Source organism: Abramis brama (assembly GCF_963993115.1).
Source record: "Abramis brama genome assembly, chromosome: 15".
NCBI lineage: Eukaryota > Metazoa > Chordata > Actinopteri > Cypriniformes > Leuciscidae > Abramis > Abramis brama.
In genome coordinates this window covers 6,707,209-6,779,297 of record NC_139977.1, presented here as the reverse complement: position 1 = coordinate 6,779,297, position 72,089 = coordinate 6,707,209, and the positions used below count along the sequence as shown (strand labels likewise).

At 39.1% G+C, this 72,089-nt stretch overlaps 2 protein-coding genes across 3 annotated transcripts; both read left to right on the top strand.

Annotated features, from left to right (window-relative positions):
* Window positions 1-36,432: 36,432 nt before the first annotated feature.
* Window positions 36,433-45,225, top strand: LOC311097976 (uncharacterized protein; the record flags this gene model as incomplete). Its single annotated transcript, XM_084137983.1, has 10 exons — window positions 36,433-36,865; window positions 37,838-37,969; window positions 39,670-39,754; window positions 40,580-40,771; window positions 40,882-40,950; window positions 41,130-41,231; window positions 42,693-42,818; window positions 42,974-43,218; window positions 44,874-44,892; window positions 45,034-45,225. The coding sequence occupies exons 4-10, from the start codon at window positions 40,652-40,654 to the stop codon at window positions 45,223-45,225; spliced, it is 873 nt and encodes a 290-aa protein (XP_083994109.1). The 5' UTR covers window positions 36,433-36,865; window positions 37,838-37,969; window positions 39,670-39,754; window positions 40,580-40,651.
* LOC311097740 (uncharacterized protein) lies at window positions 45,117-47,599 on the top strand. 2 transcript variants are annotated; one of them, XM_084137595.1, is made up of 4 exons: window positions 45,117-46,118; window positions 46,361-46,504; window positions 46,697-46,905; window positions 47,181-47,599. In XM_084137595.1, exons 1-4 carry the CDS (start codon window positions 45,941-45,943, stop codon window positions 47,205-47,207), a joined length of 558 nt encoding a protein of 185 aa, XP_083993721.1. In that variant the 5' UTR covers window positions 45,117-45,940; the 3' UTR covers window positions 47,208-47,599. The 2 variants fall into 2 exon arrangements, with proteins under 2 accessions (XP_083993721.1, XP_083993720.1); XM_084137594.1 differs by having other exon boundaries at window positions 46,697-47,599.
* The last annotated feature ends 24,490 nt before the right edge of the window (window positions 47,600-72,089 follow it).

Sequence of the window (72,089 nt, the reverse complement as noted above, 5' to 3'; positions counted from 1 at the left end):
TCAGTTTCTGTAACAGGCTCATTCCATCAATGGCGGTTGTTGATGGCTCTGGGATTTCCTCAGCTGGGGACACTCTCTTCTCCAACTCTCTGACCAAAGCTGCCTTGTTGGTCTTGCGTAGAGACCCATCCTTGTTAGCTAGGGCCCAAGGCAGAGGTCCCAGAGGATGAGCCAAGATGTCACTCATGTGTAGTTGTCGGCTCTGTGCCACCAAGATCATGTGACCAAAGAGGTTTCTTTCGGCCTACAATACTACCTGCTTGGCTTGCTCCTGACTGTGTTGCTTCTTCTTGATCTCTGAGAATTTTTTAAAAGTTTTTTCTTGGTCATCGTGTCGTAGAAAAGTATCTCTCGTTTCCAGATATTCTGTCTTGAAATTTTGGCGGCTGTAGTTCTGGATGATTCAGCTGAGAATCACCCCAACCGACCATCTCTCTTAGCTTTCTTAGGTATGCGCTGCGGTACTCTGCTGTCAGGTAGTACTTCGGGAAGCCCTTTGTTCCTCCTGCTGTCTGTGTGTCCTTGTTGATGGTCTCCTCAATGGTCTGGTTGACTGCATCCACTGGAAGAAACAACTTAACGTAGCATTACAAAATATGCAAGTGTAGGTGAAGGCCTGTCGGTGTGCAAGTTTGTGCACAAAGCTAAAATATCACAATGGATCCAATGTCCGCGACTGTTTGCCGAATGACCGCGAGCTGTCCGGTAGTTAATCTTTTAGATTGACATCAGAGCTGTTTATTTTGTGGTTAGAAAACGGCATAATATAATAGCAATGAAGGTTGTGACCAAGATAAACACAGATTTTGGAATAAAATGGGGTTTCTGGGCATATGTGTTAATATCTACCTGAAATTCAACGTTTCTTATTTTCTTGTGTTACAAAGCTGTTACCTAATACATTCCACATGAACCTGAAAACAAAACGTATTGAAATATATTATACAAATCGTATGTACATTTTATGACTTTCCAATGGTAGACAGTAGAGTCAACAATACATGTGTTATTTTTCTTTTCTTTTATATTTTTTACAACTCAAAACAACAAAATATCAGTGTGAATTCAAAGATATTGACTTTATTATGCCTGTTAATATTTACAAATATTTTAGTTTGCTTGGTATTAATATTAGATCACTGTTATTATGGTATTGGACATTTGTGTATTTTTCAAAAATAATTCTAATACATAAAAGTAGGAAAATTACCAATTCTAAAAAAAAGTATAAAAAGCTGGGACTGTGGAAAGGTTATCATATTAAAATGAACTTATATTAACCCCATAAACAATTTAGTACAGGTAAGGTTTTGCCCACCCAGATGGTACCAATATCTGGTCTGGCCCATGGACTATAATGGGAGCAGCTCCGGTGAAGAACAGTGACTGAATCTAAAACCTTCAGATGACACACAGATCATATCTCCAACGCTGTAAGTTACCGAAACCACACATGAAATCCCGCACCACAGTAGATGCGCGTTTGTGTATCGCAGAGCGGCTATCGCTGACATGACAGAAAACAAGTTGTACAATCCAGTTCCATTCACACTGCGCGGGTTTTCCGAGAATGCTGTTGTGAGTCCTGAAAATTTATGGGTGTGAGTTAAGTTGTGGTTGTCACTCCTGAAGAACTAAACTGTGTGTGAACGTAACCGCATTAAGGACTCAAATACAGGACTGACAACAATATTCTGTGTGTGAACGTGACCTTTGTTATTATCTGCCAGTGGGGTAAGAAAAATAATTGAATTCAAATGGAAACCAGATTATTTTTCTTACCCCATTTGCAAATAACTAAAGTTAAATCATTCTGACTTGTGGTTTCTACACTGAATAAGGTGGGGCCGTGTCATTCATTTAAAGGGGTCATGACATAAGAAATCCGATTTGCCTTGATCTTTTGACATTATAAGAGATCTTTGTACCATATTAAAACATTCTTTAGGTTTCATAGCTTAAAATGTCCTCCTCGTTATAAACAAGCATTTACTTATGTATTTTATTTTATTTTTTACCTTTAAATGACTAGATTTGATCAATAAATAAATGTATTCCTCACATTCTTTCAACTTAAATTCAAAATAACTCACAATTTCAGGCATAACCCAGCTCAAAATATCTTACAAAAATATATAACATGATATTCCTTGACTCTAGCCACTAGATGGCCTTATAGCTCTATTTGGAGCAAATGAGTTGTTCTGCTGGGTCCTAAAGTCAGGTTCGCTTCAGTGTGCATTCAGATACACATGTAGACATTATAAAATATTTTTTTTGGTAAAGTTTTAGCATTTTTAGTTTGAATTTTGAGCATTTTTTAGGATTTACTATGTGTACTGAAGCATTCCTCGTGTAACCCGGGGAAAAATTGGGTAATATAATAAATCAGACCTGAGTCAGTGGTTTGTTAAATTTCTTTATTTTCATATTGTAAATTTTTCCAGTTCTGTAAAAAGAAATTTACATTGTTATTGTTACTTGACATGTTTACTTTTTTTTAAACATATTTTATAAAAGCCCCTTTTTACACAGAGATTCTGGAAAATACACGGATAATGTGTCCCGGGATTTGTCCAGGGATCATTTGATTTTGGTTCATTCACACTGCTAGTGATTTTACGGAATCTGTGAGATTCACACACATCCCGTAAAGATCCCGTAAAGACACGTGGCGTCAGGATGTCATTGCGATGGCACGTGAGTTAGGGCTGTCAAAATGGCTGAAAAGCTAAATTCGAATTTCTTTCTTAAATATTAGCAAAATTCGAATTATATTCGTATTCTAAAGGCAATACTTAACGTTAGAGGAAAAAAGTATTGAATTGTTCAAAATCCTGCCGCGCCACAGAGCGCCATTTACATAGTTTTATATTAAATTTACATTTATGTGTCTCAAATCGTAGTTAATGTATATACGGACTTCACCCTGTGCGGCAATATACATTTCACGAGTTCACACTTACATATAATTTGAGGGGGTAAAGTTTATTGCGTATTTGGCGTGCTGTCCGGAGGGAGGGCTCCGAGCTCGGAGTTCGGCCCAAACCCAGAGTACTCCCCCCGTATGTAAGTGCTTAGGACTAGAAGCGTGGAGAAGGGGTGGTGGAGGGATGCTGCAAAACTGTCAATGGAATGAGGTGAGACTGCTGAGTATATATACACCTCTTACCATTGATTGCTGAGTGCTCTCCACTTGTGTTAATTATCTGAACATGCTCCTCCCAAACCTTGTTAATAAAACATAATTTCACGAGTTCACACTTACTCACACCCCCCCCCCAAGAGGAAACAGATGTGTGCAACGTCCGCTGGAACAGAGAAAGAGGCTGGACAGAAAGAGGAATCGTGTAGGGGTTTTAACAGGCGAGTTACGAAAATATACATTATGAATAGAGAAGTACTACAGAAGAGACATCACTGCTGCGGCAGTAGAGAAAATTAGCCAGAGAAACAGAGCTCCTGCTGGAGCATAGGAGACATCACTGCTGTGACAGTGGAGAAATTAGCCGGAGTAAAAGAGCTCCTGAGGGAGCAGAGGAGACATCACTGCTGTGATAGTGGAGAAGATTAGCCAGAGAAAACAGAGCTCCTGCTGGAGCATAGGAGACATCACTGCTGTGACAGTGGACTGCTGTGGCAGTGGAGAAATTAGCCAGAGTAAAAGAGCTCCTGTAGGAGCAGAGGAGACATCGCTGCTGCGGCAGTGGAGAAATTAGCCAGAGTAAAAGAGCTCCAGTGGGCAGAGGTGGACAGTAACAAAGTACATTTGCTTGAGTACTGTACTTAAGTACACTTTTTGAGTATCTGTACTTTACTTGAGTATATTTTTTTCTGGAAAATTTTACTTTAACTTCACTACATTTGAAAGACAAATATCATACTTTTTACTCCACTACAATTCTGTCAAGGTCCTTGAGTAGAAAGTAACATCAGTCAGTGGATGATTTTGGTTGCAGGGGTTGCATTTTAGTTGGAAATGAAAGTTGGGTTGACGTCAGAACCCTGCATCTGATTGACATCAGAACCCGACGTCAGATTGACGTTGGATATTGATTGAAAATAAAAGTCGGGTTGACGTCAGAACCCGACTGATGTTGGTTTCTGACGTCAACCCGATTTTCATTTTCAACCACAATACAACGTCTGTCCAACGTTGGAGATCAACGTCAATCTGACATTGGATTCTGACATAAACCTGATTTTCATTTTCAATGTTGGGTTTGGTCTTATAAATGCGACTTTTGTCACTTTTTTGGAGCACACTAGCTTACAGATAACAGTAAGGCTGACATATTCATACTAAAAGCCAAAAAACTTTAAATAGGGCAATATTTGAGGGAACAGCCATTTGGGTGTCCGAAACCATTGTGGACGTTATTGAGTGCACTTATTCAATCTCACATTCAATCCCACTACTGGAACTGTGCTCTAGAAATAAATGTGATATTGATATGAGGGTAGGCAGGCGTAGATTCAGAGGCATACGGCACTTTAAGTATTACATACAACAATAATAAAACAATGCACTGACATTTACTTTTTACTTTTGATACTTAAGTATTTTTAAAAACGAGTACTTCTGTACTTTTACTTAAGTAAGAATCAGTCTTTACAACTTTTACTTGTAACGGAGTAATATTTGACCAGTAGTATCTATACTTTCACTCAAGTAAGGAAGTTGTGTACTTCGTCCACCTCTGCCAGTGGGAGCAGAGGAGACATCACTGCTGCGGCAGTGGAGAAGATTAGCCAGAGAAAACAGAGCTCCTGCTGGAGCATAGGAGACATCACTGCTGTGACAGTGGACTGCTGTGGCAGTGGAGAAATTAGCCAGAGTAAAAGAGCTCCTGTAGGAGCAGAGGAGACATCACTGCTGTGGCAGTGGAGAAATTAGCCAGAGTAAAAGAGCTCCAGTGGGAGCAGAGGAGACATCACTGCTGCGGCAGTGGAGAAGATTAGCCAGAGAAACAGAGCTCTAGTAGGAGCGGAGGAGACATTACTGTTGCAATATTAGAGAAAAAATAAAATAAAATAATAATTAGCCAGAGAAATTGAGCTCCTCCAGGACCAGAGGAGACATCACTGCTGCGGCAGTGGATAAACTTACCTGGAGAAACTGAGCTCCTGCGGTGTGTGGCTGAACAAAGGGAGGAGAGTGGGGTTTAGCGGGTCTTGTGCTTTAATCAAAGACGCGAGGAAAAGGAGGTGAAATCCTTGCAGGATTATGCACATTGAAGTGACCGAGCAAAGATAACAGTTCACATTTAGAACAATTTTGACTGTCTGAAGTTCATTTATGGTAAAAGACGAAGCTTTGCATAAATGTAGGCATCTTGCATTTACTTAATTGTGTTTCACTTAAGGATTACTAAACTCTTGGCGTGAAACACACTGCTTGTATATATAGTTTTTTTTTTGTTTGTTTTTTTTAAAATAAATTTAAGATTCTACGATTCTATTTTGAAGATAAATTGCAGGACAAAGTTAACGATAGGTTCTTAATGATTCTGTGAGCAATCCGCATGTAACGTGCGACCTACTGTTTATGTATGATGGTAAATCATTTGTAGGCTACAGAACAATTTAAAAACGTGCATTCCCCTGATCAAAAAAATTGTATACAGATGGCATAACTGGCTCGTGACTCAAACAACAATGTCAAGCTCAACCAAGGACAGACATGAGAAGGGCCAAGCTGAGCACTCACTGAGTTGACCCGGCAGACGTTGAGTATGGACTGGCTGGGACTGAATCTGCGGCGCGGCGCGGCTTACTTTGTCAGGCGGCCTGACGAAGAAGGAAGACCCTTCCCCTCGCGTGAAGAGGGCGGCATTGCCTTACTGACCATTTCTCTATAGCGGGAATTATTGTATGGACCGGTGTAGATAAATACGCGGAAGGAGATTGCGGATGTTTCGCCCGCGGTTATGATCCCGTTTGTTAAGCCTGACGCCCACGAGATTACACCAGAGGATTGCGGCAGAGGATTGCGGCAGAGGTTCCTCAAAGATGATAGATTATTCATCGGACGGGAATTGCTCGATTCGGACCTGTTAGGACGGTACTGCCGGGCTAAATGCTGCAAAACTGTCAATGGAATGAGGTGAGACTGCTGAGTATATATACACCTCTTACCATTGATTGCTGAGTGCTCTCCACTTGTGTTAATTATCTGAACATGCTCCTCCCGAACCTTGTTAATAAAACATCATTTAGTTTTATATTTATTTACAGAAATCAGAAAATTGTTGATGTTATCGGATTTTCAGGTGAGAGTTGTCCTAGACGTGGCGCTGAGCGCACGTCCGGTGTGCGACCCGCTTTAGACACACACCGGCATTGGTCTAGGGGAGGGGTTAGGATTAGGGGTGGGGTTAGGATTAGGCAATCAGGTACTGACTTCAACGAGGGGGGTAATAATTTGGCAATGGGTCGACATGTTTGCGTTCACACAGAAGGCACTCTAGCAATTTTACAGACATAATATGTGAATGACATATTCCTCTGGTAGCATCTGGTAGATTAGGGTGACTAATCCTAACGAACTATCGGGTGATATCTCAATGCTGAACAGTGCTTTGATGAAGAGCTAAATTCAGTTTGTTTAGGACAGTTTGAAGTTTGACGCGAGCTGCTGACGGCTAGTGCGTGCGCGGCGTGGGACGAGAGACGAGTTTGTTGACTAAATGGACTGGAGCTACAATCTGAGACATTCGATTGCATCGAGAGAGCTGCATCGGGACCGAGATAACGCGCGCGATCGGCAGGGACGGTGCTGTTGCGCAACACACATGTGGTGAGCACATTATTATTATTATTATGTTTGTTTTTTTGCTCTACGGAGTGAAGCAGCCACGAGTTTCAGGCTACAACGAACCCGAGCGTTGATTCAGGCCTGCAACGAGAACTGTGGTATTTTTGGTATTGGATTGTTTGATTTTTGCCGGTTATTAGTTTTAGGAATTACACTGTCAATCATCTTTTGGTTGTTTGCCAATTCATATTCTTGTGTGATATTTTATTTTATATTCAGTGAAAGTCTTGGCCATTTGTTTCAATTGTTGTTGCTATTGTTATTTCATTTCCAGTTTCATTTTGTAGATTTATTTGAGAACAACATAACCTGATTAATCATTTGCCCTTATTAAAATAATAGTAGAATTTGAGTGGATATTAGATCTAAAAGAACTCAGGTTAGCTTTCCCCCATAAACAACTGTTGGGGGCGCTACACTCGCATTCCATTAATTCGTAAGGGGGTCAAATTGACCCGCGAGGGAAGGATGTGTTACATTTTTAAATTTCAACCACAAAAAAAATAAATAAATTTTTTTTTGTGTGTATTCATGGTTCAAGTGTGACAGAAATCCTAGGGTCTTGGACCTCTCTGATGAACACTCAATTAACAATTAAAAAAAAAAAAAGTTTCGGGTCAAAATGACCCAAAGGAAGGATGAGGTTAATTCCCAAAGCTGCTTGTTTGGATATTGGGGGACTTGTGACATCACATGGGCAAATACATTTACATATGACTGCCTCGAGAGCAAGACATTGACAAAGAGTTTTACATCATCGCACCATAGCCCACTTTGTACAGCTGATACTTGCCGACACTGGATGTGAGCGTCGTGTCGCATCAAAAGCAAATAGAACCCATTATAAGTACTGATGCTGGATACAGTATACAGATGCACGTTTAGTTTCTGACATACTGCACGCACTTGAGTCTGTCGACATCAGAACAAATGGAAGCGTAAGGAACATTAACACATCCTGTTTAAACAGCTCATTTGCTCATTTCTGTAGAGACTTCAGGAGGATACCAGCATCAGGAACAAGTGGATGGTTTATTTTTAATGGTGAAATAGATTGCGTCGGATGTTTATATGTTTGCTTAGAAAATAGAGTGGTGCAGGGATGACGTCAAAATCTGGATAACTAATTCGCCACTGGTTCCCTCGAGATTTTAAAAGTTGCACCGAAGTATATATTTCTTCAGTGTACAGAAGGACATATAATCACTTAACAACCTTAGACCCTGTGGTAGGTCTACAGCAAGAACATGGATCACTGGACTACTGGGCATAGTTTGAAATTGGAAATGATTGCCTCTTCTCAGATGGTAAGGTCAGAATTTGGTGTACAAAGCCAAAATCCATTGATCCATTCTCCCTTCTGTCAACACCACAGGCTGGTACTGGTGTGTAATGGCGTGGAGAATGTTTTCTTGGCACATATTAGCCCTCTTAATACCATTCAAGCATCATTTGAATGCTGTGCACCATGTGCATCCCTTTATGGCCACATTTATCCCATCCTCAAATGGATACTTGCAACAGGATCCAGTCACATTATGTACCAACTAGACACATCATTTGAAGCTGATTTCATAAATGATTTTTGTTACAATGTAACTACAATATTACATTAGGGCTTTTCACATATATTGAGTTTGCTTACATGTACATTCTTAAACCGATTATGCTTAAGGCCCACTGAAGTGTCTTGAAACGTGCAGCATTATTCAGTGTGTTGATGTAATTTCCACTGAAACAGGAAGACAGGGCAGGACATATCGAACAGCTCCTCCCCTTTTTTTAAATAGCCAAAAGCGTTTAGTTTATATCACAGGGACAGCTCGGCCAGAACCATTGAACTTGGTAAAGCCGCAGATTCCTCCTAATCTCTAACCGCTTCTCCTCCTAATCTCCGTATTGTTATAAAATATAGCATTCTGTGTAGAACAGGGTGGGAATTATGTAATTTTAGGGGCAAGGCCATTTGGCCTCCACCTTTTTTTTTTTTTTAGGGGCACCAAGGCCATATGACAGGGCACAAAGGCCATCATACAATTCGATGGTTTTCCCATTCAGATTGATAGCATAACATCCTAATTTGGAATAAGACATGGATTATGACTTTTTTAATAAAAAAAACATTTTTTAATGAGAGAGAGAGAGAGCGCCATCACATCCAGAAGTGTATACACCCTCACACAACAATAGAAACAATATAAATGCCAATAAAAGCATTCAGAAACACCACAAATGCCAATAAAAGCATTCAGAAACAACACAAATGCCAATAAAAGCATTCAGAAACAACACAAATGCCAATAAATTAATAATTTCCTGCATTGTCGAACGCTCTTCTTCATGTGTTTCAAATATGGACTATAATGTTCAGTAGAGCGCCCTCAGGCTGCTGGTATGAATTGAAAACACAGCACATCAGTATACAGCGCTCATAATGATTACATCGACGCATTTGGCTATAAATTCAATAAAATATTATTCCTGTCAATAGAAATCTTATGTAAATTGAGAATATATCAATATTTATCCAAATCTGCACACTTTTGAGCTAAAAGCCGTGAGGGACGTTGTTTTGTGAATCGCTTTCATGACGACAGCACAGGAGTTTTTTAAGTTTTTAAAAAAAAAAAACGCTTCAGTGCGCCGACGCCGTTACATCTGGAACCTTGCATAGGGCCCTTTTCTGAAAAGGGCACTTATCTACTAGCAAATAGATTTTGATATTTTTAGGTCAAACCGTTCTTGTCTGTCAGTCATATAATGCAGGTCTATGGTCACGGTCTCAAAGAGCATCCACAGAGTCCAAATTAAAACAATTCCCCATCGTCCAAATTAAACAATTCCCCATCGTAAGTACACATTGATGGCCTAAGACACGAAACGAGCGGTTTGTGTGAGAAAACGAACAGTATTTATATCGTTTTTACCTCTTGTAACACAGCGACGTCCAAGTGATCTGAGGGCGCCCGCGCTTCCTGCTGTGTGACGTGTGCGCAGACTGGTGCATAGATAGACATATAGATTTCGCCTTGGCTACGGCAGTTCATGAACGAATGCCGTAGCCAAGGCAAAATCTAGTGTATATATCTATGCACCAGTGTCGACAACAGAGTGTCGTTCTTCTGTTGGTGCTGACGTTACATGCTTCTTGCACTGCTGTTTTGATGCGTGAGATCATCTATGTGATTATGACACTGCACCTGCGCAAATCCACAAACTAATTGAAGTTCAGAGACTACTTGGGTGGAACTTGGACAGGGCCAGGGCACACAGGCCACTGTGGCCGTACGATGATTTTTTTTTCACGGGGCATGAAGGCCAAAGTGTAGGGCAACGGCGGCCATGGCCGCGTGGCCGCGGTATAATTCCCACCCTGGTGTAGAATTCAAATGGGTCCAATATGTTTTCTGGTTTGCACCGACTCGATCATTTGATACCGCTTTGTGCTATCGTGTCTCTGGACCAGAGCTGCGGTGGTTCGTGTGACACTAACGTGAAACCAGACTTTATTCGCCCCAATGGAAAGCATATTTACACCATCTGAATTGTTCCCTGTCCCCTATATAGTGCACTATGACCCATTCATCATGTAGGAAATAGTAAATGTGTGAACAAGTGACAAATTTTAGCCACAGCTTCAGCATCTATTTATGTAAGTGTGAGAGACTGTAAGTTTTGAGTGCTTAAATCTTCTAAATGCAAATTTTGTCATTTTTGAGCACACTAGCTTATGGATAACCGTGCTAACATATTCAAACTAAAAGCCAGAAAATGTCCATTTTGATTTCATGGGGACTTTAATAAGCCAACAATGTGTGTGGTCATGGAAATGTTTTAGACCGTTTACCTTTATTGGCGTAAGGTCATAAATGGCTTAAGAATAAACTGATCAGTACAGCTATATTTTTTCCAATTATATTATACCCCAATTTTACTTGACATTTAAACACTTTAAAGGTTTTTTTTTAAATGTTAAAATACATTCTCCTCACCCAGTATATTGTTCATTGACTGCTATTAGTATGCCATTTATGGGTTTATCTTCCCCAAAAGTGTAAACATTGAGCCCCTCGGCCACCATCCAAACATTAAGAGCAGTCTGCTCAGATCTGTCAATCTCTTTCTAGCTCAACCTATAGCAGAGGTTTGGGGCGTGGCTACTGTGTGGGACCATGACTGACACGTTACATGGGAGAAGTAAAAATTTGCTGCATTTAGACCTTCAAAGATTATGGTCATGAACAGGTCATGAACATAAAGCAAATGGGGCATACCAATGCTGTGTGCTAAAATTGATGCTTTAATACCATACACTATACATACAAAGTATGTTTTACTTTTACCTGTTGAGACATGCCATCACACGCTTCTGAAATAGCTGTGCTTGTGATGTTGGGGGAGTCACAATGCGCGAGGTAATTAGAAAATGTTTTATTTTTGTAATTCCGCTAGGTGCCACTAGCATCGCAGAAACTACAATCTTCACATTTAAAGCCCAGATTGTTACAGAATCAGACTCACGAGAAGGAGATTGAAGTAAACAGGAAGTTTATTAAGATACCAACAACTGAGTGGATGAACTGAAAGCAGGTAAGTGGTAAGTGCAATGATAGATTGGAGAGCGGAATGCTGGCAGTGAATAGTATGTTTCTTCTTACAGGTGAGATGACTGGTAGATGATGCAGTGTTTATCTAGAACTCTGAACAACAGTACAATTGGAGACACGGAGGAAGGACGAGACACTGGAGGAAGGACGAGACACTGGAGGAACCAAACAGAGGAGAATGGAGACGAGACACTGGAGTGGAGACTGAAGAAGGATCGCTGGAGATATCAGGTAGATCGTCACCAAGGTAAGTAGTCCTCTTCATATGAACGAGACCGTACAATGAACTGCGATGAAGTGAGTCTAAATAGTGGCAGTAATGAGGGTGATGATGAGGTGCAGGTGTGTGTGATTAGAACTCAGGTGAGGGAGTGCGCTGTGATTGGCTGGTGTGAGAGCCTGGCAGATCTGTAACAGTACTCTATGGCACATCTCTATTGCCGTGGCACAGTCATGTGCATCCTTTGACGAACCTTCTCACATCCCTAGCCATGTTAGGCCACCAGAAGCGATCCTTTAGCAGCGAGAGGGTGTTATTGGCCCCTGGGTGGCCAGTGCCCAAAGATGTGCGCAGAGTGGATAAGAGGTGTGCGTCGCGCTCTGGTGACATACTGACGTCCAGGGGGACAGCTCGGCGGAGCGGCGTTAGAGGAAGTGATTGAGTCTGAAGACCACTGGATGGGACTCACGAATTAACTCTGGTGGCAGGATGGGCTCAGGTTCTTCACTGACCTCTTCTGGAGTGTACAGATGGGAAAGAGCGTCAGCCTTCACATTCTTTGAACCTGGATGATAGGAAATGGAGAAATTAAATCGAGTAAAGAATGAGGCCCAACGTGCCTGGCGAGGGTTAAGTCTCTTGGCTTCCTTTAAGTACTGAAGGTTTTTATGGTCGGTTATGACTGTGAAGAGGTGTTGTGCACCCTCCAACCAATGCCTCCACTCCTCTAGGGCTAGCTTGATGGCTAGAAGTTCTCGGTTGCCGACATCGTAGTTACTCTACGCCAGGCTGAGTTTTTTGGAATAGAATGCACATGGATGGAGTTTGGCTGGGGTCCCCTGCTGCTGGGACAACACTGCTCCTTCCCCGGTAGTGGAGGCAACCACCTCCACGATAAACGGTCTTGTGTCTCAAGAGACTAATGAGGGGGTTGGTGATGGAGCTGTAGCCATAGATGAACCATCTGTAAAAGTTGGCGAAGCCAAGGAAACGCTGGAGTTATTGATAGTTTATGGTGTGGGCCAGTTCTGGATGGTTTTCACCTTCCCTTCGTCCATCTGAATACCTGTGTCGCTGATGTTATAACCAAGGACCTTTAGTGAGGGTTGGTGGAAGGAGCACTTCTCAGCCTTGAGGAACAGATGGAATTCCCTCAGGCATTTCAGGACGTCCGCAACGTGGCGGCGATGGTCGGCCATGCTCTGGGAGTAAATGAGGATGTCATCTATGTAGACGAGGACTGATCGGTGGAGATACAGTCTCCACCGATCAGTCCCGGTTCATGCTGGTGGAAAAGGGGTATATGAGTATCTGGTCATACCATATGGTCAAGTCAATGCCCCCTCCGTATTCCGGGTGCTAGTTCAGAGCCAGAGCTATTGCCAGTTCGGATCTGGTTCGACTGACGAGCCTTCTAAGAACCGGTTTGCCTTTCCACAGGCTAGAGAGCCACCACAGAGCCAGATCTTCCGTCACTGTATACATCTCATGTTGCCCAGCAACGCTAACGCGGCAGCGCCAGACAAACACACCAGACTTGTTCGAGGTGCATAGGCTTCTCGCAGACCGATCAGCGCATGACATCAAAGCACTGCGAGAGCAATCTAAAAGCACAAGGAGTTGTATGCTCTCCAAACACTCCCACAGCTCCGATCGGTTCGCGCAGCTCCGATGCATCTCGAACAAGCCTTCCATCAACAATGGCAGTCGTTGCGTTACTATTGATGCTTATGGCTTTACGAACCTACATCAGCATCCAAACACGGCGAATCCAACGCGTTCGTGCAGCTCACCATGATTTGCATAGACAGAAATTACAATCGAGTTGCTATTAGCTCGATTAGCTACCATTTAAAAAATTGCGGTCACAAGTTTCTGTTCATCTTGTTGGTCACGGTAACCCCGCCCCCAGCCCCTGACGCAAGCGGTTCTTACTTCTAGACCAGCAATGTTTTGGTGCTACTTACAAACCACTTTTACTGATTCAGAGCTGGTGCTTTGGTTGTCGAAAGACAAAGAACTGATTTGAAACTAGGCTCTGGCTCTGAACCAGCACTCAAAGTGCCTTGATGGAAAAGGAGTATGCGTGTCCAGTGGGGGTCACAAAGGCAGTCTTCCACTCATCCTCCTCACGTATACGGATGAGATTGTATGCGCTGCGGAGGTCCAACTGCGGAGGTGTTCTAATACCGCTGGGACGAGGGGAAGAGGATATCAGAATTTGATGGTGATTTTATTGAGGGCATGGTAATCAATACAAGGCCGCAAGTTGTGTATCCTTCTTGGTCACGAAGAAGAAACTCGAAGCAGCAGGGGACGTAGAAGGGCAGATGTAGCCTTGTTGGAGGGCCTCTTCTACATACTCCTTCATGGCCTTCTGTCCGGGAAGAGACAAGCAATAGATCTTCCCGTGGGGCACTGGCTCACCCGGAATCAGGTCGATGGCGCAGTCCTATGGCCGGTGTGGAGGCAGCAGAGAGGCTCTTTTTGGGCAGAAAACGTCACTGAAGGGGGCATAGCAGGTTGAGATGTCGAACCGACTGCTTCTCGACTGGACTTTCGACGGAGGTGGAGTTCACCGGGAGAACCTCGACTGGAGCAAGGCGAGGAATCAGAGAGAAGCAGTCGGGGAAACGCTTCCTGCCCCACTTCAGGACTTCACCGGTCTTCCAGGAGATGATGGGATCATGCTGCACAAGCCACAGGTGCCCTAGGATCACCTCAGGGTGAGGAATCAGAGGGAAGCAGTCGGGGAAACACTTCCTGGCCCACTTCAGGACTTTTCCAGTCTTCCAGGAGATGATGAGATCATGCTGCACAAGCCACATGCGCCCTAGGATCACCTCAGTGGTGATTCTCCAGAACCAGGAGATGGAGGGATTCTACATGAAGTTGACCAACCTGTAGCTTGATGGGACCAGCGCTATATCAAACATATTTACAGCATAGTGGTCGACCTGGTAGATGGTCTGAGTTGCGGTCGTCGGAGGTTGAGTTGGCGGCAGAGGCTTCCGGAGATGAAATTCCTGGCTGACCCAGAATCGAGGAGGGAATGAACTGGGAGAGATACATTTGAAGCAGTAAGGTTTACAGTGGTAGTGAGTGGCTTCAAATTCGTGATTGGATTCTTCAATACACTCACCATTGGACGTGGAGGATGGATGGGGCATGTGGAGATGATATGCCACAATACACCACAATACAGGCAAAGCCCCTGGGTCAACCGCCTCTGCCGCTTCGTAAACGGTAGCCGTGTAGAGTCAACTTGCATAGGTTCATGGCCTGGTTCTGGGGTGCTGAGATGCTCTGGCTGTCGGAGGAAGATAGATAGTGTTTCACCCTGGTGCTCTTCGAGACACGACTGCATAAGGGTGGTGAAGCGGATGGCCAGTTGGATGAAACGTTCAAGGCTGATGGCATCATCGTATGCAGCGAGATGCAGCCACACTCGGGGATCCAATCCCTGCCGACAGGTGGTGAGGAGCGAACGCTCATTCCAGCCGCTGGCGGCTGCGAGGGTTCTAAACTTGAAAGCATAATCATTTATTGACATATTCCCTTGAGGGAGATAATAAAGATGTGCACGGGTTTGCCGAAAACTTCACAAAATTGTGTGACGAAATCATTCAGGGACTGGGTTACAGCACTGGATTGAGTCCAGATTGTTTCTGCTCATTAGAGCGCTCACCCCTTCAGCAGGGATGATGAACGCGATCTTAGCCCGGTCATTGGTAAAGAGATGCAGCTTGATCCTGGAATGGTTCCAGTGACCTCATGAAGTTGTCTGTCAGTATTGGTCTGGTCTTCTGTTACGGGATCAGACAGGAGATTGAAGTTAACAGATAGTTTATTAAGACAACAACTGAGCGGATGAACAAAGCAGGTAAGTGGTAAGTGCAATGATGGATTGGAGAGCGGAATGCTGGCAGTAAATAGTATGTTTCTTCTTACAGGTGAGATGACTGGCAGATGATGCAGTGGATAGCTGGAACTCTGAACAACAGTACAATTGGAGACATGGAGGAAGGACGAGACACTGGAGGAACCACACAGAGGAGAATGGAGACAAGACGCTGGAGATGATGCTGGAGTGGAGACTAGAGAAGGATCGCTGGAGATATCAGGTAGATCGTCGCTAAGGCAAAATAAGTAGTCCCCTTCATATGAACAAGACCGGACAATGAACTGTGGTGAAGTGTGAGTCTAAATAGTGGCAGTGATGAGGGTGATGTTGAGGTGCAGGTGTGTGTAATTAGAACTCAGGTGAGGGAGTGCACTGTGATTGGCTGGTGTGAGATCCTGGCAGATCTGTCTGTACCACTGATATACTTCAAAGGAAATTGAAGAATGAAATGGTGCATTTCGAACAAATGATCATTACAAATCCCACTGCATGACATGGATCTAATAAACTTGGGTACAACATTTATGTAGACTGTACGATGATGACACCTATTGAATCGTATGCTATGACGCAAGATAGTATAGAAGAATAAAACATCATCAGCATGCACTAGTGGTAAGAAAATAGAGCAAGATGAATCACACACTTTGGCATTTGTGATTTTTATGTGCGGTGATACAGTAAAAAGAGGAGAAATTGAAAGAGGGGAATATGGGCACAGTCATGGCTAGGGAAAAGAGGCCAAGTTGGCATGCCAATTTTGCAAATGGAGCTTGAGGTAAGTAGGTTTAAGTTTTAGCGTCATGTCGCATTGACATTAAGGGCCCTATCTTGCACCCAGCGCAATTGACTTTGTACACCGACGCATGTTTCATTCCTATTTTGCACCCGCGCAAAGCTCGCTTTTCCCTCCACAAAAGCACGTCGCTAAACTAGGGAATGAACTTGCGCTCCCTGGGCGGTTCAGCACAAAAAAGGAGGCGTGTCCCGGCGCAAACAATCCCTGGTGCTATTTTACTGTTCCATAAAACAATTGCGCCACTGGCCAGAAAAAACCTAGTCTAAAGTCAGTGGCGCGTCGCGCGTTGTTCATTATGCTATTTTAAGGGCGCATGCTTGACCATAATGTATAGCGTGCACAACGCGCATACACTTTGATTCTCTAATCTACACAGAAGCAGCAGTTTTCATTTTTGCAAATCATATTATTACAAACGATAGATAGATAGATAGATAGATAGATAGATAGACAATTTATTATAAAAGCATACATCTAGCTTACACATTTACCCACATTATTATATGCCTGTTTAATTTGGGTGTGTTTCTCCATCCCCAATGTCACTTCTCTCTCTTTTACGGCCGTGACGAGAGCGTTGCTCTCCTCGGCTGTGAACCGCTCCTGGCGCGCGCCTGGCAAATCCGCCGTTATAATAGCAATACGCCAAGGAAAAAGCGCGTCTGCTCTTAAAGGGAATGAGAGATGACGCTCTGATTGGTTTATTTCACGTTACGCCCAAACCACACCTATGAATAATGAAGCTACTTCAGACCAACCCCTTTTAGATTTGCGCCGGGAGCAAGAGCCATTTATCCCGCCGGGAAAATAGCAACAGCGCCGAGACCCGCCCACAAAGTTACTTGCGCTTTGCGCTTTGACACTTGCGTTTCAGAACGTTAAAATAGGGCCCTTAATGTTGCAGTTTTATTGGCTAGTCAGTAGACGTAGGTCGTAGCAGCAAACACACTGTAAGATGATCAAGCTAAATTTCTGACGCTGTCAGAAAATTATCGCTGGCTATCTTTGGTCACAAGACTGTGACGATGGCCATCTTTGAACCTGTACTAGGCTTTCTCACTGTACAATGTAGAACCACCATTTAGGAGCCACGACCACAGAAACCGCCATGATTGGACATCCTTCGTCTGGGACTGCTCAAAATCGTACAATGTGTACCGCATAAAACACAGGCAAATGTGTGAGGTGTGGAAAGATGAAGAATGTATGTGAGTAACCTGCATAAAATAAATTCATCTGTCTGGCATCAGTATTGTGGTTTTGTTCCAGGGAAAATAGAGCAAAGAACAAAAACAAATAAAGCCCAGTGGGCATCTTTCTCAGAATATCATTAAGGCTTCAGAGCTAGCTGGAGCTGATGATGAAAAAGGAAAAAAAGAGGAGAGGAGGGAAACAGTGTGACAAAGAAGATGTGTGAGGATGAATAATAATAAATAAAAAAACAAGGAGATAAGAACAGTGCAAAACAAACACTCTGAAAGTAAGGCCAATGAATATTCTAAAAGGAGAGGACATTAGTTCTGTGCACCAGATTGAAGGTCAAAAAAGAGAGGAGAGGTCAAAGCGGCTCGCATTATATGTCCTGTCCTACATTGTGCTGAATGCCAGATGTTCTCCATGCAAGCCATGTGTATTGACAAAACATTTGATAGAAAAGAAAAAGAGCACTGCATTATGAGCACTATTGGCATGTCTTAGAAGACTATATTTATTAATAAGAATAGATCACTGAATCTCACATAACGGACAAAACGTTACTTGTTGTATTATTGTATTTTAGCTACTCTACTCTTGTTGATACCCTAGTGTGATGTATTTGGGTCACATGTAGTAACAACAGGAGCAGCTTGAGGGTTTGCCTGGAGGTAACCGGACATATAAACACGGCTACCATAGAGTAAGGCCACATTTACACATAGCCAGGTATTTAGAGAAACAAATATTTCCCCCCCCTCCGTTTTCAATAATAACATTGTGTACACAACATCATTTTCAAAAAAGTTATTTACATCCACCCGCATAAATACGCCGTCGAAGCGCCATCATAACTATACCAAACCTATGGGCGGCAGTGTAGGGAGAAGGATAAAGCCATGCAAACCAATCAGAATCCTCAGAATCAACAACAATGAATAACACAAGCGACTTCCTAGGGCGCTCACATGACGTTAAGCTTTTTCTGGCGCATAATGTGACGTTTGAGAACCTAAAACCCCGTTTCTCCCAGTTGACACGGCAACACATAACCGGCATTATCAGAAATCTCCACTTTGGCCGGAGTTTTTAGAAATAATCGTTTTCTGTGATAAAAACGGGGTTTTCGTGTAAATGAGAGGCCAAACCGCAGGGAAACTGATTGGATACTAGAGATATTGAATCTAATGTGCAGTCCATGCTGGCAACGAGGGTACAGCACATGGTCTTAACCAACGTGGTGCTGAGGACACTGATTCACTGAACGCGGTTGACTGCGATCTTTTCTCACATTGTGGATTAAAGGATTACAACCATTGCATTACACTCAAATAGCCTTGTGGATTTGAAACTCATTTCATCTTCATCATCACTTATCAAAAGACAGGACATTCAAACGATAAGTTTACTTCATCTCATTGACTTATTATTGAAGCAACAAAGACCTTTGAGAGTGCTTTGCAGTTTATTTATTGTTTGTTTGGCACATGTATTAAGCACTGGTGGGGAAAATAAAATAGGTTTAAATGATAATTTGTTCTGTGAAGAGATTTATTTATCAGTACATGTCAAAAATCTGTTGAACCCCCTCAGAGTAACATCTTTAAAAGAAAGGAGGTGTTACAGACTGGCACCCGAACAGGGACTATGAATTGAACTTTATGGAGTCCCTTTTATTAAAAATATAAATTTTGACTGTGCTGATTAATCTTCACAAACAAATAATATAAAACATCATCTGCAATGGCAGAGAGCGCAACAGTCGCTGATTTCTCAGATTAAGCTTTTGTTCAGCACAGAGACCCTGTAGCTAATCTCATTGATACCTTCAGTGAATTATATTTAGACTTTGAGGAAGAGAGAAAATTTAGAGATATGTCCACTGATCAGATAGGTGACCATATGTCTAAACCTGATGTCTTGCCATTACCTTCTCCACCACTTGAGTTTCATGAAGACAGACTGCAATTCGACAATGAAGAAGCTGCCCAGTGCATGTGTAGCATTGAGGAGCATCTTGCTGATCTCGAGCATCGTGTCAGTGGACTTGTTACCACTGAAACTATGAATGCAAAGTTTCAATCATGTGAAGACAAAATTAACTATTGTTTGCAAAGAGAGTTGGATTGCGTTAAGCAGCTGTTCCTTTCCTAAATCGACGATATGAGTCAAAGTATTGTGGATTGCTTAAGTGATGAGACCGACAATTAGAGCAACAATTTAAAACCTTCGGTAACACTTTACAATAAGGGTACATGAATAATTATGTACTAATGCCTAAATTAATAGTTACTTCAACATGAACTCATGATTAGTGAGGATATAAACTAATCATGAACAAATGAAGAGCTAACCTTAACTACGACAGGAGTCATAAGGTTTCATGCATGTATAACAGCAGCCTTAAAGGCACACTGCATTTTTCCATTTTGTCAAACAGCGACCACTAGAGTCGCTGTGGAGTACTTGTATTTAACGTTACTGTCGTAAATACCAATCACGCAGAGCAGTCTCTGCACTCACAACCTGATCCCCTCCCCCTGTATACTGGTACCTGTTCAGTAGGATGGAAGCGTCGGACATCGAGCAGGCACAAATAGCCTCCGAAGATGTCTACTGACGAAACAATGTTTCACGATTTCATACAAATATGCCAGCTAAAGTTTGCATAAGCACAGTACACATGCCATAGGAAACCTGAACCAGACAAAGGACTACGTTATAAATACACATCACAACACCTGAGTTCAGCTGGTAAACTTGCTTGTGAGGCAAGCTGGGCAATAAAAAATAACGCAAAAAAAAAACGTAAGAGAAACAAGTGTTTGTTATCAAGTCTGCTAATAGCTCTGCTAATCGACAGCTAGCTAGACATATGTGGAAATTAGTGGACTGGTCTTATTATCAACAATGGATGAATGAACAACTTTGTAAAAAATGACATACAACAAGCAAGCGCAACATCAAACAACATAGGACGCGAGCAAGTTTACAAATAAGAGATTTACTTACTAGTCCATCAACAAGAACGCCAGGTCAGCATCGCTGTTGCATCCTTTGATGCTTTTTAGCTCTCGCCAACGAGTGAAAGCCTGACCGAGTGGGACTCTTGTGTCTCACTTTCTCGTTTTCTTTTCCTTGACTCTTCCGACCACGTTTTGTTCGTCGACTCTGCCACGATTCACTTCTGAAATGCGTGCTAGTGTCTTCCATAGAGGCTGCTTCAAATGTTGTTGATGTATGTGGCATCGTGCCATAAAGCAAGTCATGATTCTCCCGAGATTTGTTGGGACGCCACCTCTCAAACTTGCATTGCTGTTTTTTCCAGCAGCATCCCCCCCTGCTTTTCTATCAGGATGATTCGCCCTACAACGAGTACGTTTACCATCGAAATGATTTCGAAGCTGTTATATTATGGTACAAATCTTGCATAGTGTGCCTTTAACTAAACATTGGTACGTTTGATAGTAAATGCATTAATTAACATTTAGGGGTAAACAAAAGAATACAAGAATAAGAATAAGATTTGCATAAGAATAAATAAGAAGTAATCTGAATTTGAATTAAACATGATTTAATACTGCCATAGTTTAAACTAATATCATAATCTGCCATCTGCAGCTTTGTGACAAATAATTGGTATGGTATGTGATTATTTAGCCATTAATTACACAGATCCATCAAACCAAACGTGTAAAATAGACTAAAACAACTACCACTAATAAATTGAATTTTATCTAAACCATTTTCTGATTTTTTTATTTTTTTATAGTTCATTTATGACTATGTTTAGTAATAGATAAGTTTCTACAGTATGTGGGATTTGTTTCTGGTTGGACACTCTGTGCTCTCTCGGCATGTTAGTTCTGTTCTTATGGCAATTCTGGCATTTTAATCTAATAAATGTTGACTGCTTTGGTAAACAGAATTAATAATTAAAGACATGTTTGCATGTATGTTGTATTAGGAGTTTTCAAGAAGTTATGTACAGTAATTAACTGTATTCTTTGTCGTTTAAATGTATATGCTTCGATTAGCATTAGCTTATGGATGTGTCATATTTCCCATGTAAACATGCCTTGTGTGTCTTTACAGGCATGTTTGGGCTTTCTTTTAAGTCCATATATGTTTAATTGTATAAATAAACAATAAAATAACCACAAATAATTTTTAGCTTTTTTTTTTTTTTTAACCATGTAATGGAATAAGGATGGCACTCAGTGTATATGTTTATTCATATTTTAGTTAATGATTTGCAAGTGCATCAATTGTGTCATGACTTTACTTGAGGGGGCACATCATTACTAACTCATGATTAACTAGCCATACACTAACATCAGCTCATGGCTTGTTAATGCATGACTGTGTCATGACTTTACTTGAGGGGGCACATTATAATTAACTCATTATCAACTAACCATACACTAATATCAACTAATGGCTTGTTAATGCATCATTATGTCATGACTTTACATGAAGGGGAACATCATAATTAATTCATTGTTAACTACTTACCAAATTCAGCTCATAATTTATCATAAACTTACTTTCCAATACACATGTACTACAACTAGTATTCAGCACAGTTAAGTGATGTTGTGTGGCTTTTCAAAAAGTCAGAGAATGGAGGTACAGTATCATCACAGCTTCTGTCTGGATGGAGAGTGAACTACTGATCCCAGCAAACGTTCCCCTGACCGTGTTCATGTTTCCTGCTTGGTTATTTTTTTGGGAACTGATTCCTCAGAAACTGTTGTAAGTCACAGTAGGTTTAGTTTGATGGGGTAAAGAATATCACAAAACAGATTAAGGCCTTTTAAGATAAATTATTCATGTATTTAGTATTTTCAATGTTTGATAAGGAGGATCAGTGAAATTAATGACAAACAAATCCTGTGCCTCTCAGTAATGTTTATGATGAAGCTGCTGATGTCAATAGTTTAAATTATGAAAGTAATACATTGTTTAAATGTATTTCAAAGTCAAAATATTTCTTATTCCATGAATTTCATATTCTTAAAAAACATATTCTTATGGAGCCTGATTGATTTTGTTTACCCCTAAGTGTTAATTAATGCATTAACTATCAAACATGTACTAACCTGTAGTTAAGGCTGCTGTTATTCATGTATGAATTCTTATGACTCCTGTCGTAGTTAAGGTTAGCTCTTCATTTGTTCATGCTTAGTTCATATCTTCACTAATCATGAGTTCTTGTTGAAGTAACTATTAATTCAGGCATCAGTACATGATTATTCATGTACCCTTATTGTAAAGTGTTACCAAACCTTCAAACCTCTAATGTCTACTCCCATGCACACTAGTACTTCTACTTCTCATAAGATGTCTCAATCCCCATCCAAGATTGACCCAGTTACACAAAACAGCTCAAAGCAAGTAACGTATCTTTCCTCATCATCTCCTAATCCTCCAGTTAAACTTGAACTGCCTACCTTCAGTAATCTTGATTCAGAAGACCCAATTGATTTTATTGATCTATGTGAAGAATATAATGAGCTGAGACCTCTGTATCCTGAAGAGCTGTTAGCATCATTATCTGTGAGTCTGAAAGGTACCGCTAAGAGCTGGTGGAGAGCGGAAAAACAAAAAATAAGAGACTGGTCTTCTTTCAAAGAAAAGTTTGTTTGTTTTTTTTCGTTTTTAAATGAAGATCATAAAGAAGTTGCTGCCCAAAAATTAGCAAACTATCATCATGGGGTTAATGAGAATATTAGAGATTTTGTTTTCAATTACAGAGCACTGTGCCTGAAGAATAATCCTGAAATGACTGAAACTGAGATAGTTCAAGCGACTTTTTAGAAACTGCAACCCTTGATTGTCTTCATTGTTAAGGGGAACAGTGAAGATGGTTGATGATCTGGTCCGTCTTGGTACTCAGATAGAGAAGGAACGGGTCGAGAGTAAAAAGATATGGAATCAAGGAAAAGAAGAGGAACAGAGGAAGAAATCTTCTGGTGGAAGAGGGCAACAAAATCACCTCATGCTCATTGATCCAACTTTCAGCTCTCAATATAATAATGTGCTGCAAACTCCAATAATTTTAAATCACTCTTACTTTAATGCTGTAATTGACACTGGGAGCACCTTCTCTTTGATGTCTCAGAAAGAGCATCTGACCAAAAGTACTCAAACATTTATGCTTGCTAATGGTCAGAGTCAGAGAACTCAGGGAAAGGTTCTCTGGGAATGTGAAATAAATGGAGTGAAACTTGCTGTCACATTCTACGTGATGAATGATGAAGACTTGGCTGTTCCTGTCATCCTGGGACTGGATTTCCTAAGGGAAGCCAAAGTAACCATTGATTTTAATTCTTCACGTTTACTTACCTGATTCCAATGCCAGTCACCCCATTTCTTTTAATGAACTTCATGAGAACGCTGCCATCCAGTTTTATGCTGCACAAGATGATGTCAAATTGATCTTAAAAAAAGGAAGACTTGAAGCTCATTGATCAAGCGGTGGAAAATTCTCATGCCTCCCTCAAGGTAAAGAATCAGTTGAAGTCTCTCATGTATGATTGGTCATCAGTTTGCACTCACAAGCTAGGACGTATAAACTGCATCAAACATGAAATAAAAACAATTGATGAACTTCCCCTAAGAAAGAGACCTTACCGAGTCTCAAGAGTCAAGAATGATTTTATTGAAGAACAAATCAAGGAACTACTTCAACAAAAAATCATTAGACCTTCCACGTCACCATGGGCCACACCTGTTGTGGTAGTAGATAAGAAGGATGGTTGATCTTGGTTATGCATTGACTATTGTGGTCTTAATTCTAAAACTCACCTCGATGCATATCCGATGCCCCAAATTACAGATATACTGGATTCTTTGCAAGGAGCCAAGGTGTTTAGCACTTTGGACTTGAAGAGTGGCTATTGGCAAGTAGAGATGAATTGTGTCTTCCCTTTGGCCTTAATTGTGTCTTCCCTAGCTGCCTTTTTTTTTTACAACGTTTAATGGAACAAGTTCTCAGAGAGCACAAAAACAGGTGTTGTATGGTATCATTTCAGATTTCTCCACTAAAGCAGCACCCTTACATGCACTAAAGAAAAAAGGAGCTAAATGGATGTGGACAGACAAGTGCCAGAGATCGTTTGAACACCCAATTTTGATTCTTCTTTTAAAGTGCAAACAGACGCAAGCGGCGTTGGTTTGGGAGCAGTGCTGACACAGTAATTGGATGGACAAGATAAAGTGATTGCTTATGCATCTAGATTGCTGAGAGGTGCTGAGAGATCATATTCGGCATCAGAGAAAGAATGTCTAGCGGTAGTCTGGGCTGTAAAAAAGTGGCATCATTATCTTGAAGGCAGAGCATTTGAAGTAATCACTGACCATGCTTCCATGGTTTGGCTTTTCCAGCACCCAAAACCTTCGTCTAGGTTGGAAAGATGGACTATCAGACTTCAAGGCTATCACTTCATAGTTTGTTATAGAACATTACAATGTAATGTGGTACCTGATGTTTTGTCAAGGAGATATGCAGCTGAACCAACGGCCATCCTGATGCACACACCAGCAAAACATGTTCTTAGTCCTATAACTTGTGAACTGCCAATGGATTTGTCACAGATTGCTGCTGAGCAGAAGAAAGACTCAGAGTGGCAAGAAATCATGGTAAGAGCCAAACACTAAAATACCACTGTTCTTATGAGAACTCACTTTGTTTTTAGAAATCATATTTTATTCAGGAGTGTCCCAGTCTCCAAATGAGGTCAAAGATTCCAGATTATGGTTCCTGCTAGCTTGAAGGAAGTGTTTTTAACTTATGCCCATGACAGCACCCTCAGTGGACATTTAGGCAAATTTAAAACTCTAATTCTAAACTCTAATCTCTAGTTCCCACGGAGTACCCATCAAAATGAATATCTTCTAGTTGGGGTAGACTACTTCTCTAAATGGGTAGAGGTCTTCCCCATGAGATCTGCCAGATCTACCATCATCGTTCATATTCTAATCAAAGTGGGGAACACCAGCCTTCATTGTTTCTGATAGAGGCACTTAATTTACCTCAAACCTCATGGATCAGTTGTGCAAGCAGTGGCAGATAACCTAAAAACTTACAACTGCTTATCATCCACAATCAAACCTGACTGAACGCATTAACCGAAATCTAAAAACCATGATTGCATCATATGTTGACAATAATCACTGTACTTGGGATCAATGGATCTGCAAATTTAGATTTGCTTTGAATACAGCATGGCATGAAAGCACAGGATTTTCACCCGCTGAAGTGGCCCTGGGACGTCATTTGAAAGGACCACTACTAAGAGCTCTACAGAATCCGCCAGATCCAGGTCAACCAAGCTACAGTACCATTGATCGCCAGAAACTACTGTACGAAGCTGTTAGAGAAAATGTTGAGAAAGCACAAACTAAACAGAGAAAGTATTACAACCTCAAGAGAAGAACCCAAGACTTCCAGGAGGGTGATGTAGTTTGGGTGCGTACTCATCCTTTATCTCGTGCAGATGATGGTTTCATGGCTAAAATTGCCCCCAAATGGCGAGGGCCAGCTAAAGTAGACAAAAGGCTAGGTCCAGTAAATTACAAGGTGACAATTGATACTATTGATACAATTGACAAGTCTGATACTACCCACTTAAAAATTTGCCATGTGTCAAATTTTGACACCAAAGGGAGGGGTATGTAATGGACAAAATGTTACTTGTTGTATTATTGTTTTTTAGCTACTCTACTCTTGTTGACAACAGGAGCAGCTTGAGGGCGCTATTGCTTGGAGGTAACCGGATATATAAACTCGGCTACCATAGAGTAAGTCAGTTTGTTTGGTAGAGGGAAATCAAATGGTTGAACTCACGCTACCTTCTTGCTCCTCTTAAGTCCTTTGTTGAGAACTCTGAGTTTCTGCTCAACTGTGAGTATGGATTGATTTATATACTTGTATTGATGTTGTGTTTGTTTCATAAGATCACTGATGTTAGCTATTTGCTTTCTTTCTAGAAAGGACTTTTAATTTCCACATGTTCTTTTGTGAGCACTGATTGGATACTAGAGATATTGAATCCAAGTGCAGTCCACGCTGGCAACAAGGGTACAGCACATGGTCTTAACCAACGTGGCGCTGAGGACATCGATTCACTGAATGACGTTGACTGCGATCTTTTCTCACATTGTGGATTAAAGGATTACAACCATTGCATCACACTCAAATAGCCTTGTGGATTTGAAACTCATTTCATCTTCATCATCACTTCAACTTATCAAAAGACAGGACATTCAATCGATAAGTTTACTTCATCTCATTGACTCATTATTGAAGAGACAAAGACCTTTTGCGAGTGCTTTGCAGTTTATTTATTGTCTGTTTGGCACATGTATTAAGCACTGGTGGGGAAAATAAAATGGGTTTAAATGATCATTTGTTATGTGAAGAGATTTATTTATCAGTGCATGTCAAAAATCTGTTGAACTCCCTCAGAGTAACATCTTTAAAAGAAAGGAGGTGTTACAAGATTTTTTTGTATTTTTTATTTTTTTATAAAGAACACCTGAATTTAGGGATTTTCTGCCGTTCTTCGCTGCAGATCTTCTGTCAGGTTGAATGGGGACCGTCATTGAACAGCCATTTTCAGGTATCCAAAAATGTTTAATTGATGTTTGACAAAGTCGTCCCTTACAGTTTTCTTGGTTGTGTGCTTAGGGTCATTGTCATAGTGAACAGAATGGCAACACCTTTCCACCCCACGTATGGAAAGAGTTTCACCTTAAGGTGATCAGACTTCTGTGAACAACAATAACAGATGCCTTTTGCCTTCAGATAACATCAATTATTGTGGAGAACAGGAGGAAGGGGTTTATCAGTACAGAGTGATCACATCAATCACAGGAACTCCCTTGTTCTCCCTCATACTTATCCAAAAAAGTGTAAATGATAATTTCCTTCGGACTCCCAGGAAAAACAAGTTGTGCCACATTTGTGAAGCCACAAAGGAAGGACAGATATTAACAGACTTCACACATACTTTTATTATACAAAATGGAGCAGATCCTCTCTATATCCAGTAACAGTACTGTATACACTTAATGAGTGCTTTTTTTTTACATAACAATGTGTACAAACATACATATTAAGGTACATATGAATGCAGGATTTTGGACTTTATGTTATCAGAACAATGTGTGGGGCAGTTGTGGCCTAACTGTTAGAGAGACGGACTTGTAACCCGAAGGTTGCGTGTTCGATTCTCAATAACGACAGGAAATGACTGACGCACGGCACCTAACCCCCAATTTCTCCCCAGGTGCAACAGTAAATGGCTGCCCACTGCTATGGGTGGGTGTGTGTGTTTGTGTGTGTTTACTAAACACTACTCCTAATGTGTGTGCACTAACTTGGATGGGTTAAATGCAGAGGACAAATTCTGATTATGGGTTACCATACTTGTACTTCACCTAACATTTTTTTTTTTAAATCGGGAAGTGGTTTTTAAAAGCGAGTTAATTCAATCATAGCTATTCAAAAACTTTAAGACACTATAGACCCTTTTACTGTTTGTACACAATGATGACGTATGCGCGCGCATATTGGCAACAGAAGTATGGCGAGAATCAGCAGCGTGTCAAGCTACGCGAGCGGATTAAACAACAGACACGAGCATTTTTTATTATGTCCTCACTCCAATCAACACGTTTAATCGCCTGCAGCCACTATTCTGAAACGGCCGTGATCCTGTCGGAATCCTATAAAACTTAAAAAATCCGCCCCTTGGTGGAATATCGATTAGTGCAACCGTAAACGCAACAACCAGACATTTTGATGCTGGGAAACCGTTTTGATAAACTTTCGGAGGTGCCAACACGTTAGAGCCCGTGGGGAAAAACACCACTTCCGTTGCCAAAATGCGCGCACAACTATTTGATCACGTGGGCTGTAAAAGGGTCTATTCTAACTGTGATTGAATTATGCAAATATACCTCACACCAAAGGAGGGTAGTATTGTGGCCACCTCTGACCACATCAGCTAATCACAACACTGAATCAGAAAAGTGGCAATTTACAATTCCCTCCTGCTCAGGAAGAATTAAAAGGTTTTTCTGGAGACAATGAAACTCTCTTAGGGGCTTGGAAGAAGCTCCTTTAGAAGAGCGCTCGCGCTCTTGCTCTCGCTCTCTCTCTCTCGTCACGTATGAATAAGGCTGTTGTGGTATTTTTGAAAGAAAAAAGTTTAGACAGTCGTTTAATAGTGAGTGGTCTTGTTATAAATTATGCTTTTGTACAACTTTCTCCGCTTTACGCACCGTCCACAAAAGTTACGATTTCAAATGTTCTGCCATTAGCATCTGATAAAGTTTAACAATGTGAATTAGCACGATTCGGGAAGGTTGTTAGTTCTTAATCTCGCTCGGCAGTAAACATCCTTCCTTGAGACACGTTGTGTCTTTCAGGAGGTATGTTTTTATGATGTTGGAGTCTAATGAGAACACATTGGAAATAAACTTTCGTGTGAAGCATGAGGGAAGATCGTATATGGTGTATGCAGTATACGATGTTTTGAATGTGGAGACATTGGACACAAACATCTTGCGTGTCCACACAAGAGAACAGATGCAGAAGTGAGGCAGGATCAGTTGTTGATGCTGCAGGTAACATTGAAGATTCGGCTGAGGCTGCTCGAGGTGTTGTTGTTCCACTGTTGAGGTGAGTGCTGTTAATCCTGATGCGGTGTTATCTGTTGATGAGGCTGAAAATATCCAGTCTGTTCTCTCAGATTATAATGATGTTTGGGCTGATAGGGATATTGCAGTTAATGTGGAACCTTGTGTTAGTACAAACATTTTAGTGTCTGATGTTAAAACTGATGAAGCAGTTCCTGGTACTAGTTGTGTTAAACAGTTGAAAAGTAAGGAAGGTGTAAACAATGTAAATCAGGAAGAATTATGTTCTGATGTTTTGAATGATGAGGAAATGGAGGATGTGCTTTCTGATGATCTTGAGTTACAGGAAGATTCTCTGTGTGAGGATGGTACTCAGTTCATTTAAAGCTGATTTTTATAGATTTTTAAGACTCATTTTATAGCTTAGAGGAAATCAACAGTTATCTGGATGAAATTTATGGTAAACAGATTAACATAAAATACTTATTTACTGATGTAGACAAATTGGTTGAATCTGTTACTTTTCATCAGAGAAATGTTGGAGTTGATGAGCTTAGTGAGAAGAAGCGCTTTAGGTTGAAAAAGCATCTTACTACTATAAGAACATCTAAAGAGGTGGACAGGAAAAGGAAGAAGGCTAGAAATCACGTATTGTAATTTGGCTAATATCAGTCAATAATATCATGCATCACATGGTGTCTTTTCTTTGCCTTTCCCTCTTGCTTTGTTTCCTAATCTCAATCCTTTCTGTGTGTATGGAAACTTTAAGGATAGTGTGGCGTGCAAGACGAGGCCGAGGGCTGTGAGAGTACGGTGCGAGGCGGGAAGGAGGAGAGAGGACCAGGCCAGGTCTATTTTATTTGATCTTTTGTTTTATTATGTGTGGCTGCAGTCGACCGTGAGAGGTTGCCGTCTTTACTTTCGTTTTTGTATTTGTTTATTTATTTTATTAAAATTCTTTAAATGTTCGCCGGTTCCCGCCTCCTTCCTCCCACAACATCTAACCTCATTACAGACAGGTTCTTTAAACATTAATGTGGGAGAGATAGTTCTAAGCATGCCCTAATTAAATTATTGAACAGAAGAAGCTTAATATTGTTTTTCTCCAAGAAACACATAGTGATATTGTAAATGAAGCTGAGTGGAGTTTGAGGCCAGCAGATTTCTAAAAGAGGTTCTGGAACTGTATAGGCAATGACCTTTTTTTTTTGCGAGATGAGATGTTTTTTTGCGAGATGTTGTTTTGCCTACTTTTTGTCAATTTGCTGTTTTATCACTGTTGCCCAAAAAAGCAGGATCTAGCTTTTTTTTTAAAGAACTGGCGTCCTGTTGCACTTCTTACAACTGAATACAAAATATTCTCAAAATGCTTGTCAAATAGATTAAAAAATGATCTAGAATTGATTGTACACAGGGGTCAATCATATTGTGTTCCTAAGCGGTCTATTATGGATTTTACAATTTACAAAGCGGTCTACAATTTGTTTTGGATACGTGTAAAGTTTTTAATATGGATGTTGGTTTGGTCTCTTTGTACCAAGAGAAAGCTTTTGGCTGTGTTGACCATAATTATCTTTTTAATGTGAAAAAGCTCTTCGGTTTTGGTGACAATTTATTTTTGTTAATTGCTTTTTCTAATTGCTGATACAATTATTATATACTGATGCTGCTTGTGTGGTCAAGGTGGGGGGTGGTTTGAGCCGACCTTTTCCTATTTAAGGGGTATTAAGCAGGGCTGTCCACTGTCTGGTCAGCTGTACAGTTTAGCAATTGAACCACTGCTTTTTAAACTTCGAGAGAAATTGTCAATTGCCTATGCTGACGATATCAAAGTTTTTGTCAATCATAATGAGGATATTAAGAGGTTATCGGAAGTTCTTAAAGGTCATCAGATGCCCATTCTCCACAAGTTGGTATGATTCTTTAGGGTCTTCATGTAAAGTTTGTAACATACTTTGGTTAAATTTCCTCAATGGTTGTGTAAAACAACACCCTTTTTACCTCCTCAAAAACAGCTCTGTTCAAGGCGACCCGTTTCGGTGCATGTCTCTTTAAATGACAGTGAGCAACTGCTCAACCCACCCCTCTCTTCCATGGGGGGTGTTGACACAAGACACATAAAGTGCTGCTTTGGCAGACAGTATACAAATGGCTGAGGGCAGAAATATACTAATACGGGACAGTCTGTCAGTGGTCGTGGGCGGAGCAGAAAATCCAAACGGCTTGATTATTGACAGTGTTTAGGCTTTTTGAGGTTAAAAAAAAAAAAAAAAAATTGTATTGTGGTTGTGCACACACACTGCAAAGAAACATTTATATGTAAACACAATATAAAAGTGAATTTTGCATCTGATGACCCCTTTAATTGTTATGAGAAAGCTTCATCAGCTAGAGTAAACTGGCTTTAAAGTGAAGCCTTTTGGGTGGGTCAGGGGCAGTTTGAAAGTCTCCCAAAACTACCAATTGACAAACAAATGTGCGACCTCCAATGAAGGATTGTATATGGGGCCATAGCCACAAACAGACACGTGGCACACCTTAATCCTTCTGTAGGGTTCTGTAACTGTCCCTTTTGTTCAGAAGTTGAAACGGTTTTTAATTTATTTGTACAGTGTTCTAGGTTAAATGATCTTTTCTTTCTTTTATCTCAATGGTTTACAGGAATTGGTGAAGCTTTCTCTTTTGGGAATTCAAGCAAGTAGGAAACATAAGTTGACTCTAGTGAATTTTTTGTCTGGTACAGCAAAACTTGCAATCTGTAAATCTAGAAAAAAAAAAAAGAAAGAAATTTGATAGGACAAGGTTCTTTGAATGTGGTGTTTATGGGACTGGTGGCAGCTCGGCTTAGGATAGAGCATGCCTATAATAATTTGGTGAAGTGTGTACAAGTGTTCATAGATACAGTATGTGGGGGATAAATGAGGTTTTATACAGTTTAATGAAGATGGTGAATTGTTGATAGATTATAAAAAAATCCACCATTTTAAAAAGCAATTTGTTATATTGTGTGTGTGTGTGTGTGTGTGTGTGTGTGTGTGTGTGTGCGTTTACTTATATCACTTTTGGGTACATTCACCAGAATACACACCGGTAAACTGAGGACCACCCAAAAAATTGAGGACATTTTGTATGTCCTCATTTGTTTGACTATACAGTGGCATTCAGCATGCTCTAAAATGGTGTCCAGGCTTAAAATCTCACTTGTCCCAAAAAATCACTTTTAAGTGATTTGTGTACCTGAAGTGTGTATGCCCCCCCACTAAAGTGTGTATAACACAGCGCCCTCTAGGAGTACTGCACTTCCGGAAAAGATACACACTTCGGGGATTCTGACCAATCAGAGCGCAGGAAGCTACTACGAGAGCGGGAATTCATGATCTGACCAATCAGACGCCAATACGTCATCAACAAACATGGCGGAGGCAAAAAAAATCATGATTAATGAATGAATTGACAGAAAATTATAGATAAATTCCCAATAATTAGTATTTAAATAAAAATAGACTAATTTGCCCTGAGCTGGAGCTCTCGCGATTTATATGAGCATGTTTCTAAACTTTAATCCTCGCAGTTTTGCGCTCGCATCAGAGTCTGCTCTGTGTGTGTGTGAAGATCGCGCTGCTGCCCCGCACCCTATACAGAGACTATACGTTACAGCACGTACAGTAACTTACATAGGAGTTTGTTAATCATATAGGAACGAGTTTGAAGCGGGGAAGGGACAGGCACATTACGTCATGTGAATTTAAAAAGTACATATTTCCTTCCAAAAGCGGATCGAGGGACAATTGTTTAAATCTGTCAATATGTGTGATGATTTATTCATCTGAGTTTGTTCAATAAAAATACACAAGCCACAAAAAGATGTGAAAACATGCAAAAATCGCTTGCTTTTATGAGTGATTTTATTTGTTTTAAGTGTTTTCTCCTACTTTGCGCTCTGCCGTTCCCTGTCATATTATGAGCTATTTCGCCTGAGCGGCCGCCGCCCCTCCCCCACCCACCGAGCTGGAGTCCGTTACCACAGCAACACATTCACTTACAGCAAACATTCTTATTATATTATATTATATTATATTATATTATATTATATTATATTATATTATATTATATTATATTATATTATATTATATTATATTATATAGAGGAGATCAGTTACAGCAAACATTCTCTTTATATTATATTATATTATATAGAGGAGAGCAGTTACTGCAAACATTCTCTTTATATTATATTATATTATATTATATTATATTATATTATATTATATTATATTATATTATATTATATTATATTTATTGTATTATATAGAGGAGAGCAGTTACTGCAAACATTCTCTTTACATTATATTATATTATATTATATTATATTATATTATATTATATTATATTATATTATATTATATTATATAGAGGAGATCAGTTACTGCAAACATTCTCTTTATATTATATTATATTATATAGAGGAGAGCAGTTACTGCAAACATTCTCATATTATATTATATTATATTATATTATATTATATTATATTATAGAGGAGAGCAGTTACTGCAAACATTCTCATATTATATTATATTATATTATATTATATTATATTATATTATATTATATTATATTATATTATATTATATAGAGGAGAGCAATTACTGCAAACATTCTCTTTATATTAACGTATATTATATTATATTATATAGAGGAGATCAGCTACAGCAAACATTCTCTTTATATTAACGTATATTATATTATATTATATAGAGGAGATCAGCTACAGCAAACATTCTCTTTATATTGTATTATATTATATTATATTATTATATTATATAGAGGAGATCAGTTACTGCAAACATTCTCTTTATATTATATTATATAAAGGAGAGCAGTTACAGCAACAATTCTAATGATACTATATTATTATATTAATTATATTACAGTTTTTCTCAGTTGCTTTGGTGCATTTCTCAGATCACAACTAAAATTCTTACTTGTTCAATCTCCACATTATCTACTTGTGCACCTCATAAAAGCAATTTCTCATTCTTTTGAACAAATTGCAGTACATTCATGCAGTTGATTATGTGCAAATGTATGCTGTTTCTTACATTATTAATTGCTTATGTCATGTTTATAAAAATGTATTATACTGGTTCTCTGTTGAATAGTCTTACCCCACAAAACATATAGGCATTAGTTCCATAAGTCATTAAATGCAGAATTGGTTGAACTAGTTGTCATAAACTGTCAAACATATTTTCTATACAATTCTATTAGACTTTTTTTGTCCTGAATTGTTGAATTGCAGAGGTGAGTTCTGAATTTCACTAATGAAGGGGAATGTAAAGCATTAGATCAATCAATGATCAACCAGTTCACTATAATAGCTCAGAGTGCATCTCATGAAGCTTCATCTGGGATGCATACAGAGCACAACACGTTACACACTCTGAGAGAGGAAGAACAACAGGGTGAACAGCCGAGAAGAAGAAGAGGAGCAAGGATGTGTGGTGGAAGGGTAAGGAGGTAAAACAGAGGAACAGGCTAAGATTGTGTGTTTCAGAAGAAATAAGTGCCATTATTGTAGATCATGTTCTCATTCATGACCTTATGGCCGAGGCTGGTTGAAGGGTGCAGCCGAATGTTGGGAGAACAACCGTGTGTCTTCAATCATTCAAGCGTTTGTAGACAGAACAGGTGTGTAATCAGACAGTGTTCACTCTACTGCACTGTACTGTTCACCATAAACTGTAGACTTACTGTAATGCTATAGGCTATTACAGAAGTCTACTTGCATTATACATTATACAGTAAATATACTTGATAGCGACATGTACATACAGTATATGTGTGATAGTCTTGTTTTTTATATCACAATGCCACTGTACTGTAATCTTTTGTCAGACCAACAGTAAAAGTGCATATGTGAATCCTGTCCAGTCTCCTCTAGAGTAATGCGTATATGTGTGCTGTTTAAATTTATATGTCATTCAGATACAGTGCAGTATTTTGTATTTTCAATCATTGTCATCAAAATCGTAGCCATAGTTTACATCTGAAACTAAGCATTTTGACATTCTTGTTTGTGAACAATGACACAAGGATATGTTCTTTGATATTGTACTAAGGATTTTGAGCAAGTTACAGGAGTTTGATGGTAGGCTAATCTATTGTGTTCTGCTGTTTGTACGAAATGCACTTAGGTACTGGTGTGCAAATCTTAAGGATGATTCAATAAATGTACTAAAGTGACTGATAATAACTGTTAATAGAGCAGTTACAGCAAACATTATGTAACTGCTGTCTCTCTCTCTCTCTCTCTCTCTCTCTCTCTATATATATATATAGAGAGAGAGAGAGAGTCTCTCTCTCTCTCTCTCTCTCTCTATATATATATATAGAGAGAGAGAGAAAGAGAGAGAGAGAGAGAGAGAAAGAGAGAGAGAGAGAGAGAGAGATAGAGACAGCAGTTACATATAGTCATAATACAAAAGAAAAAAAGTGTTTAAAAGAATCATGAATCAAGCTGACACGTTTAAATGTTTGTTTACAGATGTATTTTGTTCTTACTTTGATTTTAAAAGCCATTGGATCTACACTAACCCTAACCCTAACCCTAACCCTAACCCTAGCTCTGTCTCTGCCTGTCAGACTGACTGAGATCTGCTCATACTGTGATCAGCCGCCCTTCCCCCACAGCACTGACTCTGATCGCGCGCGCGCCCTTCCCCCACAGCACTGACTCTGATCGCGCGCGCGCCCTTCCCCCACAGCACTGAGACTGATCGCGTGCGCGCCCTTCCCCCACAGCACTGAGACTGACTGCAGAGTGAAAGAGATGAGATGAATGAACTAACAGACTGACCAGTGACAGAGAGATAGGTAATCAGCAGTGCTGCTCAAAAGATGACAATCTGTTGTGGCTATGCGTTTTTAAAGCACTTTTACATTGTCTAACAGCTTCTCCGCCCCTTTAATGTAAATACCATTCATTTATTAAATACATAAAAAGATAATGCTGTTAAATTACACGTTAAAGTTTAATTTTGAGCCTCGAAATAATCCACACTCCTTCCCCCTTCTTAACTCAAATAAATTCTGAAGTAGTTGTGGGACACTGATGAAATGACAACAACACAGACAAGTGCAGAACTGGAGATATACCAGCTCATATCAGCCCTGCTGTATATTTGCAGACATCAATTTACTATTTTTATTAATGATATTAGTAGAAAATAATATGCCTGTTCAAGAGATCTAGGTTGCTCATTTAGGCATTTTTTGCTCTTTTAAACCTGTGCTTGTACGCACATGCGCAGTGGTTCCTAGTTCGAGGCGGGTGGATTCGTTTAAAAGTGATCATGTGCTCTGTCCACTAGAAAAGACCGGAAAAGACACTCTGGAAAGACTCACTTCACCACAGGTTTTTTTGTTTTGTTTTTTTTTAGTTTGAAGAAAGAGTACTGTGATTAAAACTGTGGAAAAAAAGATTCTTGCCATCAGATAATTTTCTATTAGGTTAAATAAATGTAGTCACAATTTCAACGTGAAATCCAAATACGTAATTACGTCATTTACGCAAGTCTGCGACCGTGGATGTGTTTTCCCGGGAAATGCAGACACGTGACAATGGGACGCGAAACAGACGACGACAACCCCCACCACGCACGCATTAAAGGCTAAAGGTGAGATCTAGACTTGTCCTCAAAATGCATGATAACTAAATACATTGTGAAATATGAAAGTTAGTAAGATGTGTTTATTTTAGTTGTTTAATTATTTTTTCCTTAGGGTTTTATTTACTTCTCGACTGTATTTGAGTTTGCTTCTAATATGATGATTTGCTGCAATAAAGAAAAAGTTTATTGCCAACTTGTAGGCAATGGCCAGTAAATAGAATTTTGTTATTTTTTATATAATAGTACTTTAGATTCTGCAAATTAATCTAAACAACTGAGTCAGTGATAGTCTACTAGCCTATATCATTGTTTTTTTTTTTATCAAAAGTGTTGTCAACTATCAACAGTAATTTGTATAAATAATGAAATAATGAATTCAATTTTTTTATATCATTATTATTTGATAATTTTTATTTTATATAATATTTTTTATTACATTATATGCCTGTTCTTATTATTATTTATCTTTATAGAGCTTTTTTGCCCAATGCCAGTACATAGACACTTTATAGTATTTTTATTGTGTGTGTCAAATCCAAAGCAGACCAAAAGCACATTAAAAATAGCCCCTATGAATCTAGCTGGTTACTGACTGAAAATCTCCCATACGCTCTTAAATCAAATATGAATATACAGTAGATTGATGTCAATTGTGGTCACAAGGCACACAAGAACTAATGGTTTTTGGCATCATTGACATTGCCTTTTTTATCTAAATGCCTGTTGTTGACTGGTCACATGTGCTGTCATTGAATAGAGCTCTGTTGATATAATATAAAGATATACTTTAGTGTTTAACAGAAAAAAACACAACACAGGTTTGGAACAACATGAGGTTCAATTGGAACAACAATTAATATAATTGTATGTTAATTATGTATGTTTTTGGGTGAACAATTCCAGTAAGATCAACAAGATTTTTTTAAATATGCTTGTTTATTTCATTCACCTTATATTTATTTTATTTATTTTTTTCAGTCATTTCAAGAAAGAAATTCAGCATGCTGGGAAATAAAAGGCGTAAAAAACCTCTGCAGGACGCTGAGCATCACATTACCTGTGAAACCGACAAGCCTGGGCTTCGAGAGCAGTTCATCAGCAAATATAAAGGCAAGTATAAATTACTAAGCAGTTTAGTAATAACGTTAATCTACAAAACTGAGAATTTAATGTGAGGTGAGTCATATGGTTGTTAGGCCAACTAATATCCATGTTTCACAAGTTAAACAAAACCAGTTACATTTTTGCATTTCTGGTTCCATCAACCCAAAGTCAATGTTTATTTGCACATTCTGAACCCAGTTATGCATAATAAGCCGACAGTGCATGTGGTCATGTAAACGCAGACTAAGGTCACCATAAACAGCATAAGCATAAACCAATCGACACAGATAGATTTTTGCCCCTTATTTGCAGATTTGCCCGGCATGTAAACACATTAACCTCTGTGTTCTGTGGCTTATTGAAGGGAGCATGTGTGATGTGTGACAGGAAAGTGTCCTTATTGTGGATTAAAGCACATCCAGACAGAGCGAGTGTTTTCTTGACCCAAGAACCTCTTAAAAGTATTCTCATCTCGTTCAGAAGTGGTACAGTCAAAATCCTGCACCCGATACTGCATGAGAGGAGAATATGAGTCTGGAAGTTTTCCTCTGAAATTCTGGAATACTCTTGGGCTTTATTTAACATCACAACTGACATGACATATGAAATACACAGTCAGATAAACGAATGGTTAGGTTTTGACGTCATTAACCTGATTTACTTATAAAGTAGTGGTTTACGTGGTTATTGGTTTGCATGTAAACCTGGATAATGGATTATTTCAAGAAGGTGATTTTATTTTGTTATCAGCGTATCGGTGTGCATGTAAACATGATCAATGGGTTTTGGTTAAATTCCTGAAATAAGATCCATGGTTAGCACAAGATCAAGATATTTTCACGCTTTACTCCACAACATAAAATAGTAATACTCTCTTGTGTGTTTTTTTTAAAAGCCTTTACTTGTCTGGTAAAAGGCAGTTGTTAACAAGTGTCTAAATGGGAGACGGGTTGTCTGGGACATTAAACGTCATCAGCTGAACAGATTAACTCATCTAGTCACTTTCACAGCCTCGTTGTGTTTATAATCGCACTCTTGCAAACTATTCTAGGTAGATGTAGGGATGGGGATGTATACATCACACAATCAGTCAAACATGCATTATAATAATGCAGAAACATTATAAATATTACACAGGGAGATGGATTTTAAAGCTTTAGAGTTCCTGGAGGCACATTTATCAACAACAACAAAAAAAAAACTCTATACTTTTATCTAAACTATAGAAGCCACATAAAACATCCATATACCACAAAGAAAAACTACCTGAAAGAGATGCAAATAATAAACAAACAGAATTGTCTTTTAAAATAATGCAACACAGTTGTTGAAGCTTCATCGTAAGGAAGTTGAAGTTGGTCAACCGTGGTGTAGTTTATAGATTAACTTTAGCTTATTTTCTGCAAATCCCAGTGGGTTTTTGTGGAGGAAACCAGGGGATGTTCAACTACTACCGGGTTGGCCTGCAAAAATAGGTTTGTGTAAGAAAATGTATGTAATTTTAACTGTATAATTTTAAGACTTAAAAGTATAATGTAAAGTATAAAAAGCAAATCATGCTTTGAGATTAGCCTGACTTTTGACTATTTTCCTTAAGTAATTTCCCTTTCACATCGTATAATGTACGTCATATGGTAGAGAACTTTTAGTAATAAAATAATAGTTGACATTAAAGAAACTGCAGCTAATGTATTTCTCCTCTTTAGAGCTTTCTTCCGACCGAACTGAACACTACACTGAAGCTGAGAACACGTTCCTGTTTGATTTTCAGTGGCATGGCAAAAATTGGTGGTGAGTACAGAAATGTTGGATTGCTGTAGTAGGGATGCTAAAATATCTGGAACTGTAAAATACTTAGGATGTGTTCATACCTGGAGTTCTGTTCGCTTGGTTCGTTTGGTCCGGGTCCGCTTAGTGTTCAGATTGGCATTTCTATTGTCAAACCTGTTATGCTTGACCAGTCTGTCCTTTTTAGGGTCACATCTTCCTGTTTTTGGTTCGTTTACATGTCTCTGGGTCCATGTTACATTCTTTTTTCATTCGAACCGCACCAGAGTTCGTTTGGAAGCCAACTGAGACCTATTTATTCAGCATCTGGATCCTCTTGTTTGGTGGCACCAGGTTTCAGATGGCAGTGTTCACACTTATTCAAATTAACCACACTAACAGTCTAAACAAACATGCCAGGTGTGAACACACCCTAATAATTAAAATTCAACATGAACTGACATTAAGAGTACTGAGTGCAGTTTCCTTGAGTCATCTAAATTGGCTTTCCCTGTATTCCCTAAAGAGAACAAAATGATTAATTTTAGATGCCTTTATCTGAGAGCTGAGAGGATGTTGCAGTGCGCCATTTAATCTCATATATCATATAGATCAGTGGTTCTCAGACCCTCCTCTCTGCAGATTCTGTATGTCTCCTTCACCTGACACACTCAGATGAGTTCATAGAGCTGTGTTCTGATGATGAACTCCTCATCTGAATCAGGTGGATTAAAACACCAGACATACAGCATATGCAGAGTGGTGGGTTCCCAGGACTGGGGTTCAGAACCACTTATAATAACTGTACATGTCTAGCTAGTACTGAGTGGTCATTTTATGTCTTTATAGCATGGATGCATCTAAAGAAGACTCGTCCTTGGGAAGACTTATGTAAATGATGAGACCAGAAATACTTGCAAAATGAGAACCGTTGAAGTGAGCAGAAAACCTCACCTGTGTCTCTTTGCTGTACGAGACATTCTACCAGGGGAGGAAATCACTTACAATTATGGCGACTCAGATTGGCCATGGCGAGTCAAGGTACTATCAAGAAAATGCTAAAGAGATTAATCAGTAATTCTCACAAATCTCATAATCTTAACTCTCATTCTGATTAGTTACCATGTGATTGTGGTCTCATATTTCTCAAGCCTTTGAATAAAGCATCAGCAGAATCCACTGATAAAAAGCCAGCCAGCAGTTTGGGTCTGCAGAAATCGGTAAGTCCACTTTAAAACATCTGTATCATTATATTATTGACTCTTTCAGCGTAGAGTTGTGTGTGAAAGAAATGATAGATAACGTGTAGGACAGCTAGAGGAATGAACATGAACAAGTTTTTCTGTCCTTTACAAATATTCTGATTTTGATATTCACTGGTTTCTTTTCTGACATCCAGCCCCATTGTTCAGCTTCTGTTTCTTCTCCTGAATTGGACAAGGTGAACAGCAATGGTCCATATAAGCAGTCAGGCAAAGCAATAACATCAATGAATAAAACGGTAACCATCTCATACATGCAGCAACTATCTACTGATGTTTACTGCCAGCTAGTTGAAAGTGCAGTGAGTGATTTCTGAGAAACACTATTGATATTTGAAATCGACACCCAAACAGACACACCCCTCCCTTCATTGCTCGGCCCCCAAAATAATGAACACGCAACACAGGCAACCACTAACAGCTGGCGCTCAGGTGTTCAACTCGAAAAGATCTTTATCGCTGGCAAACCATAGGATGCTTTTTAAAGGTTTGGTTTTAGTTGATTGTAGGTGCATATCCACTTCATCCAGCACACGTGTGTAATAGTAGTGGGAAGTTCGGATCATTTTACTGACTCAGATCTTTAAATCTCGTTCATCAAAATGAACAAATCTTTTTTCGAGTTATTTCGTTCATTTCAGCAGAATGTATTTAAAATGTTACATGTTAGCCAAATTCCCCAAACACATCAAATGTTGATCGCATTTAGAATAAGAAAAAAATTGCAATGCAAGAAAAAGGCCATATTATGAGAAACAGTTAATTTATTTATTTGGGTCTTCAGGCTATGCATTCTGTTAGTTTACCTCACCTCCCGATCTAAGCCGTTCGATCATCCCGTGATCCTCATAAACTGAGCTTTGCAGTCTGTAGTACCAGATACAGTATTGATTAGTTCACGTTTCGAGTCTATCGACTTTGGGTTCAAGTCATTCGTGCATCACGTGACAGCCCCATATAGGCTGAGCTATGCAGTCGCTACCGGATACAGAATTGATTAGTTCATCTTTTGAGTTTTCGTGGACTTGATAGGTGAACTAATCATTTATCTTTCCGGTACTGACAGCATAGCCTCTGTGGGACTGACCGGAAGAACGAAAGACTTGGACCCGAAGTCTCGAGAGATGAACTAATCATTTCTGTTTCCAGTACAGAACCCATGGGATGTTGGGCATGTGCGGTCAGCGCAAAATGAACGAATCACTCTCTGAGACAACTCGGTAGTCCCGAGTCATATTAAAGATTCGTTCATGACGACCCGTCACTAGTGTATAAACGCTTCAAATGATACAAAATTGTATTGCCATTAGAAATGTACTTATGTACCCACACTTATGTAAAATGTACCCACAATTAAAACAAACAAACTAAAAATGACTTGGATGGTATGGAGTAAATGTAGCGCCTTACTACCAACCTCTGCTAGTTAAGTATAGTTATTGGTTCAGAGTTTAAATGTCTGACTCTGAACCAATGTAACTATTAATGTGACTATTGTCACAATTTGTATGTAAAGTTTGTATAAATGTTTGTTTAGAGTTTTTATTTTATTAATGATCTTTGCTTTGAAATGTGCAAAACATTTTTTGTTCACTCCTACAGTGTGTTTGTTCTTGTCTGAAATGGGTGCCACAGTTTTCAATATTGCTAATGTACATTTTATTCTTGTTTAAGCTAAATACCTCTTTATATATCTGCAGAAGCGGTTTCAATCAAGATTGGCAAAATTAAGACAACATCATGAAGATTGCTATGAACGTTTTAACAGAGCAGAAATTGAAAAGGAACACAAGATTGCTAAACAGCAATCACAAAAAGTTTGTTTGGTGAGTAATATGTGAACATAATCACACTATTCTGTGATCAACGCCTCAGTCAATTAACGGTTAATTATTTTATTATTCATTTATTTTATTAATTAACAGTTTGCTTAGTCCTTTTGCTTTTAGACCTTATATTTTTATTCAAATTATATTTCAAGCTGTCACAGTCATCCTCAGTCGCATCCACATCTGATGCACCCTCTTCATCGGCACCCTGTGCTTTGTCCACCTCTATAATGGCCTCATCAACCTCATGCTCTCCTGCCCTGTCCTCATCACCGTCACCAGCTCCTGCGCCACCCATGCCACCTTCATCCTCGCCTGGGCAGCCTTCATCATCCTCGCCTGGGCAGCCTTCATCATCATCATCTTCGCCTGGGCAGCCTTCATCATCCTCGCCTGGGCAGCCTTCATCATCCTCATCCTCGCCTGGGCAGCCTTCATCATCCTCATCCTCGCCTGGGCAGCCTTCATCATCTTCGCCTGGGCAGCCTTCATCATCCTCGCCTGGGCAGCCTTCATCATCTTCGCCTGGGCAGCCTTCATCATCCTCGCCTGGGCAGCCTTCATCATCTTTGCCTGGGCAGCCTTCATCATCCTCGCCTAGTAGGCAGCCTTCATCATCCTCATCCTCGCCTGGGCAGCCTTCATCATCCTCATCCTCGCCTAGGCAGCCTTCATCATCCTCGCCTGGGCAGCCTTCATCATCCTCATCCTCGCCTAGGCAGCCTTCATCTTCATCATCCTCATCCTCGCCTGGGCAGCCTTCATCATCCTCATCCTCGCCTGGGCAGCCTTCATCATCATCATCCTCGCCTGGGCAGCCTTCATCATCCTCATCCTCATCCTCGCCTGGGCAGCCTTCATCATCATCATCCTCGTCTGGGCAGCCTTCATCATCATCATCATCCTCGCCTGGGCAGCCTTCATCATCCTCGCCTGGGCAGCCTTCGTCATCCTCGCCTGGGCAGCCTTCATCATCCTCGCCTGGGCAGCCTTCATCATCCTCATCCTCGCCTAGGCAGCCTTCATCATCCTCGCCTGGGCAGCCTTCATCATCCTCATCCTCGCCTAGGCAGCCTTCATCTTCATCATCCTCATCCTCGCCTAGGCAGCCTTCATCATCCTCATCCTCGCCTAGGCAGCCTTCATCATCCTCATCCTCGCCTGGGCAGCCTTCATCATCCTCGCCTGGGCAGCCTTCATCATCCTCATCCTCGCCTAGGCAGCCTTCATCATCCTCGCCTGGGCAGCCTTCATCTTCATCATCCTCGCCTAGGCAGCCTTCCTCTTCATCATCCTCATCCTCGCCTGGGCAGCCTTCATCATCCTCGCCTGGGCAGGCTTCATCTTCATCATCCTCGCGTGGGCAGCCTTCATCTTCATCATCCTCATCTTTGCCTAGGCAGCCTTCATCATCCTCATCCTCGCCTAGGCAGCCTTCATCATCCTCGCCTAGGCAGCCTTCATCATCCTCGCCTGGGCAGCCTTCATCATCCTCGCCTGGGCAGCCTTCATCTTCATCATCCTCATCCTCGCCTGGGCAGCCTTCATCTTCATCATCCTCGCCTGGGCAGCCTTCCTCTTCATCATCCTCATCCTCGCCTGGGCAGCCTTCATCATCCTCGCCTGGGCAGGCTTCATCTTCATCATCCTTGCCTGAGCAGCCTTCATCTTCATCATCCTCATCCTCGCCTGGGCAGCCTTCATCTTCATCATCCTCGCCTGGGCAGCCTTCCTCTTCATCATCCTCATCCTCGCCTGGGCAGCCTTCATCTTCATCATCCTCGCCTGGGCAGCCTTCATTGCCTTCCTATGCGCAGCCTTCATCATCATCATCATCATCTTCTCTTGCTCCACCCTTATCTTCACTCTTATCTGTGATTCAAAATCGCAGATGTCTGAGACACTCTCATTAAGGGAGGTGGGTAGATTAATTTGCTTAATTATTGGGATGGTCTGGCTGTATTGCACTTGTAGAACTAACAATAGATTATATGAAATTATATATTATTTATATTTGTTTGTATTTCTCCTCTTCCAGATATCCTCTTTAAGGCCATCAAGAAAAAGACAGGTATGTGACTTGCCATGTGATACTTTATATGCTCAATTTTTTTGGCATAATTATGACTTTGCTTGCCAGTATCCACAATGCGATGAAACATAATGTTACAGGAACCACTGCCTTGAGTAAGTGTTATATTCTCTCATTCAGTATTCAGGAAGTACTGTCTGTGACACAGACTACAGCGATGTCACAGACTACAGCGATGTTGACCAAACATACCAAAAATCAGCTCAGATGAATCGGATGGTAGTTCTTCTGGACATGACATGGTCAAAAATGGCCAGACACCTTGAGTTTGTCCATCGCAGAGGGAACACTGCAGCTGGCAAAAATGAGTAAAGTCCTAATGGCCATGGAGAAAGGAACACTGTCTGACTACAAAGGAAAGATGCATCTGTCAGTATGAACTACACGCGAAACTTCATCATAGTTCATAAAGGACACTATTTTCTTGAAACCTTTGCTCACTTCTAAGCCGACTGGTGTGTTTAGAGCACACAGAGGTCGAACTCTTTTCCTGCCCTGGGCATCATCATCTTTAGGTTTCAGAGGACAGTTTTTGATATGTTTCCAAAGGCTACGCTTGTTATAAGGCCCTTGGCAGTAAATGCAGTGAATAAATTCTTTGGCTCTTTGTCTATTTTTTGAACGGTAGTAGGCAATCATCTCCCCATGTCCTTGTCTCACCACATCTGTGTTGTGGGCAAAGTTGCCCCTTTTTCAAAGGAGGTTCAACTGTACTCGTCTTTCTTTGGAATGTTTTGGAAATGCTATTGCCTTTACAACCCCCACTTCGTTGCGATGGACAAATTCAAGGTGTCTTGCCATTTTTGAATATGGCTTAGAGCAATTAAGGCAATACTGCTTCTTGTACGCCTTGCGGAGTTCCGTCTTTGGTGATGGCATTGACTGAATAAAAGTCTTATCACCAGACAAGGTGTTTGTCTCTTTAGATTGGCATTTCATCTTTTTTGGTGATGGTACAGTCATAAATTGATCAGATGAACTACCTGCCTCGTTGGGAGATGTTGGATGTATCAAAGCACTTTTGACAATGTCATGTCCAGAAGAACTACCATCCGATTCATCTGAGCTGATTTTTGGTATGTTTGGTCACATCAGACCCCATCCTGTTGAACAAGTGCTCTCCCAGCTGCTAATGGCCATGGAGAAAGGAACACTGTCTGACTACAAAGGAAAGAAACTTGATGACATTGAAATTGACCCAAATGGTACGAGTATACTTGGACTGTCTGTGTGTATCTGTTCTTTACATATTTGCAAAACAATGTATATGTTACCGGCAAAGTGTGTAATCCGGAATTCTATAGAATGCCCTAGGTAATGTAGGTAGGTAACTTAGGTAACCATCAGGCATTCTATACAATAACGGGATTTCACACTTTGCCGGTAACATATATAATCATGTCACAGATGGTAAGTATAAGCAATAAAGTGTAAATTTTTTTGTCAGTGAATTATTTAGAGCAACTTGAGGCCCAAGGTGATTCCATGTCAAGTGATGAGGAGGATTACAGTGACCTATCTCAGAAAACAGCACCAGCAGAGACTGATCAACTTGTTCAATCTGATCAATCTGTTTCATGGGAGGATCAAGGTAAGAAAAATCTCTAAACTACACAAACAACAATAATCAAATAAACATGAATCAGCTCCATGCAGCAATATCCAGCCAAATGAAAAAAATATACACATTAGGACACATTAGTCTTGATTTGGTCTTTACTCACCAATTTAGTTGTAATGAGAATGTGTAATGAGTATTTACTTGTTTTTAACTATTTCATAGGTTCTTCAAACGCTCCAAAAAAGAAATGGGAGGACAGTGAGGTAAAAGCAGTAGAGAGACACATGATGAAGTTCATCAAGACATACAAAGTTCCTGGTAAGCAAGACTGTGAAAGATGCATTCACGCAGAGCCAGAAGCTTTGAAGCAGCGAACATGGACTGGTGTGAAAAATTATGTGCGGAACAGGATCACGACTCTTAAAGAAAAGGTGGTTTGTAGGGTGGCACAAACACTTTAACACTTTGCACATTATGCTCTTTTTGTAAGAAATGGAGCTAAATTAAAAGAAATGAGGATATAGGTGTAGAAATATTTTGAGGATGGAATGAAACAGAATATAAAGTGCAAAGTTAGAGTATAAGAAGGCTAATGAAGAAGTAGAGGATATTAAGATAGTCAATTTTCATTATTCAGTTTTCTTTGTTCAGTTGCAATGAAGTTGGATGGAATGTCATGTTAAACTTTTTGATATTTCTGTCATAGAGGGAGGAGAGAATGTTAAGAGGATAAAAAGGGAAGAGTGAATAGGTGTGTTGGACATGGGCCGTGGCTGGATGTAACCGATCGGTGAGAGTTGCAGTGTGCAGGCGGGAGGAGCTGAAAACAGACACGTGAGTCGGACACTTTCTGCTTCCCGTAGTGACGCAGAGCCAGAAGCTTTGAAGCAGCGAACATGGACTGGTGTGAGAAATTATGTGCGGAACAGGATCACGTCTCTTAAAGAAAGGGTGGTTTGTAGGGAGGCACAAACACTTTAACACTTTGCACATTATACTCTTTTTGTAAGAAATGGAGCTAAATTAAAAGAAATAAGGATAAAGGTATAGAAATTAAAATTGAGAGACGCTCACGCTGTGTTTGCATACTTTACCACAGCTGAAGTGAAATAAATGCATTATTTGCCAAATACACAGATATTTCAGAGACATTTTCATGCAATACATGTACTGCTTAATACAGCATCTGTTTGTACAAGAATAAAGTTCAACATAAGCCTAAATACCGATGAAGTGGGGTCTACATTGTATCAGTTTTATTTGGATAAACATGACAATATAACAGCGTGACTACATGAAAGGGGATTTCACTGTTATAAAAACAGATTTGTGAGCATTAGTGGAACTAAAGGTGTGAGAATTAACTCTTAATCATTGTGTTGCAGTGGATTCGGCCAATCGTGGATCAGTTGTGTCGTCATCAGAGCTCATGAGTCGCTCTGGAGAAGCTGCGCTGGCTGAGTCCTCCTGCTCTCCAATCGCTCTCGCCGTACTCTGATACCATACGTCACAGTCACGGGGCTTCGCTGTCTGAAGTCGGACACAAGTTCTAACCGGCATGCACTGCTCAAGTCAGCCGCTGATCGGTCTGCGCAGCGCTGCATGAAGTCCAACAAGCCTAATGCTCTCCTCCCTCTTTACATCCCTTTACATTCTCCTCCCTCTTTACATCCCTTTACATTCTCTCCTCCCTCTTTTCATCCCCTTTACATTTTCTCCTCCCTCTTTACGTCCCCTTTACATTCTCCTCCCTCTTTACATCCCTTTACATTCTCTCCTCCCTCTTTTCATCCCCTTTACATTCTCCTCCCTCTTTACGTCCCCTTTACATTCTCCTCCCTCTTTACATCCCTTTACATTCTCTCCTCCCTCTTTTCATCCCCTTTACATTCTCCTCCCTCTTTACGTCCCCTTTACATTCTCCTCCCTCTTTACATCCCTTTACATTCTCTCCTCCCTCTTTACGTCCCCTTTACATTCTCCTCCCTCTTTACATCCCTTTACATTCTCTCCTCCCTCTTTTCATCCCCTTTACATTCTCCTCCCTCTTTACGTCCCCTTTACATTCTCCTCCCTCTTTACATCCCTTTACATTCTCTCCTCCCTCTTTACGTCCCCTTTACATTTTCTCCTCCCTCTTTACGTCCCCTTTACATTCTCTCCTCCCTCTTTACGTCCCCTTTACATTCTCTCCTCCCTCTTTACATCCCCTTTAAATTCTCTCCTCTCTCTTAACATCCCCTTTACATTCTCTCCTCCCTCTTTACATCCCCTTTACATTCTCTCCTCCCCTTTTACATTCTCTCCTCCCCTTTACATCCTCTTTACATTCTCCCCTCCCTCTTTACATTCTCTCCTCCCTCTTTACATTCCCCTTTACATTCTCTCCTCCCTCTTAACATCCCCTTTACATTCTCTCCTCCCTCTTTACGTCCCCTTTACATTCTCCCCTCCCTCTTTACATTCTCTCCTCCCTCTTTACATTCCCCTTTACATTTTCTCCTCCCTCTTTACGTCCCCTTTACATTCTCTCCTCCCTCTTTACGTCCCCTTTACATTCTCTCCTCCCTCTTTACGTCCCCTTTACATTCTCTCCTCCCTCTTTACATTCCCCTTTACATTCTCTCCTCCCTCTTAACATCCCCTTTACATTCTCTCCTCCCTCTTTACGTCCCCTTTACATTCTCCCCTCCCTCTTTACATTCTCTCCTCCCTCTTTACATTCCCCTTTACATTTTCTCCTCCCTCTTTACGTCCCCTTTACATTCTCTCCTCCCTCTTTACGTCCCCTTTACATTCTCTCCTCCCTCTTTACATCCCCTTTATATTCTCTCCTCCCTCTTTATGTCCCCTTTATATTCTCTCCTCCCTCTTTACGTCCCCTTAACATTCTCTCCTCCCTCTTTACGTCCCCTTTACATTAGGCTTGTTGGACTTCATGCAGCGCTGCACAGAACGATCAGCGGCTAACTTGAGCAGTGCTTGATGGTTAGAACTTGTGTCCGACTTCAGACAGCGACGCCCGTGACTGTGCCATAAGGCATCAGAGTACAATGAGAGTGATTGGAGAGCAGGAGGACTCAGCCAGAGCAGATTCTCTAGAGCGACTCACGAGCTCTGATGATGACACAGCTAATCCACGATTGGCAGAGTACACCGCTTGACAACGATCACGTGCGTTTCATGTTTCTTCTCACACCTTCAGTTCCACTAAGGATCACAAATCTGTTCTTTATAACAGTAAAAGCTCTTTTCGTGTAGTTGCGATAAATGTTTATCAAAATAAAACAATGTAGACCCCACTTCACTGGTATTTAGGCTTATTTTGAACTTTATTCTTGTACAAACAGTAGTGCATGTATTGAATGAAAATGTCTCTGAAATATCTGTATCTGGAAAATAATGCGTTTATTCCACTTCAGCTGTGGTAAAGTATGCAAACTTAGCCTGAGCGTCACTACGGGAAGCAGAAAGTGTCCGACATCACATTCTCTCGTCTGCACACGGCAACTCTCACCAATCGGTTACATCCAGCCACAGCCCATGTCCAGCACACCTAATATAAGGGATGAATAGAGGGAGTAAATGTAAAGAGGATGAAAAGAGGGAGGAGTAAAGCGGGTAAAAAGAGTGAGGAGTAGAGTTAGAGGATGAAGAGGAGGAGTAAAGAGGATGAAAAGAGGGAGTAGTAAAGAGGGTAAAAAGATGGAGGAGTAGAGTTAAAGAGGATAAAGAGAGGGAGGAGTAAAGCGGGTAAAAAGAGTGAGGAGTAGTTAGAGGATGAAGAGGAGGAGTAAAGAGGGTAAAAAGAGGGAGGAGTAGAGTTAAAGAGGATGAAAAGAGGGAGGAGTAAAGAGGGTAAAAAGAGGGAGGAGTAGAGTTAAAGAGGTGAAGAGGAGGAGTAGAATTAAAGAGGATAAAGAGGGAGGAGTAAAGCGGGTAAAAAGAGTGAGGAGTAGAGTTAAAGAGGATGAAGAGAAGTAGAGTTAAAGAGGATGAAAAGGAGTAAAGTGGGTAAAAAGAGGGAGGAGTAGAGTTAAAGAGGGAGGAGTAGAGTTAAAGAGGGAGGAGTAGAGTTAAAGAGGATGAAAAGGAGTAAAGCGGGTAAAAAGAGGGATGAGTAGAGTTAAAGAGGGATGAGTAGAGTTAAAGAGGGAGGAGTAGAGTTAAAGAGGGAGGAGAGAATGTAAAGGAGGAAGTAGAGAGATTTTGAAGAAGGGTGGATGGAGGAAGTACAGAGGATAGTTGGGCACTGAGAATCATTCCCACCTCCAAGTTAATTGATTTTTCATTGTTGTTCTTTTAAAAAAAATAATAATTTGAAGTTCTGTCATTAACTGCAATGTGCACTTTCAACACAATGTGTCCAAGACTGTTAATATTAAAGAGTCATTTAATCGGAGTGTGTGTCACTAGAGTCCCCAAAGAGTCGTTCAATTGGAGTGTGTGTGTGTGTCACTTGAGTCCCCAAAGAGTCATTTAATCGGAGTTTGTGTGTGTCTCGAGTCCCCAAAGAGTCATTCAATCGGAGTGTGTGTGTGTCACTTGAGTCCCCAAAGAGTCATTTAATCGGAGTGTGTGTGTCACTAGAGTCCCCAAAGAGTCATTTAATCGGAGTGTGTGTGTGTGTCACTAGAGTCCCCAAAGAGTCATTTAATCAGAGTGTGTGTCACTAGAGTCCCCAAAGAGTCACTTAATCGGAGTGTGTGTGTCTCTCTAGTCCCCAAAGAGTCGTTTAATATGAGTGTGTGTGTGTCACTAGAGTCCCCAAAGGGTCATTTAATCGGAGTGTGTGTGTGTCACTAGAGTCCCCAAAGGGTCGTTTAATCGGAGTGTGTGTGTCACTTAAGTCCCCAAAGAGTCATTTAATCGGAGTGTGTGTGTCACTTAAGTCCCCAAAGAGTCATTTAATCGGAGTGTGTGTGTCACTCGAGTCCCCAAAGGGTCATTTAATCGGAGTGTGTGTGTCACTAGAGTCCCCAAAGGGTCATTTAATCGGAGTGTGTGTGTGTCACTAGAGTCCCCAAAGAGTCATTTAATCGGAGTGTGCGTGTCACTCGAGTCCCCAAAGGGTCATTTAATCGGAGTGTGTGTGTCACTAGAGTCCCCAAAGGGTAATTTAATCGGAGTGTGTGTGTCACTCGAGTCCCCAAAGGGTCATTTAATCGGAGTGTGTGTGTGTCACTAGAGTCCCCAAAGAGTCATTTAATCGGAGTGTGTGTGTCACTTTGAGTCCCCAAAGGGTCATTTAATCGGAGTGTGTGTGTGTCACTAGAGTCCCCAAAGGGTCATTTAATCGGAGTGTGTGTGTCACTAGAGTCCCCAAAGAGTCATTTAATCGGAGTGTGTGTGTCACTCGAGTCCCCAAAGAGTCATTTAATCGGAGAGTGTGTATCACTATTTTTATTTGTATAGAGTTTTTTTTGACAATTACTACACTTTACAGAAGAACATGCCTAATGTCTTAACCCCAGTGTGTAGCCAAAGATGACTCTGATGAGGAAAACTCCTTAAGATGTTTTTGTGATAATGATTAGTTTACAGTCGATGCTAAATTAACTAGAGGGATGCAGCCGGTGGTCAGTGAAAGGTTCTCTGCCATGAAGTGAAGTCCGTTTTATTTCTATAGCGCATGATACAATACAGATGGTTTCAAAGGAGCTTCACAGACATAAAATAACTTGCAAATGTCAACAATTATGAAATGAATAATGTAGAGCTGTTTTACAGTTGAAATTAAAGACAATAGTGTTATTATTCAGCTCAATTCTGTTCATCTTTTGCTTCTGATAGTCAATCAGTCAAATCAATAATATTTCTGAATGTTAATTGTCATTCCCCAACTGAGCAGCCAAAGGCACTTGATCTCAAGCTACAAATCAGACAAAAAATGTAGGCTACCCATTTACAGTGATCTTGCAGAAAAGAAGAAACCCAGTTTACTCTCTCACACCTGTATCTCTGCACTAGCTTGATTTCACTGTCCAGTATTGGAACTTTGAATTGTAATATTCTACTTCTGTCTTCTTAGGATAAATAATATATAACATCTCAACAATGTCCTGAAAGTATACCTTAACCAGAGTATGTGTATCACCATGGTCCTCAAAGTATGACTTCATCAGAGTTTGTGTTTAATGTCCCCAAAATGGACATAAAAAATACTGTCCCTAAAGTGAAGGCAAAATGTCAGGTCTTTAAGGAAGGCTTTTATTGATAAAATCAAGTGATAATTGTGATGACAGCTTCTCCAGAAGTGCAGTCATATCTTTCTTTTGTCTCTAGACCCTTCAGAAAGGGGTGTCCCTAAAGGTAGGGTTCCCAGTCATACGTCCTCACATTGTGGTTAAGTAGGTATGTGTGTGTGTGTGTGTGTGTGTGTGTGTGTGTAGTATTTAGTTTGTTGGTTTATTTATTCATTTATTTATTTTTTATGTTTTATTTTTTGAATGGTTTAATTATTTGGTTTGTATTTTTGGTAAAAAAAATATAAATGTGATTGAATACTGTTTTTAATAAAGGTGCTTTTCAAATTCAAATTCTCTCTCTTTCGCTCACTCTCTCTTTCTGAAATTGTCTCGTGTAAGGAGAAACAAGGAACTTCAAGTAGCGACAGAAGCAACAAAGACCATAAGCTTAGTGCCACAGATTTCAGAACCTTCACCTTCAAGGCTCCTTCATCTGCATTTTTCTGTTATGTAAATTAACTATAATAATGTTAAATGCATTAATTGCAATCTCGAATCATTTAATTTGCAGAAGTTATTACTTCACAACCTGCATGTGACAAAATTAACCACAGTGCTATATTGTTGAACGTGGTTCAAACAACAAAGGTGCGACCGGGTTCGGGAAACAGTCATGACTAGCTAGTTTCTACAACGATGCATCATACTATGGTTAAGCAGTGAGTCAATTCTTTGTATGGGAAATTTGTTGTATCGTTGCACCCCTGCTCATTCCCCCAGTCCTTGCCTGTGAAAAACACTCCCACAGTATGATAATACCATGCTTCACCATTTTGATGTTATTGCACAGGTGATGAGTAGTGACTGGTTTCCTCCAGACATGACACTTGGAATTGAGGCCAAACAGTTCAATCTTCTCAAAGTTCTCTTCCTGAGACTATTGCCCTTTTGGTGCGTTTTTGCAAATTCCAAGCGGGCTTTCATGTGTCTTGCACTGAGGAAATGTTTCCATCAGGCCACTCTGCAATAAAGCCCAGATTGGTTATGACATTTACTATAAAGCAAATCTCAACTGCTTGATTGTTTATATTGTTGCAAAATTAACTATATAATCTCCTAGCAATATATTAAAAGTTTTCCTGCATACATACAGTACTCATGTAAAGCATATACTAGCAAATCACGTCTGAGTGATTATTTATATTGTTATAAAATGTAAACTATATTAATGCACAGCTAAAGTTGAATATAAAGTATATCCAACTTACAGTATATTCAAGTAAATATATATATATATATATAGCAAATCTTAACTGCTTGATTGTTACAAAATGTACTATATTGCTATAGTACTATATTGTACTATATTGCTACTATATTGCTATATCTGATACAGCAGAAATGTTTTGTAGCCTTACGAAGATCTGTGCAGAAGGCTGTGGATTTTTCTATTTATGCGTGAGCAATTATTTTAAGAACTAGTGAAATAGCTGAATGAAATGAAACCCAGATACATTTATTCATTGTAAATGCTCACATTGTTAAAAGCTGAACACTCCATATAGCACATAGATTTTGCATGAGCTTTTTCATAACAAGAATGTCATTTAAAGGTTGTTGTTTTGTTATTGTCAAAAAAATGTCAATGTGTACACAGTCTGCTTTACAAAAGAAATATGTATCAATAAGCTCCAGACTTTCTATCAACACATTGGATTTCTTACTGGTTTTTTTTATTTTTTTTATTTTTTTTATTATTATTGTTTTTTAATGTCCAACATTTACACCCATTTAACACATTTTTATAGAAAGTATCAAATCCTACATTTCCAGCAACATGGGAATTCTACTTTCAGTTGTCCAACATGCCTCCGTCGCACCAGGGGAGTCTGATAATTGCCTCTGGGTCCCTATATTAGTCTCCACGTCCATGAAAATGCAGCACATGAATCATTGGTCATTAACAAAAGACCTTACAGTAGGAGGACACATTTATTCAAAACACTTTAATGAGGACAGGGATTATCTGGTGTAGAAAATGGGAGGCCTACATACAGTAAATGTAGATTTATGTATCAGTGGAAAGAAAAAGTCTGTTCATTACCTTTAGAGGAATAGGTCACCATAAAATTAAAATGATGACATTATTTATCCTCCTTTCTTTCCAAAACTGTATAACTTCCTATCAAAGTCAAGATCTTAATTTGTCATATACATACACATAGACCACACATACACATGGCCTGACTGACCAGACAAACGTTTGTGTCGACTGAACCAGCGATTCTAATCATTCTTGAATTAATCATTTGGAGTTGGTTGAGTTTTTGTTTGCAAAACGGTCTGAATTGCTTCGTATTTGTTTGAATTTGAATTGAATTCTCAGTCAGTAAAACAGACAGCATCAAGACACTTATGAGCACAGAGAACAAACAGCACTGGATGAAGTAGATATTATTCTACAAACAATTTGTGGCATTCACAATAAAAGTGTTTTTGTGTCTGCCCATGCTGTTTTGACTATGTGATCAAGATTTTGACCATTGACCATTTTGTTGCTTTTTGCCGTTTTGGGTTTTAAACATGTCTAGAGATGCAGTCTTCTTTCAGTTTATTTTTTAACATTAGCATATATCGATTTTTTTTTTTTTACTGGTCCCCTCTGTGCGTCCCATCAAATTAAGTACTGTAGGTGCCGATGATGGTCCATTCAGTATACTGTATAAGTTGAAATTCTTTTTTTCATGTTTAAAATTGTGAAATTGAAACATAACATGAACTAAAGAATGAGTGCTTCTTTGCCTCCACGTCATGCATGATAATCATGTAATGCACACCTTCTTGTCATATAAAGGTGACTTTTTCCAGTGATTGAGATCTGGCAGCAAATTGTCCTGCTTGGGCAAGCCATTCACTGACATCTTTCATTGCTCATGCAATCCCGAAATCCCCCATATACCAGCAAACCAATGAGAACACAGAACAATGATGAATTGATGACAATGCAAAAGCAGTTGTCGATCCTCTTATGCCTGGTACACATTGTATGATTTTGGCCTGTCCAAGACAAAGATGATCAATCATGGTGATTTCTGTGATTGTGGCTCTAAACGGTTGTCCTTCATCGTACAGTGAGAGAGATTCAAAGACGGCCGTTGTCACAGTCTCGGCGTATTGATCAACGCGTAAAAGCTTTAAGCCTTAAAACTACAGTACATACCTCAAGCTCCATTTGTAAGATTGACATGCCAAGTTGGCCTATTTTCCCTAGCCATGACCGCATCCATATTCTCCTCTTTCCCTTCCTCCTCCTTTTTTCAGCGCACAATGCGGTCCAAAGTGCGGTTCATATTGCACTATTTGTTTACCACTAGCGCATGCTGATGATGTGTTATTGTTCTATTGTTCTATACTAACTTGTGTCGTAGCCTACGATTCAATAGGTCCTATAAGAATAGTGTAAATAATGATATTTACTACATTTTCTTGGCTGAACTATTCAACCTAACAAGAACAAATGGATCTAAATAAAAAATATATGGGAATTTGAGGAGAGAGAGAGAGAGAGAGAGAGAGAGAGAGAGAGAGAGAGAGAGAGAGAGAGAGAGAGAGAGAGAGAGAGAGAGAGAGAGAGAGAGAGAGAGAGAGAGAGGGAGAGAGAGAGGGAGAGAGAGAGAGAGAGAGAGAGAGAGAGAGAGAGGAGAGAGAGAGAGAGAGAGAGAGAGAGAGACTTATTTTCCTGATTTTGTAGAGCTGAAGGAAAATGCTCTTTTATATTGTTGGTCTTTAATTCACCATAATGCACATTCAATAGACAACTGAATTCAAAGCACTATAAATATCCTCAAAGGTTCAAGAAATTACTGGAATTCCATTTCCTGTAATTGAAGTCTGTATAATACTCTATGTAAAATGTAAGACAAATAGCATATTTGCAATTTGATTGACTTTTTTTTCCTGTTTGCAAATCACTCCAAATATGAAAACCGATCTGTCAACCCAATGCACAGTAATTTAACAACAGAAAGCGAAGGTTCATAAATAGAGAATAAGAAAGCAGCTGCGGCTTAAAGATTTCCTGCAGCAGTCACACATACTGTATGACTGCATATGCATCTTTAGTGTAAGGCTACGGTGTGTCGAACTCAGTCTAGATTGAGTAATGTCTCATACATTATGTAGGAGATGGGAAGTTCATTTTTCACATCCATTAAAATGAAGTGCAGTAAAGCTAAGAAAAAAGTATTAGTGCTCAATCTCTCCTTTACTGCCCCGTGGGACAAATGCTTTGCATCGGGAGTTTTACAACTAATACAAACCACTTCTTTCTGGAAAAGTTGGGTCTGTGAATTGTTGCCAAAACACAAGACTAATCTAATCCTAATATTTATGTATAATAATTCATATTTATGGCTTTCTGTATTATGTAGAACTGTGGGGTTTTGCAAGTTGGTGTGATGATTATCATATGGGACAGGAAAAAATCACCACAAATTTCTCTCATGTTTTCCATTTAATTCATGTGGGCAATGCCAAGCTATGGTAACAGAGAATGGCATTTTGTCACATCATCCTTGGATAATCTTGATGTTTCAAGAGTAAAAGTTATGATCCAAACTTTCTGCATCTAAGCCACAGTGTTTTGGTTTAGGCCAACAGTACTGCATGGCACCCTATCTGCAATGCAAGTATACTCTTTAATGTCAAAAGTGTTGTTTTGTTACATATCCAGCTATTACTAATCCATTCTTTTCATGATTTTGGGTTCTGTTTTATAGTCAGTGGATGTTGAAAGGGGGAAAAAAGATGATACAGGAATGTTCTTGCCAGTGTCACAAATTGCAATAAGTTAAAATTGAAAAATGTTTTGACCACTTCAAGTTAATAAATTAAATGGTTGGAAACAGCGATGTTGGTTTAACATAACTATGCAAACAATTTATTTTCATTTCAGAAAGAGTTTTTCTGATCACAACGCTGTCAAAATGATCCCCGTTCACACGGATCCACGTTCTTGTAGTTTACACCTGAGACAATAATGGTATCGTTTTCAAAAACTTGCACTTTAGCTGCGTTTCCACCGCAGGAACTTTCCCCAGGAACTAGGGACTTTGGGGTGGTACTCGCCGTGTTTCCACCGAAGGAACCAGGGTCTAAATGAAGTTCTGGGTAAAAATTTCCCCCTCAGAAAGTCCCTGCTTGCAAGGTAGTACTTTTTCAAAGTTCAGGAACTTTCGTGGGTAGGACTTGTGTGCTGAACATGCTGATTGGTTGAGTTCATGCAGCATTTTGATTGGCTGACTCCATGCAGAATTTTATTTTAACCACCATTTTTAAAAGTCGGTTGCGGTGCTATTCGAATCAACAATGGAGTTTAAAAAAATACGACCGATGGACCGACGACGAGGTTCAGGCTTTGTTAAGCTGATATGTGGAGGAGGAAATCCAGCGGGAACTGGAAAGCCGCGCTAAGTCCTATGTCACCGGAATAATATGCCTAATCCTTACAGTACTTTAGACCGCGATGGAAACGCAGACAGCAACAGGTCTGGGGAAAAATTGTTCCGGGTAATTTCGGTGGAAACGCGGCTTTTGAAACCCATTTTCAAAAGTTTGCATTTGCAGGCCCCCAAAAGCCATTGTTGTGTAAATGAACGGCCAACAAGCATAAAATTTTTCCATTTTAAGTTGAAAACAGTGTCTCGTAAACGGCCCCTTAGTTTCTTTGTCATGGGTTTCATTGTCATTGTCTTTGCCTGAGTTCTTGTTTGTTACTATAATTTCTGATTACTCCTCACCTGTCCCCCGTTCTGTTGATTTTCATCCTCAGTGAATTTAAGCCCTCAGTTCTCCTCTCGGTTCATTGTCTCTCATTAACATTTAGTGATTGTGTAAAGCCAGGCATACACTGTGCGATTTCTGTGCAATTTCAGCAAGGTTACCAACTGTTACCAACACTGTACGCATAGATGGGCAGTATTTTAATTACATGTATTTTGTTTCTGAACAAAAATAAATGAAATGTAATTAAATACTTTGAGAGACTGTATTTTGTATTTAAAATACTTAACATACTTATTCAAATGTGTCATTTTATTTTGCATATAATAACCTTCATCACCAGGATTAATTGGACCATAGACATATAAAATATGAATAGGACTACCAAATTGCGTATAACAGTTTTTGGCTAGATGCAAGACAATCACATGATGTGACGCATCCTATTGACCCATTTCACATTTCCGGGTTTCTCAGAAGTGGAAGTTGTCACAGTTGGATAAACTTCAATAGCAGTGAGTGAGAGACTAGGCTACATTAAATATATATTTTTGTGTTCCCATTTGCTCAATAGCAAAAGAAAAACTCCACAATAGTGTTTTTACGATTTTCAAAAAGAGTAAAAAAAATAGTCAGAAGAGAGAAAGATATCAAATTTACCATCAAATCCTAAGTTTTTTGTAATTTGATGCAAAGGTAATATAATACAACGTATAGTGTTATAAATGTAGCCTACATACATTATTGAATTTTTTAAATGAAAAAATGTACGATGCTGATGATCGTTAGAACACGTCATCACAGTCAGTGAAAAGGCTCCAGCGCCGCTCATTGTGAACAAGGTCAGACACAATTAAAGAAGCTGCTTTTGTGCTCAGGATTAAAAATTTAAACTATATAGTAAAATATACTATCAGATTTTGTTCACTGAATGGTCACTAGTGATGCGTGGATCACAGTTATATCCGCGGGCGGGTGGGTCAAGTAATACAAAAATAAAATTCTGATTAATTGCGGGTGGGTCACAGGTGGATTATATAAATCATTAATGATGGAAATATTAAAACAACGTGTATGTGTATGTGAGTGTTGCTGAAATCTGAACAGTTATTGAACTGCTGTTTGGCGGGGGAACTGCCAGATAGGCTACACGTGACAAAATTATGTCAAAATGCCTGTCTTGGAGAATATTCATGTAAACACAGTCGGTCGTGTTTTAAATTAATGTAAAGCCGCCTTTCCACTGCACACAGCATTCAGGCTGTCGGAATCTGCCATTGCCACCTAGTGGCAGGCGTAATGATCTTTTATTATTACTATACTTGGCTAGCCTGGCAAGCCAGACCTACATCAAGATGTTAGGTCTGGCAACTCACCATAGACACGGCTCAATCCGAGGGGCGGGATAAACGGCTGTCTTTCAAATTCCCTTGGACAGCGCTTCAACCAACCAGAGCGTTTTCCCAACAGCGGAGCTAACGTTAGTTGATAGATTCAACTTTTAAATCTGGCCGTCAAAACTACGAACACATCTTCCTTTTTTTAAGAATGACTTAAGTGCCGTTCTTTACTCTTTTCTCAAAGAAAAACTTTTCATAGTTCCTAGAACTATTGGCGCAATCGTAAGAGCTGATCGTGTACTAAAAAGTGTGGATGCCGTTTGTCCGAAGACTTCCTTAAAGTGGCTCATGAAGGTTGCTAATGTGCTGGTAGCGGGTCCACTGGCATCCCAAATCGACGGTGCCCACTGCAAAGCTCGACCGGTGAGTAATGTGATCATGAAGGCGATCTTGGCACAATCCGTAGAGAACAGTTGGGGTTGCATCTCAAAGTATTGCAAGCACTGTAGAAGGAACCCGCTGTAATCCTCCGCCTCACCTGTATATGTCGCTGGACAGGCCATGGGACTGGCAGAGGCAGACGGTGAAGAAGAGAACATGGTAGGAAGCAGTGACTAACGGACAGCATTTACCAGTGCGGCGAATGAATCGGGTTCTATGTGGTCTTCTGTCATGACACAGAAGGAGACGGTTCACACCATGGACTGTAAAAAAAGGACAACTACCTTGGTGAAAAAAAATATGCTAAGTATACTTGCAGCCAGACTAATTATCAGTATACTTCAAGTTTGTTAATGATTAGTTAACTTGAAGTGTGCTATTTTTTAACAACTAATTTTGTACTAAGTATATTTTAGTTGTAGTTAAAGTTTGTTGTAAAGCATAACTTTAAGTGTATTTAATGTACTTTTGTGTACTAAATTGGACCAACTTCAAGTATACTTAGTATACTTTAAGTATATGCCTGTGTAGGGACTAATTACATGCTTCGAAATATACAAGCAATATACCATTTATATATATAATATATATATCTATATATTTTAAATATTTATTTTTGGCATTTTATTAGGATAGAACTTGGGAAGCACAACAGCGCTATATGTCAGCGCACTTGCCTACAAGGCTATCGGCGCCGACCACAAGTATTTACCACAAATTGCACACTTTGTCTTCAATAACAAATGGACATTAATATGCAAATAATAATATACTTAGCTATACTTTGTACAAAATACTATTGTATACTATAATGTATTTTGAAAGTATATATATATATATATATATATATATATATATATATATGGGTCAATGACGTGACGCCTACATTTTCTGTCCGAATTGCATTTTTTCAGGCAAAAATGGGTTTAAATGCCTAAAAAGATACTGCATATTTGTAGTACCTCTCCCATGTATGTACTCACTTTAACTTACTTATTTGTTATTTTTTTTGTTATTTAAAGTGTCAAAACATCATGTGGTGCGACCGTCCGGCCATAACTTCTGTTTTGAAAACATCTTTGAAATTACTCTGAATTTATTAAAATTTATATTCTGCACTATTTGGCATGATTTCCAAAATGTTTTGTAATCCTTTAAAAAAAGCATTTGCATTTATATTTCCATCATAATATACAAACAAACTTTGTCCGATGATGTCCATTTTATAAAATATCATGTGGTGCGACCATCAAGGAACTACCATTTTGGGACTTATATGTTGAAAACTATTCAAACACAGGAAGATACATCATAAACCAAATTACCAAGGACCCATGGAAGCAGCAAGCAGGTTTGTAATTATCTCAAATTGGAAAAAAAAATAAACCTTTGTAATGGTTGGTATGTAGTTGCCAAATTTGGATGTCATCTGGTATGACCTCAAAAAAAAAAAAAAAAATTAAAGTTATTTCTACAAATATATATTTTTATTATAAATTTCATAGTGACCTTTTTTGGCAAGCTAGCTTGTTTTGTTTAGGTGGCCAATTCTGTGCCTGTAAATTATGACTGAATTTGAAAATATCATGTGGTGCGACCAAATATCATGTGGTGTTTTCAATGATAGATATATGTCCTAGATTGGCAGTTTTATGCTTTTATATTCAATTGACTGTTTATATAAAAAAGTACTTTACTTTAGTATAATCTGGAATAGATTTTTATGCAATTTGGGATATTTTTTTTTATATATATATTTCAGACAGTTTATGTTTACTCTTTGTACAATATGAGAAAAATGCACAAAAAAAAAAAAAAAAATAGAGCATGTAATTTCAGTTTAGTAATACTGCATTTATTTGTAGTGTATTTATTATTGCCTATTTATTTATTTTAAACAATTTTAATCTATTTTACCAGATGCCACTGCCAAGCGAAAAAATTCTGACCCTGCAGCAAGAGCAGAGTACCTTGATAGGAGAAGAGTGAAATATTATTACAGTTTAAAATATCTGTTTTCTATGTGAATATATAGTAAACTGTAATTTATTCCTGTGATCAAAGCTGAATTTTCAGCATCATTACTCCAGTCTTCAGTGTCACATGATCCTTCAGAAATCATTCTAATATATAACCCTAGACCACAAAACCACTCAATGGGTCAATATCATATGGGTCAATTTTTTGAAATTGAGATTTATACATCATATGAAAGCTGAATAAATAAGCTTTCTATTGATGTATGATTTGTTAAGATAGAACAATATTTGGCTGATACAACTGAATCTGAGGGTGCTACAAAATCGAAACATTGAGAAAATCGCCTTTAAAGTTGTCCATTTATGTTTGCGATATTGCTATATTCACTCACAAAAATAAATGTTTATAAATTTATGGTAGGACATTTACAAAATATAAAACATCTTTATTTAATATCCTAATGATTTTTGGAATAAAAGAAAAATCTATCATTTTGACCCATACAATGTATTGTTGCACAAATACCCTGTGCGACCGACTTGTGACTAGTTTTGTGATCCAGGGTCACTAATGATTTGCTGCTCAAGAAACATTTCTGATTATTATCAATGTTCATATTTTTGTGGAAACTGTGATACATTTTATATGTCAGGATTATTTGATGAATAGAAAGTTCAAAAGAACAGCATTTATTTGAAATAGAATCTTTCGTAACATTATAGCCTGCGCCTGAATGTGACACTGAATGTGTCCTTGATTAATAAAAGTATTAATTACTTTAAAAAAAAACTACTGACACCAAATGTTAACTGTATACAATACTTTTATGAAATAATTTATATCTATAACATTATTATTTGTTAGAAAGAAATTCTAAGTCAAGTTAAATTAAATGGTGCACTTGTGTTTGTGATGTGATAAAAAAAAAAAAAAAAAAGTTTTTTTATTTTATAAAAGTTATTTTTTTTGTATAAAATGTATTGTTCATTGATCTCTTTAAATAGATGTTTAACTATATAAGGTCTTCGTGTCATTTGGAGCGACCACTTATCATGTGGTGCGACCAATAAAAGCAATCACTGTATTAAATTTAAAATAAAATATCTTATTTCTGTGGCTGAAATATGAATCACTGATTCAGTATGCTTTAGTAAATTATATTTTTAAAACATTTCTATCAGTTTTATGTGATTTACAGGAAAAATAAGTCTGTTAACCAGATTTAAGAAGGCAACTCGGAAATTATAGAACAAAAAAATCATTATTTACAAAAACTCAAAAGAAATGCAAATACTTGGTTTCTAAACACTTTAATTACCAAGAACTTGTAAAAAAATGTTTAAGCATGCTAAGGAAATTAATTAATTTTAAGATAAATCATGGTCGCACCACATGACATTTTTTAAGGCTACGGACAATTCATCTAGATGAAAAAACACTAAAATCACTTAAATTTTATTTTTAAAATGAATTTAGGTGTACACAACATCCTTAATGTTTGAACAATTGCAACAGGTATTTTTCTCCAAAACACGTTGGCCACAATTATTCATACCCCTAGAATTTTTTATGAATAAAATATCTCTGAAGTATATTCCCATTAATATTTACCTTTTTTAGCACACCAGGGTGACTAGGAACATGAAATTGTCCAGCTATGACTTCTTGTTTCACAGGAGTTTAAATATGAGGAAGCACAAAGGCCAAATTCCCTTAATCATCCATCACAATGAGTAAAACCAAAAAATATAGTTCTGATGTGCAGCAAAAGATTGTTGAGCATCACAAAATAGAGAGTGGCTGTAAGAGAATAGCTAAAGAATTGAAAATCCCCATTTTGACCATCAGGGCAATAATTAAGAAGTTATAATCAACTAAAGATGTTACGAATCTGCCAGGAGGAGGACATGTGTCTATATTGTCTTAATGGATGGTGAGGATGAAAGTTTGAGTGGCCAAAGACTCTTCAATAATCACAGATGGAAAATTGCAGAGATTAGTTGAGTCTTGGGGGTCAGAAAGCCTATAAAAAAACAAAAAACAAACAACCACTACACAACCACATGTTGTTTGGGAGGGTTTCAAGAAAAATGCTCCTCGCTCCTCCAAAAACAAACGCCAGCATATTCAGTGGTCAGACACGACTGGAACTTCAAACAACACAGGGTTCTGTGGTCAGATGAAACTAAAAAAAAGAGCTTTTTGGCAGCAAACACGCTAGATGGGTTTGGTGCACACAAGGATAAAAAGTACCCCATGTGTACAATTTAATATACCATTGGATCTTATATGTTGTGGGCCTATTTTTCTGCTGGAGGTCCTGGACTTCTTATTCAGATACATGGCATTGTGGATTCTATCAAATATCAAGAGATAAAAAATCAAAACCTGACGCCTTCTGCTATAAATCTTATAATGGGCCGTGGTTGGATCTTCCATCAGGACAACGATCCAAAACAAACATCAGAATCAACACAAAAATGTGTTATGGAGTACAAAATGAAGCTTCTGTCATGACCGTCACAGTTCCCTGACCTGGGGCCTCATGTATCAATCTTGCGTACGCACAAAAACTTTGCGTACGCCAGCTTTCACGCTCACGGTCGTATGTACTAACAGTGAAATTAACGCGAGAATGTGCGTTCCTCCACGCCAATTTCATGTCTGGCGTACGTACATTTCTCATTTTTTTTGTCCGTTGGCGACTCTTACAGGCAATGAAGTGAAGTTGCAAACATTACACAACGAATGGTTCTACAAGTCTATCGCACCACCACCTGTGGGAAGCATTGCTATTAATTTGCAATTTATAAAATAAATGACATATATTGTCACACGAGCCTTATGGAAATATTCTATCAATTATGCAATTAAGTAAGAACATATAAAAGCATATGCAAATTGATACAACCCTTAGTCTATGGCAATGACAGCTTTGGTTTAATGTCCACCTTTATATCAGACCATTTCTTTTTAAGGTCATTTAGGGTAGACTGTGTACAGTTGAGACATGTGTACAGTTGAGACACCTTAAATAACTTGCGTTCGCAGCAAGCACAAGTTGTGATTTTTGCTGTGCACGTGCGTATTAGTGTCCTCTTTCTTTGATCGTGGGAAATTTGAACAACGGACGCATCTCCGATCCGAAGATATCGGAAAAAGTTATTTTTCTAAGATATGACGTTCACTTCACCATGCACTCTCCACAATGAATAGCTTATTATCCTTATGTGACTGTTAAACGTAACTGGTATCACCACAAACGTTATTCTGTGCCCTAAAAACTGGCATATTTCATGGTATTGTGTGTCATGCAAGGTAATTGCAAAATCTAGAGAAATGTGCGAGGTGGCCAGTGGGGGATAGTTGAGACACATACTGTACCCCCGATAAAGTTCTATTAGGAAACACACTGTTTAGTTGTTCAGCGTTATGATAACAGGTTAAACGTCGTAATAAGCCAGCATAGGACGCAAATGAAAATAAAATTTGATATTTGTGACATTTAAACTGTGTATTATTAATAAATATTGTTACATATCTTGTTCCTGCTTTATACATTTTAACCAGTGCTAATTTAAATAAAATGAATGAATATAAATGGATGAATAAACAAAAATGCTGCCCAATTGTTATTTTCTTTATTTGTCTTTATTTTTTATATTTACAATGAATGGTTAGTTACCTTCACATCATTAGAAATGGGTGTCTCAACTGTACCATGCACTGTCTCAACTGTACCACATATTGGTACAGTTGAGACAAAGTTGAGACAAAAAGCACCTTATTTTTATGAGCTAATTGTGGAAAATATAAACTAGGGTATTATTGATTGATAATATCTTAGTCTACAAGCTAATGAAATGTCATGTGGCGTGTCATGTGGAAATTCACTTCTTTTCAGTGTCTATTTTTTGTGTGAAAAATCAAATCTCAACTGTACTCTACAGTGCGACTTTCAGATCCCACCGCATTGACAGCATCAGCCAAACTCTCCCACTCATATTTTTTCCTTTTGTTATTAATTCCGGAGGACAAAGTTCCATATAATTTTTTTTTTTTTTTTTCGTTTCTACCTCCGATAGTAGCACCTCCAATTCACTTTCTGTAAAGTTTTGTTTCTTGCCGCCATTTTCTTACTGCTTTCTTTTGCCAAAGTGGACTCATTACCATATTTAAATTAATTTAATTAAGGGAGGAGACTGGGTGGGGCGTTGTGCTCATGCATGTGCGCTCAATTTTACGTTAACTGGGATGTACAAAGAGAATATGCGTGGGATCCTTCGTACACAGAGATTCATACATCTGGGGTTTTTTGTGCGTACGCACATTTACAGCTTTGTCCGTACGCAATGTTTTAGTATGAATTCAATGCAAGTCTTTGTACATGAGGCCCCTGATGAGTGGAGTGAACTGGAGAGAAGAAGCCCCAACATGGATCTGGGAATCTGAAGGATCTGGAGAGATTCTGTATGGAGGAATGGTCTCTGATCTCTTGTCAGTTATTCTCCAAACTCATCAGGCATTATAGGAGAAGACTCAGAGCAGTTATCTTGGCAAAAGGAGATTGCAAAAAGTTATTTAATAAAAGGGTATGAATAATTGTGGCCAACGTGTTTTGGAGAAAAACATTTATTTCATAATGTGATTTCCCCCACACTTTCAAATCTTTTACTTAAATGAAAGGTTAGGATTTTGCCAATTTTTTGAATGAAAGATCAAAAGGATAAACGATGCAGATTTATTTTTTACAGCCATTTTTGGTCATATTTACCATGGGTATGATTAATTCTGGGCACGACTGTATATATATGTATATGTATATGTATGTATATATATATATATATATATATATATATATATATATATATATATATATATATATATATATATATATATATATATATATATATATATGATCATTTCCAGCACACAGTTAACATATACCTAAAATATATTTTTAATAAAAGTGCTAATATACTTTTAATATATTTAAAGATAGTACAATTTTTGTTAGTATATTTGCAATGTACTATTGAAAAGTGAATATATTTCAAATATAATAAAGTATACTTTTTTCACTAGAGTATAAAGATAACTATAAAGTTTTATTAATCACCATAATTCTATGAGAACAGGGAAATCCATGCCACAACTATAATGACAACACCACAGAGGAACAATATAGTTGGATTCACTTTTTTGCAGCTGATGTTTTGAAGTTTTGCAACATTGACAGTCAATCAGAATCCACACGACTTTAAAGAGCTTGAGCATTTAAAGCAGACGACGGCATAACTGCAGTGCACGCTTATCCCCCTTGTTTTGCAATGCCGAAGTAAGCTGTTTTCTGTTTGCGCTACAAAAACGTGTTTATAATTACGACAATACATTAAAATGGTAAGAAATACCAGTTTGCAATATCAAGCATGGTTACACTTTATTTTAATGGTCCACTTTAGACATTCTAATAATTAATTACATTTTCAACTACATGTTAGTTGACAGTTAGTTGACATGTAGTTGCAAAGTTACTTATAGTTAGTAGGTGGTCTACGGTGGACCATTGAAATAAAGTGTAACCCTAAAAACTGGAAGCTATAACCTGGTGTCCAGACAATTTACAACTGGTCCTGCCAGCTCTTATACTAAATAAATGGATAAGATACAGAAATGTATCATGTACTGATGCAGAGAATAATATAATTATCATTATGGCTATATTTATAGATATAATTCTTGGTGTGAACTGGCCTAATGTGAATGAGAGAAAAGAACAGAATGGTAAAGGACAGAAAAAAATCAGCTTCAGTTAAGCAAAAGAACAGTAAAAGTAAGGTTTTACAGGAAGCACATTTCTTCCAAAGACTTTGGGCTTCACAAACTTTTGCCACTTTACTTCGTAATAGGGTTGAATAACATGCAGCTGAGCTGTAAGGGCATTGTGTTTCATAGGTGGCAGGAAGTGTGCTACGTATAAGGGTTATCTATTTCTGCTCACCCTCAAATAAGCATGTCAGAGCAACAAACGTATAGCACCAGACCATCTGGCTTTGGGTGTCCCAGTGTCTGATGACTTTAGCAGCACTACAAAGGAAGCGTATAAGCATCTCCCTCGCTCCCTGTGGGGTGAAGCTGAGCCAAATGCAGCAAATGCCATCAACAGAAAATCTGAGAATGAGCAGTTTAATTTTGGCTTCTTAATGCCAACACCACCCAAAGTGGGAATCATACTAAGCTGCTTCAAAATGTAGTGTGAAACACTTCACAGCTATTACAGCTCTCAGCATACAACAACACACAACCAACCTGAGATCAAATAATTGATCTGGGGTGCGTTTCCCGAAAGCATCGTTAGCCAACTATGGTTGCAAGTTCCGTCGTTATCAGCATAGTTCAACGATTTGGTGTTTCCCGAAACCATCGTTCCAACGAACGTTCGCAAACAGCATCGCAAACTTGTGTGGTTGGAACGACAGCTCTCGAGCTGTGGTTAGAAGTTTCTATCATAGTTTCTAGTTTACATGAGATGTAGACTGAATAAATCCTTATCTTTAGCAAAATAAGCAAGCTGACATTCAGTACAACCCGTGTTATTTATTTAGAATACATACAAATGTAATTTACATCTTTTAGTTTGTCAAGAGATTTAAAGCATCGTTTTTGAAGACTGCGCATGTGCGAACGTGCTCTACTATGTAAGAACGAGCCAAATATTGAGTCTGGTAATAAAGCAAAATAACTGAGAAAAATTAGAAATGGTCTTCAGATGCCATGTCTGTAACTTATATGATAAAATCTAGCGTTAATTCGATCTCAAACAGATTAATTAAAATAAGTTATTAGTCCACCATGTGCGAGACGTCATAAACCAACGTGGTTGAACGATACTTTGCGACATACGGTTTCGGGAAACAGTCGTGACTAGCTAGTTGATTTCTCCAATGATGCATCGTACTATGGTAGTTAAGCAGCGAGCTATATAGTTGTACGGGAAACGCACCCCAGGACTCCAAGTGAATTATTTATCAGAAAAAAGTTAAAAACCATTTTTTTTTTTTTTTTTTTTTTTTTTTTTTTTTTTACAGAAGGCTAGCTGCCTATTTAATTTATTTAAATAATTAAATGAATTAAAATATTTATACTAATGCAAACAGTTTAGTATTGGGACTGGGATATAAGTAACAGAAGTTACTAGCTTTGTACTTCATTTGGGTTTACCATTTGTTTTCAAGGCAAGACTGAATTCATCCAATAAGGAGTTCCTATACAAACTCCAGGTATTTCACTATGATTCTTCAAACTTCCATTCAGTATACACAATATAACAGGATTACAATATACAAATAAACATGAAATTTTATTAATACTATTTATGCATATATACAGTGAGGAAAATAAGTATTTGAACACCCTGCTATTTTGCAAGTTCTCCCACTTAGAAATCATGGAGGGGTCTGAAATTGTCATCGTAGGTGCATGTCCACTGTGAGAGACATAATCTAAAAAAAAAAATCCAGAAATCACAATGTATGATTTTTTAACTATTTATTTGTATGATACAGCTGCAAATAAGTATTTGAACACCTGAGAAAATCAATGTTAATATTTGGTACAGTAGCCTTTGTTTGCAATTACAGAGGTCAAACGTTTCCTGTAGTTTTTCACCAGGTTTGCACACACTGCAGGAGGGATTTTGGCCCACTCCTCCACACAGATCTTCTCTAGATCAGTCAGGTTTCTGGGCTGTCGCTGAGAAACACGGAGTTTGAGCTCCCTCCAAAGATTCTCTATTGGGTTTAGGTCTGGAGACTGGCTAGGCCACGCCAGAACCTTGATATGCTTCTTACAGAGCCACTCCTTGGTTATCCTGGCTGTGTGCTTCGGGTCATTGTCATGTTGGAAGACCCAGCCTGACCCATCTTCAATGCTCTAACTGAGGTTGTTCCCCAAAATCTCGCAATACATGGCCCCGGTCATCCTCTCCTTAATACAGTGCAGTCGCCCTGTCCCATGTGCAGAAAAACACCCCCAAAGCATGATGCTACCACCCCCATGCTTCACAGTAGGGATGGTGTTCTTGGGATGGTACTCATCATTCTTCTTCCTCCAAACACGTTTAGTGGAATTATGACCAAAAAGTTCTATTTTGGTCTCATCTGACCACATGACTTTCTCCCATGACTCCTCTGATTCCAAACTTAAGACGGGCCTTGACATGTGCTGGTTTAAGCAGGGGAACCTTCCGTGCCATGCATGATTTCAAACCATGACGTCTTAGTGTATTACCAACAGTAACCTTGGAAACTGTGGTCCCAGCTCTTTTCAGGTCATTGACCAGCTCCTCCCGTGTAGTTCTGGGCTGATTTCTCACCTTTCTTAGGATCATTGAGACCCCACGAGGTGAGATCTTGCATGGAGCCCCAGTCCGAGGGAGATTGACAGTCATGTTTAGCTTCTTCCATTTTCTAATGATTGCTCCAACAGTGGACCTTTTTTCACCAAGCTGCTTGGCAATTTCCCCATAGCCCTTTCCAGCCTTGTGGAGGTGTACAATTTTGTCTCTAGTGTCTTTGGACAGCTCTTTGGTCTTGGCCATGTTAGTAGTTGGATTCTTACTGATTGTATGGGGTGGACAGGTGTCTTTATGCAGCTAACGACCTCAAACAGGTGCATCTAATTTAGGATAATAAATGGAGTGGAGGTGGACATTTTAAAGGCAGACTAACAGGTCTTTGAGGGTCAGAATTCTAGCTGATAGACAGGTGTTCAAATACTTATTTGCAGCTGTATCATACAAATAAATAGTTAAAAAATCATATATTGTGATTTCTGGATTTTTTTTTTTTAGATTGTGTCTCTCACAGTGGACATGCACCTACGATGACAATTTCAGACCCCTCCATGATTTCCAAGTGGGAGAACTTGCAAAATAGCAGGGTGTTCAAATACTTATTTTCCTCACTGTATATATATATATATATATATATATATATATATATATATATATATATATATATAAAAATTCAGAACTTTTCCTCAGATTTATCAGGGATAATACATAAATATGGTCCCACTTTATATAAGGTGGTCTTTAATTACTATGTAATGTCAACAGTGCAATTATAGATTACTGAATTAGTTACTTGTTAGTTGCAATTACATGCAAGTATTTTTTTAATATAAACACATTGTATCAATTGATTAATTTATATATTAGTAAATAATAGTTACAATTATAAATAGTTATAAATTATAAATAATAAATAGTTAATTGCACTTAATATAGTGATTTTTGGTGTGTGTGTGTGTTGCAGAGTGATTCAGTAAAACATATTGCATAATTCTAATTGCAGTGGGTTAGTAAAATGCTATCAGTATCACCGTTCAAGTTTCGCATAAAGCCAGTAACAAAGTGGCATACACTTGGCTTGCGGAAAGTGTGAAAAAAAAAAAAAAAAAAAAAAAAAAAAAAAAAATCGCTAAGATGTAACTTACATATGGCTGGTGTGACTGTCCCCTGAAGAAGCAATGAAAACATCAGGAAGAAGGATATTTTAAACAGGCACCACCAGATGGTCATGCCAAAAATATGTTTAGACATAAAATCCAGCAGTACGAATCACTACACACACCATTCAAGGTCCTTAAATCTGAAATCCAGAATTAGGAATGCTATTCCCATGGTATTATCTTCAAGCTTCTTGAATCCACTAAAGTAGACAAGTCTTAAAGAACATCAAAGAACATTTGTCACTCTCAGTAGGAGGGTGTTTTTATTTAAAGCTCGGCACAGGGGAAGTACAGTTCATTCTTTTTACAGCAGACAGTAGAAAGAATCATTTAACTGCAAATTATATTGTTCTAAACAAATGGGAACAAGGA

What these genes read in the sequence shown, in the direction of transcription:
- LOC311097740 (XM_084137594.1), top strand. Translation starts at nt 45,941, where the DNA reads ATGTCATGTCCAGAAGAACTACCATCCGATTCATCTGAGCTGATTTTT. An exon ending in CATTGAAATTGACCCAAATG is followed by an intron (nt 46,119 to 46,360) that starts GTACGAGTATAC and finishes TTTTTTTGTCAG; the next exon opens with TGAATTATTTAGAGCAACTT. An exon ending in TGTTTCATGGGAGGATCAAG is followed by an intron (nt 46,505 to 46,696) that starts GTAAGAAAAATC and finishes ACTATTTCATAG; the next exon opens with GTTCTTCAAACGCTCCAAAA.